The 60,948-nt window shown below is 36.1% G+C and overlaps 5 protein-coding genes and 1 long non-coding RNA gene across 13 annotated transcripts; 2 read left to right on the top strand and 4 right to left on the bottom strand.

Moving 5' to 3' along the window:
* Window positions 1-288: 288 nt before the first annotated feature.
* Window positions 289-3,912, bottom strand: LOC113774977. 2 transcript variants are annotated; one of them, XM_027319654.1, is made up of 2 exons: window positions 3,712-3,912; window positions 307-2,910 (listed from the first exon to the last, which is right to left on the bottom strand). In XM_027319654.1, exons 1-2 carry the CDS (start codon window positions 3,716-3,718, stop codon window positions 827-829), a joined length of 2,091 nt encoding a protein of 696 aa, XP_027175455.1. In that variant the 5' UTR covers window positions 3,719-3,912; the 3' UTR covers window positions 307-826. The 2 variants fall into 2 exon arrangements, with proteins under 2 accessions (XP_027175454.1, XP_027175455.1); XM_027319653.1 differs by lacking the exon at window positions 3,712-3,912 and having other exon boundaries at window positions 289-3,689.
* Window positions 3,913-9,715: 5,803 nt separating this feature from the next.
* LOC113775915 (ubiquitin-conjugating enzyme E2 22) lies at window positions 9,716-14,912 on the top strand. Its single transcript, XM_027320966.1, has 7 exons — window positions 9,716-9,994; window positions 10,971-11,076; window positions 11,537-11,681; window positions 11,760-11,837; window positions 12,591-12,703; window positions 12,844-12,947; window positions 14,328-14,912. Exons 2-7 carry the CDS (start codon window positions 11,074-11,076, stop codon window positions 14,683-14,685), a joined length of 801 nt encoding a protein of 266 aa, XP_027176767.1. The 5' UTR covers window positions 9,716-9,994; window positions 10,971-11,073; the 3' UTR covers window positions 14,686-14,912.
* A 263-nt stretch (window positions 14,913-15,175) lies between these two features.
* Window positions 15,176-17,441, bottom strand: LOC113774646 (calmodulin-7). The gene is made up of 2 exons (XM_027319230.1): window positions 17,197-17,441; window positions 15,176-15,911 (listed from the first exon to the last, which is right to left on the bottom strand). Exons 1-2 carry the CDS (start codon window positions 17,270-17,272, stop codon window positions 15,538-15,540), a joined length of 450 nt encoding a protein of 149 aa, XP_027175031.1. The 5' UTR covers window positions 17,273-17,441; the 3' UTR covers window positions 15,176-15,537.
* Window positions 17,442-20,534: 3,093 nt separating this feature from the next.
* LOC113776534 (protein COP1 SUPPRESSOR 2) lies at window positions 20,535-29,198 on the bottom strand. Its single transcript, XM_027321720.1, is given in 8 exon segments — window positions 20,535-20,886; window positions 24,047-24,204; window positions 24,444-24,517; window positions 25,855-25,978; window positions 27,063-27,287; window positions 27,358-27,463; window positions 28,991-29,030; window positions 29,121-29,198. Coding segments are annotated over 6 exon segments (843 nt in total). The 5' UTR covers window positions 27,456-27,463; window positions 28,991-29,030; window positions 29,121-29,198; the 3' UTR covers window positions 20,535-20,722.
* Window positions 29,199-31,827: 2,629 nt separating this feature from the next.
* Window positions 31,828-38,380, bottom strand: LOC113775217 (scarecrow-like protein 9). 7 transcript variants are annotated; one of them, XM_027319997.1, is made up of 6 exons: window positions 38,155-38,380; window positions 37,988-38,046; window positions 35,325-37,806; window positions 34,255-34,400; window positions 32,680-32,858; window positions 31,828-32,147 (listed from the first exon to the last, which is right to left on the bottom strand). In XM_027319997.1, the coding sequence occupies exon 3, from the start codon at window positions 37,670-37,672 to the stop codon at window positions 35,402-35,404; it is 2,271 nt and encodes a 756-aa protein (XP_027175798.1). In that variant the 5' UTR covers window positions 37,673-37,806; window positions 37,988-38,046; window positions 38,155-38,380; the 3' UTR covers window positions 31,828-32,147; window positions 32,680-32,858; window positions 34,255-34,400; window positions 35,325-35,401. The 7 variants fall into 7 exon arrangements, with proteins under 7 accessions (XP_027175798.1, XP_027175799.1, XP_027175795.1 ...); XM_027319998.1 differs by having other exon boundaries at window positions 34,255-34,350; XM_027319994.1 differs by lacking the exon at window positions 34,255-34,400.
* An 18,649-nt stretch (window positions 38,381-57,029) lies between these two features.
* On the top strand, window positions 57,030-60,661 carry LOC113775900. The gene is made up of 2 exons (XR_003468948.1): window positions 57,030-57,446; window positions 60,368-60,661. It is a non-coding gene; the product is annotated as an uncharacterized LOC113775900 (long non-coding RNA).
* Window positions 60,662-60,948: the final 287 nt, after the last annotated feature.

Here is a 60,948-nt window from a genome sequence, read left to right as displayed (position 1 = left end):
CTGCATAATGAGTTCAGCAAGTATGACCCAGTAGCCTGCGTGTCCATCCTTCCTAAATTCTTATCCTAGAGCCTGCACCAGCAGAGAGAGAGAGAGAGAGAGAGAGAGAGAGAGAGAGAGACTCAAAGTTGTGTTATGTAAATATTACTAGCATCAAGCACATGAAAAATCCAACAAAGCGACAATCGCAAAAAATGGCAGCATTGCCTAGAATTACAAGAAAGATGAGTAATATAAAGAAAGTGACTGGATCAAATAAATCAACGAAATAAATTTACACAAGTAATATCTTACTTGCCAATGATGTAGGATTCTCTAAATTCGACAAGTTCATTATCCTCGAACAAACACTCGTATATCTGAAAACAATCTGCAGCGGCTATCTTTACAATATATAACAGAACTTGAGACAAAATACAGTGTCCAAATCTACATGAAAAAAAATAAGAAAAAGAAACATATAGATATTTGGTTACACCAGCTCAACTGCAAGAACAAGCACCACACTTTCCAATCATTTTGTCATGACCGTTCACCGTAAATCCTCAGCTTGGGGTTCGTCTGCATGTGTAAATGACCGGGGGAAGCCCAAACCATCTATCAAGAAGAAACAACAGTATCCAGCTGCTGGGATGACCTTGTTGTTCAGTAACGATCTCCAAAGATAGCACTCTGAACCACTATAGCAACCTAGAGGCCTTTTTCCATAAGCATGGCAAATAATCCACAAATTGAACGGAAATCTGCCCAAAATCCTGAAAAGCTATCCCAGAGTCAGAAACTAATGATCTTCCAATCCTGACACCTAAGATAGAAAGAAACGAATCTAACTACCCCTGTCAATTTCCTTCCCATGATCTTCTTCATGAATATGTCTCCTCAACCTTCTTAGCCAGATGTCATAATCCATAGGATATGGTGTTCCGCATAAACTATCAACATAATCTGCAAATGCTTTCAAGACAGCAGACATATCTCCAAGCTTCTGTTGTATCAGCCTCTTTGACCAAGAGGTTTCTCTCCATTGCAGTGTCCCCTCCACAGAATCAAGATCAGGCAAGTCTGCACCCGAGGCAAAGTAAAGCATATATACAAGGCTCTCTGCATCAGAAGCCGAGCACAACTTTCCCTCTTGAAGGGCATATGTAGAGGAGAAATGAAGATTCATTGCTGGACGATCTCTCTCCTCTAAGATAGCATGTCCCCAACCAATAAGGACAAAATAAGGCTGCCCCCTTCCAGATGTCACACAAATAACATTCTCAGGTCGAATATCTCCGTGCCGCATTCCAGCTGATGCAGCAGTATGAAGGGCAGATAAACAATCATGGCAGCACCTGATAGCCTCCTCTGCACGGAATTCACCAACTCTCACCATATCAGCCACAGTCCTCCCAACAGGGCTAGTTACTAATATTGGAGTACCACACCAAGGGTGGTCACAGTTCCCGCCTGAGCTTGGTCTCCGACACTGACCAGGGTGAATTACTCTGCCAGATACACTCAATTGTGGCAGATACTTGCTAGACAACCCCTTTTGTTTCATAACACCCAATATCTTAGTTTGCCTCTGAACTTGAAACCACAACTTCATATCTTCCCATGCTGGTTCTAATTGAGATGGAGGAGAACCAATATATAAAAACAGAGCAGTTCCTGAATCCTTGATTGATGATGCAATATAGTATAGGATCTCACCATCACTCAGAACTTCATTGATCTCATAACCTTGACGAGAGTCAGACTCCTCCAGCCAGAGGACAGATCCTACTTCTAGTTTCATAGACCTTTCAGAACTCAACCTGATGGATTCGTCCTGCACTTCAACAATTTCTGGTGATGCATTACGCTGCTGGTACCTGAATAAACCATTTCCATTCACACTGCTATCACCCAACTGCCTTTCTATTCTCCTGGCTTGAAGCCGAGAACTATGCTCAGCAGCCAAGTCTTCAACTGAGTTCTTAGGCATGCCAGCATACTGCACAATTGAATGGAATGTAGCAAAAAGCAACTGTAGCGCACCAATATCCCCCCAATTTGCATTGCCAAGCTTGTTCCAGATCCTGTCAACTGGGGAAATTGAAATACGTGAATGATTTTTAATCCACTCAGCAGCACATCCATAGACATTGTTCACATCAGCTTCTAGTTTGTTCACATCTGCTTCAACTTTGACGACCCCACCATACTGAGAATCCAATAGAAGAACAAAAACAGAGTTCAAACTCAGAGGGATATTCGACCTGCTGAAGCTTCTTGCAAGCAACACACGAACAGCAAAAAACAAAGCTTCGCCTATCGCCAAGCTAGAAGGCCTGGAGTTGATGTCAAGTGTAGCAAGGGTTTCAATATCAGGCCTTAAAAGTGCTAATTCAAGAACGTCATCCCACTTCCCCAGGGGATGTCTTGGATTCTTCAGCATTATAGCCGTGGCACAAAGGTCCCTAAATCTCCCTTTTGCTATGGCCTTCTCAGCCTGGTAAAACCTCAAGTTGGCATTGCACAGAGAGGAAACATAGAAAGGCAGAGGCTCATCCTGACTCCAAAATGCCTCCCACAAGCACTTGACACTTGCATGGAGAAAATCTTCAAGAGCAAGATAAGCTGATGCTTCCGCAGCAGCAGATGTAGAAGCATATATGGCACTGGGCATCCGAATGAGCTGCTGAAAGGGAACCCCCTCTAATGCATAATCAAACTTTTGAAGATCTATCAACTCAAAAGGGATATCGAAGGGTGCTGATCCTCGTTCAGCGATCTCGTCAAGCCAACTCTTCAGGTTTGTGATAAAAAGTTTGCTATCTAGGAATCTACGCAGGAATTCTTTGCGATCCTGAGCCTTACCACTAGATGAAATACTGGATTTTTTGGTCCAAGATTCCACTGATTCCCGGTCAGGGGATCCACCTGACAGGTACAATTCCATTCATGAAATACATCAGCTAAATAATCATCACAATTTGAGCAGAGGGTAGTATTATGTAACTACTGGTGCAGTTGAGCTAGAACCAGCGAATCCATCAAATTCAACACAAGCACACCCAACAACGAATGAAATGTCAGAAGCAACAAACAGAAAGAGCACACACGCCCACTGCAATCAGAAGCAATCATAGGACCAGGAAAGACCAAGGCAAAACTCAATATCATGCAGCAGTTAATTGAAACAGAAATAACCAGGCACAGCAAAAAAATATTTGAAGGGTCCGTTTGGCACCCGCCGGCCCTGTTCGAAAATAGCTGCTAGTATTAGAGTTTGATTAACCAAGCATCACAAATAAGGTTACAAAATCCAAAGCAAGTACTAACGCTAAGGATTGCGTAATAAACAAACATACAATTGCCTGAAAGAAGGGGAAAACAAAATCGAAAAGTGGGCAGCATAACTCGCAGACATCAAAAGAAAGGAATTCAGAAAACCTAAAATGAAGCCATAATAATTCGCAAGTTCTGGGGCAGCAGTACTGAAGTAATCAAGTAACAATCAAAAGAAGACAGTAAAAATTCTCAGAATTTATCCAAACATCACCGGAAAACACAAAACTTTTTAAGTTAATGACGTTGTTCCTGATCAAGAATCCAGAAAAAATGGTCAATTCAGTGAAGCCAGAGTTGAAGGAAGGGGAGGGGGCGGTGGGAAGCGGATATTTAGGGTTAACAGGCAGCAGGAGAAGAAGAGAGAGTGGGGGAATTCCGTCTTAATATTACCGTCCATTTGTTATAGAATGATAATGACGGTGAGATGGTGAGATGATCAAAAAATGGAGCCAAGCAAATTGAGGAGATTCCCCTCCCCAGCCCAGATTCGTTAAAGAGCCGGCATGAGTCAGCACAACTACAACTAGAAACTGCAAAGAGTCTACAGAACTGCTACAACAAGCCAACAACACACACACACACACACTCTCTCACTCTCTCTCTCTTTTTTTTTTTGTCAAAAACTCTCTCTCTCCTTCTCTCTCTACAACCCACCCCAAATTTGTCTCCTGATTTTCCTTTCAGTTTCTTTTTCATTTTTCAAACTCTTTTTCATTTTCTAATGGCCTGCTTTTTGTTTTTTTTCTTTTCTTTTTATTTTTGTATAAAAGCTTGAACTGTACAATTTACTCAGTTAAGTATACTTTGGAACTATAAACAAAAAAAAAAATGGAATATGAAGCTATGAGTGTGTTTGAACAGGGAAAGGGATCCATTTAAGTAACGGTATTGAATGGAATATGAAATTATAAGTGTGTTTGAACAGGAGATTATTTTAGAATGATATTTTGAAAAAATATTATAGCACTTTTTTTGCAATGAGATAGGGGTAATTGCGGAAACCTCCTTTAAGATTTCTGACTGTTGCACTCACCTCCCTTGAGGTTTGGAAAATAGTACTAACCTCCCCTATCATAAAACTTGTGGCCTATAACTGATATAAGATAGGATAAATTTACTTCTATACCCTAAGAGTTTAAGGTTGTTTGTAAACAAATTTGGGGCAAAAAAAAATTAGGGCAATAAACAAGTCTAAGATAACTAATTAAACAAGATTAATGATTTTTTTTTGTTTTATTGGGTACTGTAAGTGCACTTGCAAAATGGTGCTATTTTGATGCTCCAACATGGTGCCATTTTGTGATTGATAACACTTGAGAGAACAATACAAACCATCTATTTTCTACATAGAATATAAGCAAAAACAAGAAAATGTAGGAGAAAGAAACCTTTAGATAAAACTTAATAAAAGAATAAGTTTTGGTGGTTTTGGTTGAGTTTATTTCATCTTATACATTCATGAAATAAAAGGAGAAAGAAAACAGAAATCAAGGCAAAATTTAAGGATTTTACTGTTAAGAATCTGTGACAATCAAAAGATAATAGGTAAACAATCTTTTATCATTTCAACTTAATACACAAAATTGTGGTATTAGTTATAGTATGATGAAATTGTTGTGTCGATCATGAGAGAACATAGCTGTGTATGAAATATAGTAAATAGTGTGAGATCGATATATTATAAAGTATGATAATAAGAAACTCTATTGTACTGATTAAAGGTGAGTTTTTTTGCTTGATCAATGGTCTCTTTATATTCTTTAGAATCTCATCTTTCTGAGCATATGTTTGTTGTTTCTTCCAAATTTACTGCTGTCCTTGTTCTCTTTGCACATATATGTTATGAATTTCACTAATTGTTTCCATCTTTTAATGTTTTTCATTCTTTTACTAACACTACTTCACAAAAGGCAAAAAGAGTATAAATGAAACAAAATTATTATCTCATTTCTCAAAAGATTTTTGTTAATGGCACTTTCTCTAACATGGGTTGAAGTTGCTATCAAAATCTTAAATTCAAAGGAGGTTAGTTCTATTTTCCAAATCTTAGGGGAGGTGAGTGCAACTGTCAGAAACCTCAGGAAAGGTTTCTGCAATTATCTCTATGAGATAAACAGATGGTTTGAAAGATAAAAAAGTGATTGAAAATAGTATTTGTGATACAATCAACTGTTGTTATGTAAATAAAGCTCTACATTAGCATTGGAAGTTCTTTTGGCCAATAAACACTCAAGTTAAGACCCACTCGAAGCTCTTGAAGATGTTTTAGGAGCATACCTCAGTACTCCTACATTCAAAATACCTCGTTTCTCTATTAATGAAATTGCTATATTCAAAAGTTAAATTTACTGGTGAATATATTAATGAAATTGCTTAGTTCAAAAGTATGGCAATTGCATATCCAGTATTAGATCTAATACACAATTAATATTTAATAGTGCACCTAAAACTGTGCTAGTATAATCTTTTTGTTTAATCACATCAGAATCACTTTTAATAGGGAGAAAAAAATGCAAAACAAAAATGAGCTTCACACCACATTATATGTGCTGGTTTACAATATCAATAATCATTTCATTTTTTTATCATTTTTTTCAACCAAAAGAGACTGATCAACAAAAATTCCTGCAAACTTTGTTCTTATTTTCATACCAAGTGTGAATTGGCTTTATCTAAATATTTCATATCAAAGTTTTTTTTTGGAGTGATTATTTTATAAACTCATTTGTTTGTAAACTAGCGCCTTATAGTAAAAGATTATGGCACACAAACAAATGATTACATGAGAGGTAACAACAAAATTTTAAAGGTTGCTCTAGTTCATATAGTTTCAATTGGAAACTGCTAGCCAAGATATATTGATCAATTTCCTTGCCATTAACTAAAGCTTGTTTTAATCCATATAAGACTTATTTAGTTTACAAGTCTTATTTTCAAAACCCATTTGAAGATTTTTCTAGTTTACCATATGGATTTCTTCCATTAGATTTTCATAAACAAAAAGTTGTTTCTACCTCCACTTTTTGTATTTTTAGATCCTGCATTGTATATATACATATTAATATTTTTATGCACTCTTTGTAATTAGATATAAGTGTTGGGATTGAATTTTATCCCACCAATAGTTCATTTTGTTGGAACAGTGGGATAAAACCCAAGCCCAACAAAATGAATGTTTTGTGGGATAAAACCCAAACCCAACAATAAGTATCTAAAAGTCAATATCTTGTTTTTTTTTGGAAAATTACTCAAATTACCTTCAAACTCTTATTATTGTATACTATTGACAATATACTATTAAACATATCATATTGCCCCAGAATTTATAAAAATGCATATACATTTTTTTATCTCTTCCGTTAATCTCAACTTTCAATCCTATTGAAAGCTCCCTTAGTATAACATATAGTTGTGATCTTATTTATCATCCACCCATGTGTTTTGACTGATCAAGAACAGTTGGCTACCATTATGAGGCTGACAAGCTTTGACAAAATTTAATTTGTAAACCCTAATTTTTGCATAAATTTGACATTGGATCCATTTTTATTGAATGTCTTCATATAGGGCTAAATTTGAAGTTAAAAAAAGGTATCTCTACCAGCATTTTAAGAATCATTCACGAGATTGCTTAAATGTTATACAAAAATGATCCTTGAAGTGATGAGATTTGGAATCAATAATAATATTATGTTGCACCAGATCTTTCTAATTTCTAATGCATAACCATGCATCACCAATTAACACTAGTACTAGTCTATTTCCAGCTACTTCAAGACCTAATTGGCTTCATATTCTCCAATGTTGTATGCTACTAACGAGCTATTTATTTCATGAGAATTTCAGCTACATTATTTATGTGGTTCAGTTTGTCTTGAACAAGAACCCACTCAAATTCTTCCTCTTTATTATGCTTACGAAACCTCTTTGATCTTGGCCTATCTATCTTTTGTGCAACTGTTTTTGTTAGCTTTCATGGTAGAAATTGATGGAAGAGTTAAAAATATATATTCTATGTAGGTTTGAGGGTTTGAATTTAAGACCTTCTACTTACAATCATTTTTCCCTTACCGTCCAACCCTTCCTCCAATGTAATCCGCATCTTATTTCTTCACGAGGCTATCACTATCACCAGTTTGAAATTTAAAGATCTGTAATGTTTCAATTCCAAAATATTAGACAAAACTTGCAACGTCAAAATTTTTTACCATCATCAAATTGATTTGGGTGGTTAGCAAATTAATGCATTTTTGTCAATTGTCCTACTTTGCCTAAAATTTAAAAAGTTTTGGACTAATTCTTTCTAACTGTGTAATTAGATCCATAGTTATCAAAATATAGGATGAGTATAATATGTACTTGTATTATATGAATTTTTGTTCAAAAATATAACTCAAAGTTTGGTGTAAAAATACGAGTACAGCCAAAATTATGCATATGAATTCACACGTGAATAGTATGACTATATTTGAAAGTCACAAAATTTAAAATATGGGTAAAATTATTGCAATTTTTAGAAATTATACTACATTAATACCACTTTTAACTCTTATTCTTTTGTATTAGGCATTAACTTTATTAAAATTTTATCACCTTGTTATGTTTATATTTATAAATCTACTAAAATTATGACATATACACAAGGATAGAGATAGGGGATGGGGAGGGGCAGCCATCTCCTCCCTTCTCCCCTCCTTAAAATCTTTTTGAAAATTCTATTTTTGTATATACTTATTTAATGCAACTTAATAAAATCTCACTATTTTGACACCATACAATTAATTTATCATAATTTTCAACATTCTTTCTTTGCATAATTTTCATGTAATATAGAAAACCTTTAATCTCTTAAATAAGATAAAATATCAGTCAAAATCTAATTAAACTAAACTGAAATACCAATTAGTAGTCAGTCCAGAATAATTGAACCTGCCATCGCTAACGGCTAGCTGGGGAGATGACGCCCTAACGGTCACCTGGAAGAGAATCGTCGGCAAATTTGAAATTGACACATGCTGGAACGCGGTGGTGGCGCACCTCACGACAAAACATTTACACTGGAAAGTGGAAGGCCCTACCAACAAGCCTTTTTTTTTTTTTATAGGAACCAGAAAAAGCATTTCAAGTAAATTATTAGTATTATATTCTTATACGTATAAAGAAAGGGATAAAGATTACTAAAAGCCAAGAAGATTACATCCCATAATTCAACAAATTTTGTATGATTGAGGAACTAATAAAACCATTATACGATATGTAGATCAATAGGTTAGTACTAAAAACCATTAACAAACCAAGTAAGTATATGTTTTTTCGTTTCCAACAACCTATACTCTCAATTGATTCCCAACATCACATCTTTATCCTCTCAATTTCCAAACTATAATTAATTTAAGAGTAAATCTTATATACACTGACGGTGTATACACTATCACGGTTAGATATACGACACATATACAAAATTTGAGTTTTAAATTCAAATTCGAATTATGTGTCATGTATCTAATGGTGAAAGTGTATACACTGTCAGTGTATAGAAGATTAATCCTTAATGGCATATATTATACTAGTTAGAAGACAACTCATGGGCAGGAAGTCAATCTCTTAGTAATTGGCTTGGTGATACTTAGTGCAAGTTTAATTATTTTTTGAGCTTCGGTTTGACGCCCAAAATTCAAAACTTTTCTTGTTAGGCTTTTTTGTAGTAACATGCAAAACCATTCAAGAGCAAAGACAACCATCCATTCATTCAATATGCGCCAATCTCTTAGAAAGATTTTTTTTCTTTAAACGAAAAAATGTATGATAAAATCACTTTATTACTAGGGCTGCTAACGGATTAGATCTATACTAGGATTTAATCCAAATATAGATATATTTTTTGAGATTTTTAATGTGTCTTCCAAACCCATTTCTCCATATTTGATCCAAATCTAATTTATATTCATTTTAGATGGATCTAATTTACATTTATTTTATCCGTTTTAGATTTGGATGACATTAATATGAATATTCAGATAAATACATGTACTATCTAATTCATTATACTAGTAGTATTTTTGAGTTTGTTATAAATATACCTATTTTTCTTCTATTTTTTTAAATAATTATCGTAACACTTTTCGTGATATGATATGTATGAAATAAAAAGATGATTAAAAAAATAAAATGAGTATTAAAATATGTATATACGATACAAATAAATAATTTTTATTTAACCTTGGAAGCCTCCCGTTGTGAATAATTCGGGTAATTGAGAATTGACTATGAGTGTATGGGTCGGGGGCCCGACGAGAAGTTTCTGACAGAGGCCCCACTACCAGATACATAATTCAACATGCTGCTTATTATTACTAGTATAATTTATTTTTATTATTTTCTTTTGTCGCTCTCTAGGCGCTCTCTCTCTCAAAACTAATCAATAAATCGCCGAGTTAATCATTTGTATCTGCATCATCTGAATACTGTGTAGTAGTAGTTGCATAATAGCAGTGGTGCAGTGGTCTTGTAGCAATGCAATTTCAATTTTCTGATTTCTGGTAATCCGTAGGTTTAGTGTTATTCCATCCAGTCTGAAATTGAAAAGCCAAAGAAGGTGGAGCGGAAGGAGGGCTTGCAAATCAAATTTCTGCCCTCTAAACTACCCCGCTCGCTCATCAATCCAAATTCCGAGGTACAACTCTATTCTCTTTCATCCGGCCCTTCTTTTCTTTCCTGATTGAGATCACTTCTGGAGAATTTATTTGAACTATTAATTGAATTATCGCTTTTCCTTTTTTTTCTTCTTGATCTTCTATCGCTTTTCTGTTTCATCTTTTGTTTTGTTTTTCCCTCTTAGTTATCGCCTTTCACGGTGATTGAATTAACTGGTCTGCGTGGGGGGTCTTTTGCTGTTTCAATTACCATCTCAGTTTTGTTACATTTATGTATGTCTTTGAAAAACCTTTTCTTTATGCAGGTCCTATTGAAAGTTATTTTCTTGTTGCCTAGCCTTATGATTTGATTTTTTCCACATTCATAATAATTGTTATCCTCATAAAGATTGGACTTTTATTCCTGCGGTGAAGGTGAATCTCATAATTATCATTTTTTACTGACTTCCTTCCTGGGCATTTGTTGTCTAAGTATCCTCTCGCCTTTAGCGTGTTATGATGTTCAGTGGGTTTCAAGAACGCAATTATTTCTACTAATGGGAAGATTAATTATCTGACAAGCTGAACTTGGTTAGTTGGCATAACCAAAAACATACTGCTAGTCTGCTAGTTGTCTTCTTCTCTACCTGGTTTTCGTGCCACGGACTATTCTGGCATAATTAGTTTTTGGATTTTGTTGTTTCATATAGGCATCTTGGTACTAGTTTTAAGACCCCAAAAAAAAAAAACTACTGTATCCAGTGGACAAAGGCATCATCCCTCTTCCTTTTCCTATTCCTTTTGTAGTACTTGGAACAGGAATTAATTCTTAACATGCTGGCAAAAAACTTGGTTACGTTTTTAAGTTTTACAGTTTTGGTTTACATTTATATGTATGCTGCTTGAATGCTTCAAAAAAGTGAGCGTATTCTCTGTGGACAGTGGTAATCAACAGGGCTAATTATGTTAGTTCCTCAATGGGTCTGATTACCAAGAACATTTTTGTTTCTTTTGCAGGATTTCCATTTGTTGGCTCGATAACCTTTTGTTGTGTCAAAATTTTGTGACCAAAGTTTCAAGCAAAGTCAGTTGCAACGGGCTCAGATTTTTTAGTCTCATCATGGTAATGGATCTATTATTCCTTCCTTTCATTTTCAAACAGCAATCTATTATTCCTTCCCCACCCCCCCTCCTCTCTCTCTCTCTCTCTCTCTCTCTGTCCCCCTTTTTTTCTATTTTAATCAAGATATGGTTGATTCAATCTATAAGTGATGTATAAAGTTGTTTTTTATGGAAATCTTTATTTGATTATTAAGTGTTGTATTAAGCAAAAACAAGTTTCTTGTTTTATTTTACTTGTCGGAGCTTGACATCATAGACTAGGATATGAGTAAGTCCAATGCTCATGCTGTACTTTGATGGTCTTTTTCATTTGGTGCTTCCTTCACACATTGACACTTATTCCTTTTTTTTTTTTGTTCTTTCTTTGAAAGTAAGCAATATATAATTACATATTCTGAATTAATTGAACTTATTCTTCTCCTTTGCCAACTGAAAAACTGTTTTAAATTTCTTTAATACAGGCAACAAATGAGAATCTTCCGCCAAATGTGATTAAACAACTTGCTAAGGAATTAAAGAATCTTGATGAAATACCTCCTGAGGGCATTAAAGTTGGTGTAGATGATGACAATTTTTCGACTATATATGCTGACATTGAGGGCCCAGGTAGTGCTTCAACCCTAAGAGTTCCCACTCTTGAAAAAGTTTTATCTTTATCTCACTGATATTTTCTGTTCATTGCAGCTGGGACTCCATATGAGAATGGCATTTTTCGTATGAAGTTGATATTGTCTCATGATTTCCCACATTCACCCCCAAAAGGTTGGTAAACTGGCATTTTTGAACATCTAATTTTCTCCTATGTTTGTTAAGAGTGGAAGTGGTGTGCTTCTTTCTGGCCTACACAGTTTTGCTCTACAGCAAAAACCTTTGCTTTTATCTTTCTATTCTTGGGTACTTGTTCATTTGTAGTTGTTAATTTTTTTCTCTTTAAATTTAGACATGGTACAAGCATTCTCACCTTGCTCAGTTGATTGATTTGGTGTTGGTTTGCATGTTTCTATGGTTTAAATTTAGACATGGTACAAGCATTCTCACCTTGCTCAGTTGATTGATTTGGTGTTGGTTTGCATGTTTCTATGGTTTACTGTTGTAATCCATGCATGCTTTCCCCCCGTGTTTTCTCTTCTCCATGCCTTTTTATCATATTGATGTAATGTGTCCTATACTATGAATGAGGATCCCTTAAGAAGTCAAAAAATTCCATTGTGTTTGTACAGCATTGATTGTTACTATTACCATAAGGTAATACCTGGGCTTCATGGTTCATTCATGTGATTGGCCTTGGGTAGCATTAAACTTTCTTGACTCACAATTCAAGTACAAACAATGATCCTCTATCTTGTTCTCCATCATCTGTGGTATCAACCATATTTCGTTATTCGAAGAACAATTTGTTTGAGATAGCCCTTTGAGGTTTCAGCCTTGTTTGAAGTCCTCAATTTTGGCTAAATATGTGTCAGTTTGGAGGTCTTGTTTTCAATACCTTGTGTGGTCTTCTTGCTTTTACTGCAGGGTACTTTCTTACAAAGATTTTTCATCCAAATATTGCAACAAGTGGTGAGATCTGTGTGAATGCATTGAAAAAGGATTGGAATCCTAGCCTTGGTTTGCGGCATGTTTTAATGGTATTTTTCTTTCTCTTTAAATTGATTTGATAAAAATTATTGGTTTGAGACTGTCAAGCAATTGCAACAAATTTAGTTACGTGTCAGTTTGTTGTCAATTAGCAAAACTTTTGTCTGCTAACTCTTTCTTTTTGCAACAGGTTATTAGATGTTTGTTGATTGAACCATTTCCGGAATCAGCCTTGAATGAGCAGGCTGGCAAATTGTTACTTGAAAATTATGAGGAGTATGCCCGGCATGCAAGGTGAGGACTTGTTGCTTCATTGACTTTGGTTTTTTTGGTGTGGAGATGTCTTCTGTGTTTGATGCTGTTGTACTCACCTGTCTTCTGTGTTTGATGCTGTTGTACTCACCTGTCTTCTGTGTTTGATGCTGTTATACTCAGCTGTCTCTTTTCTGATTTTGCATGAGTCGTATTACACTGATAGTATTTTAACTAGGTTGGCCAAAAGCAGTACTTGATATAATGTTTGCTTCTCACTTTTTGTCCTCAAGCCTTGGTGGATTTTTGATATTTGGCCTACTTAAATCATAGTTAAAATTCAGTTCTTTCAATCTACTTAAGAAGGGCTTGGTAGTTTGTATCCTATGATTGGAATTTATGGACAGGAGGAAGAAGAGAAGGAAGTGGGAGGAGTGGATAATTTGTAGTTGGGAGCTTTGTGTTAGGAGTTTTAGGTTTATACTGGATTCCACTCTATATACTTCTTGTCAGTATGATTAGCCATTTTACATGTAAAATGCAGCATTAGGGGTCTAGCTGCTGAGTTGATTGTCCTTGATTAGACAAGATAAGGCTTGGTAAAAAGCGAGTATGTCCTAATGGTCATACTATGATGGTCTTCTACATTATACTAGTTGTTTTGTCTTACATTGATGTCTTTCTAATCCCAGTGGAGTGTTTCAGGATATCCTGCCTTGTATTCTGGTTGTCAAGTATAATAGCATTTTAAGATACTCTTTAATCTACGCATACATGAGCATTTTCACTCGTAAAAGTCATCCCATTGTTTGTTGGAGCACAGACTCTAATATACTTTTAGCTTTTCAACAAGTAGTAGAGCCAAGGTGTATATCTAGAAATGTGGCAAGATTTCTGTGTTTCACTGCTTGGTGAATATGGGAACAAGCTCCACTAGAAGTTCTGGAATTACCTGCCTTTTTATATATTTGACATTAAATCTTTATAACACAGAAGAATTTCTTTGAAATTAATACAATTTGCATCACATAATATCTAACTTAATGCTGTTTGATTTTCATATAATGCATTTGAGTAACACCCGGGAATGTGGAAATATGGAAAGTTTTGCGATATACGGTTTGGATTGGTGGATGAGTTATTATACTCGAGTTCTATGTACTGAACAGCAGCCCAAGTACCATGACTTTGATCTACCAGGAAGATGTTAAGCCAAACTTGGTTAACAATCATCTCCAGCATGCGTACTTCTGGAAATGACCCTGTGACAATGAGTCTGATGACACTATTTAAATTGCCGCCTCATCTGGAAGCTCTTATACGGTTCAGCTGTTATGAGGAGAGTTCAAGTTGTTAAATAGGAGATTAATAAAATGTATCTTATACGGCACAGATGTCTTCTTCCTAACTTCAATTTTGCAGGATCTACACGGGAATACATGCACTCAAATCAAAGCCAAAGTTCAAAGCAGGAGGAATTTCTGAGTCTACAACTGCCTTAAAAGTTGACCATCTGAATAACTCAGCTTATAGTGTTGATCCCAAGAATGCGGTCTCAGGTGCTGGTCTTCCGCTTCCAGTTCCGGTGGTAGTCCCTTCTGCAAATGCAACCAAAGGAGGAAATAATCATGATCAACTGGTTGACCTTCCTTCAGCCATGGATGCAGGAGTAGGTGCATCAGCAACACCTTGTCTGCAAAAGAAGGAAGTTTTATTCGCCAAAGTTCCTTCTGACAAGAAGAAAATGGATGCAAGAAAGAAAAGCTTGAAGAGATTGTGAGGTTTTGTGTGTTTAGTGGCCCCAATTTTCACTTATTTGGTAAATGATAAAAAGAAACAATGCATAAATGGCACGGTTATGTACCAATTGAGAGCTCCCCTCCCTCCTCTTTCATTCCATTTGTAGATCTTCCAATGTTTTTTAAAGCATTCTGCAACGGTTGTCGCTCTCGGAAGAATTCCTTATATAACTTTTTCTTAAAATGTTTTCTTTAGTTTGGTATTTATTTCCCTTTTGTTGCATTTACTTTGCCTTGTTTGTTTGTTGGAACTGATGCTGCTTGTATCATGTTTGTAGTCCCGTATCTGTAAGATCAAAACTTTTTTCACACACATCTTATTGTATGCGATGCGTATATGTTGTCGTCAAAACTCATCTTCACTCAGTAATATATACCAAGGTAAGATGCTGCAATGGTAAATAAAAAGAAGCAGCCAGTAGCAAATTACTACATACGCAGGATAAGGATATGGCAATGCTCACTACAAAGTCTTTCCAAACTAGGATATGACATTAAAGAAAACCAAACGCATTCTCCATCAGTCAAACAACAGCATACAGCTTTACAACCAACGTTTGCCAGAAAGGGCAAAATTTTGGAGAAGATTCACCCTATGACATAAAAAAGGAAGAATGGAAAGGGGAGATCATTATGCTAAAAAGAAGAAAACTCGGACATCATTACAACAGAGAGATCATTATGCTAAAGATGTTCAACCTTTAAAACCACCAGACAAGTAGTAAAAGTACACTAAAAGCATTAAACCAGCTATCCCTGTTCAACCAGTTGAATCTTTTTCCACTCCTACATGTAGATCTATTCAGTTTAATGCAGGATTGCAGGCAGGGATATCACTTGGCCATCATAACCTTGACAAACTCTTCATAGTTGATTTGTCCATCACCATCAACGTCAGCCTCCCTGATCATCTCATCAACTTCCTCGTCTGTAAGCTTCTCCCCAAGGTTAGTCATGACATGGCGAAGCTCAGCAGCAGAAATAAAGCCATTTTGATCCTTGTCAAAAACTCGGAATGCTTCTTTTAGCTCCTCCTCAGAGTCGGTATCCTTCATCTTCCTTGCCATGAGATTTAGAAATTCTGGGAAATCTATGGTCCCATTTCCATCAGCATCAACTTCATTTATCATGTCCTGGAGCTCAGCCTCAGTAGGGTTCTGCCCCAGCGACCTCATCACTGTCCCAAGCTCCTTAGTGGTGATGCAACCTAGAGATCAGTAGAACATTCAACTAATCAATGCAGACCTTCAATGGTACAACGATTCTAAATATGATAAGTCAGCCTGGGTTTCGCGAAGGAATGAAGATAGAGAATGAAACAAAACATAAAATTTTCAGCTATCTACACCATAACTTTTACAAACTAATTCACAGCTTGCAATGATACAAATGATGCATAGCCATCCAAAAATTGACAAAGCACATACCAACGTATCATTCCAAGCTAATAACAAGGCACACGAATATCTGAACATGCACACGTACGGTCATAATGACAAAAGATGATTCGATAGAAAAAAACATAGAGAGACACATTTTTTGAAACAAGGGCAGATTCAAATCCTGTAATGTTACTAGAATAGTTTTAAGCCTATAACCACTGCCGTGATCAATGACCTGGAGTTCTCTAGATGCTGTTTATTTTCAGCACTCAGAGAGTAGTCATTAGCCAGAGAGGATGTGAATTGCTGGACCGGTGCATAACCACAACAATCATTGAGTGTAATAATAGTTGACCACAAGCGGCAAAGCATCATGCAGTTGCAAAGCGACATAAGATTGCTCACAACTCACAAAGACCAGTTATAGGAGGTCAACCTAACAGAACAGATGATGGTAAAACATTTCCATCACTCGCTCATTCAACCTATAACATACAGTTTCAAGAAAAGAAACGATTTCAAATTCAAAAAGTTTCGAACCACATAACAGAAATCTTATCTTTGCCGGTGTTCAGCAAAAGCACCAATCGGTTAAAAAAAAAAAGTTGTCAACTTTGTTGCTCGAGAGTCAAGACCAAACCAAATGTACACGAGAAAAGAATTGACTGAAATTTGAAAGAAAATCATTGTGGCAAAGAAGAAGAGAAGGAATGATAAAGGAGCACTTTCGTAGAAATTCGGATTGATAACGTTCTTGCATTTATTGTTGTTCACAGTTTTCCCTCGAAGAAAAGTTTCCCTTTCCTCCAAACGGGGCCATGAAAGTAGAGCCTGCTGTTAATTAATCTTTCTCCGCAGAGTAACAAAATTATGAGAATTAAAGGAAAGGTTCATTAAAGCCAAATAAGTCAACAGCAGCGAGAAGGGTTAAAGAACCAACAACAACAAGATAGCATTATGATATGAATAGGCAACCAACAAAGAAATAATAGTAAAACAAGAACCCCCAGAAGAGAACCCACCCCATCCAACCCCCCAGATCCGATAATCATATGTATATTATACTAGAACAAGTTTCAATCTGATCTCATGTAGGGACAAAAAGGGTACCATCTCCATCCTTGTCAAAAAGGCTGAAAGCCTCCTTGAACTCAGAGATCTGATCATCAGTCAGCTGATCAGCCATTTCTCCTTCTTTTATTTTTCCTTTTTTCAGGATGATGATGAGGCCACAAACCAATCGATAGATGAAAAAAGGAACACCAAAGGGTATGGAACGAGTGAAGGAAGGAAGAAAGAACGGAAGGAAGAAAGGATGGAAATGGATGGAAGGTCTGCAGCTCTTTCGGCCCTGAGAAAAGGGACTATGAATTTATACTACTCGTAGTCCATAGTCTACCACTACCCATGAAGAAAAACCAAAAAAACAAAAAAAAAAGTTTGAAATTTCCGATAGAAAATGGATAGGAGTAATAAAGTAGTAGGAGACTTGGAGTAATAAATTACTATTTCAGCAGTTAAATTCAAATTTTACGTAATTGTTATATTGGCTCCGTTTGAATTAGTTATTTTTAGGGGCATTTTTAAAATATTTTATTATAGTAATATAGGTGAAAAACTTTTACTGTAAATAAGGTCGTTTTTGAGATTTTTTCTTGTGTTTTTTAAGTTGTTTATAGTGATTTTGATATTATTTTTATTTGTATATTATTGTAACATAGTATATAAAAAAACTTATTTTTAAAAAAATGATCAATTTAACAATTTATAAACTGTTAGTATAAAAAATATTAATATGTATTGACACTGACAAAATTATATATATAAAAAATCTTACTCTAAATTAATTAATTAATTACTCTAAATTAATTAATTACCCAAGTTTTAGAAAGTTTTGTTGTTTTCGTTTTAAAAAGATTTCATATATTTCACATCAGTCCCTGAAATTGTTAGTTCTAATCTAAATCACGCCATCTTCAGCAGCTACTGTTACAATTTTCTTTTATTTCACAAAATGTATGTTTGTCTATTCAGTTTTACACATGTGGGACTACACGTTTGCTCCTAAATCATTATTGCTTTCAATGAAGGCATAGAAGTTGTGAATTATGCACTTCCTATATGACAAAGATAAATTCAACTTGGTGGTTGTTGGATTAATTATACCATATTGCAAAACATTAATAAATTTTGGAGCCACTGATCCAATTAAACAATGAAGGGCACAAATGCTAATTATGTACTTTTGACGGTGCGTTTTGTAAATTTTAATTAACCCTTTTTGACATGCATATGAAAGGTGAGTTGAGTCTTTTGAGACAAAAAAAAAAGGTTTGATAGTGATAGTTCTAGAGCAAAACAATTTGTTTTTTGTTCTCTCTCTCTTTTGAAGATATATGGGCTTTGCCTTATTTTATATTTCATTTGACAGAAGAAAACAAATTTTCCATATTTCCAAAAGTCATTTCCTATTTTAGGGACAGAAGACAAATCTTGCTGGTTGCAATGGTGGGGATATTATTAGAACATAATCACAAAGACAAAGGACGTTGACAGTCCGTGTTTCATTCTCTTCCATTGGCATAAACGCGGTTCCGCGCTTCTCACGCGGTGGCATTGTAAGTTCACTAACAGGCTAGAGCTATCAAAACGAACTGGTAAGTTTGATATTTTAGATTCTTTTTTAAGTTCCTGAGAGTATTTTCACTGAAACTCTTGTTTGGATTGAGTATTATTTAAAATATTATTTAAAATAATTATTATAATATTTTTTATGATTTGATATATGTGAAATAAAAAAATAATAGAGAATATAAAAAGATGAGTTAAAAAATGTATTTATAATACAAGCGAAATATTATTTGAAAATTTTGATATCCAAACTTTTTTATCCGAAGTCAAACCCAGATTCAAATCAAATTCTATCCAAATCCATATATATATACACACACACACACACATATTCATAAACATATACATATACACATGCACACACAAAAAATTTATAAAAATAATCTAATATTATCACTTTACCCCCTTAAACTATATCACTACTATCAGTTTACCCCCTTACGTGTTAAGAAATTTTGGAAAAAAATACTCTTTTATTCTATAGCATTACTACACTGTTATTATTACTTTATTCCTTTAAATTGTTGTGATATAATCGATTTTATTCATAACATTATTTTCTTGGCATTTTACTTCATCGTTAATCTAACTACTATGATAAAAAAATTTTAAATATATTTACCCTTATATATATAATTAAAAATAAAAAATTTAGAATGATGATTCTTTTTTTTCACTTTAAGAGATCCAAAAATATAAAAATAAAAGGGTTTTCTCAAATATCTTTTTTTACACTTATTAATACTATGAAAAAAAAAAGAGATAGGAAAGAAGGAGACAGAAAATTAGATTTTGTAAAAAAAAGAAAGAAAAAGTCTAACATTATCGTATTAATTTAAGATTGTTGGGATTAGAATTGAAATCCGGTGGTAAACAGTAAAGTGAAATAATTTTAAAATAATAAAAGTATTTAATTCTTTCTTATTTGTATTTTATAAAAAAAGAATTGAACTCTCTCTCTTTCTATCTCTCTCTCTCCCCCTCTCCCTCCCCGTTCCGATCTTTCTATTTTTTTAATATTAATAAGATTGTCAAGAGGAAAGAAATTAATTTTTTAATTTTTTTTCATGATACTAAAGAGGAGAAGAGCCACTTTAAATTTTTTATTATTTTTATTATACAAAGAAGAGATTACTTTCTTTTCAAGTTTTTTAACTTGCTAAGTTGGTTTAATGGTGCGATAAATTACCTAAAAAATAACTTTATGAGGTAAATTGATAATGAGAGTATAGATTATAGCGGTAAAATGATAATAATGTTAAGGGCTAAACTTGTCTTTTTACTTTCATTAAGAAACTCCGTTAAGTTTGACCGTTAATTTTGGAGATAAAATAACTAAAAGATAAAATTAAGAGAAAAGGGAATAAAGTGATAATAACCCTTATAATTGGTACAAACATTTTCATGAAAAAGAAAAACATAAAAGTAAACAAATGAAAGATTGAATCAAATTGGTTGGTAAATCAACTGCTGACATCCCTGCGCCAATATATAGTCCAAAAAATTTTTACCCCTACAAACCTTTTGGTTTTGAAAAATGTTCTTCATCCAAAAAGGTTCAAAAACTTTATGCCGACTCCAAAGGCCATCTATGGTTGTCTCCAGTGATTATGATGTTGGGTCATGATTTGTTTGTTCTTTCATAAAAAGAAATGGTATCAGCCGAAGGAAACAAAAAAATGTTTCAAATGCTTAGTTACAAAAGAAAGTTTACCGGGTCTAAATTGTGAAAAATAATTTCCAAAAATTTACCGCTAACCCCTGTTGCGGTTCAACAATAAAGCGAGCCAAAGAACACACACATTACGCCCGGAAAATTCACATTGAGTGGCCCTCAAAACTATCAACTAATTGTGCTTTAACTTGAAATCCCACATTTCGGTTCTGGAAATTCACAGAATTTGTCACTATTCAGTTCTAAATAGACCCCAATTAGACAGTATGCAACAAACATGGGAAGCAACCATATAAAGGACCGGCTGGGATTTTGTAGTTCAAAGACATTCTATCTACGCATTACACGGTGCCGTTCTCGCCTTCGGAACCGCTCAAGCATGAACTCATCCGTGGCAGCCTGTCTTTGAACTGCTGCCTCCGCACCTGATTCGACCGGTCTAGACTCCTGATCGCTTTTCTTCAGATCCTTGTCTTTGTACAACTCTGGATGTTCTGCAAAATTTTGTTGTTTGGTTCAATAGAAACCATAACAATCAGGAAAGGGAACATTGATCTAGAAAGGTAAGTCATATGCAAGGCAGGATCAACATAATATGCTTTAAATCTTGAGAAACCCACCACTGGGCTACCTCATTGCCCTTAATCTTTATGCTTACAAAACTTTGATGCAATTGAGTAAAACTATACATGTGAGGTGTCAAAATTCATTATTTTGAACCAATATACAATATCACCCATTTGCCCACAACCCAGCTACGTCGGGCCACAACATTTATTCACTTCTAAGACCAACCCCCTGCCCTCAACACAAAAATCATAAAAGAAAGAAGGAAAAAAAAAATGTTAGTATTACATCAGGTTTGTCAGAACATATATGCTTTCCCATACATAGCACCCATCTACTGCACAAATGGATTGATTGGAAAGAGCGTAAAGGCTTTAAGGGGTGATTAAATCTCCCAATTGTCATTGGAGGGAAAGAATGGGTGCTAGAAGCAGGGTTTACCAAATGAAGCAGGGCCAAAACAATACCCATTATCCCAAAATCTATGCAGACAAGAACGGATTTCAGATACCATAGCAAATATGGGGAAAAAAAAACCCTTTGGCAAACATGAACAGGTACAGATTTGCAGAATAGTGTGGCAAATGCCACAGCAATGTAGATCAACTCCTGTAAGAAGCTATTTTCTAGAAGTCACTAGGCTAAGTTAACTATGCTGTTGTAATGGAGGATCTGACGGGTAGAAAGTCTAGTTAAACTAACCTAAGAGGATCTCCATAAGAATAACAGGTAAATCAGAAATATGTACTGTTACAAGCACATATTCCAGAAGATAACCATTTAGCACATGTACAAATCTTATGCACAAGGAACCTGATGAACGAAGCATAACCTATTTTCTTTTTTTCTTTTTTAGCTTATTTTAATCATTACTTCTCTTACTTCTCAAAGGTCATCCTCAGTTTTCCTTACCATTCTAAATACGGCCAAATCTGCTTCCAAAAAATTTCTCATCTTTTATATAACGATACGATACAACAACCAATGAGTATGCGTCCAAACACAAAAGTTTCGCACACTGCTAGTCTTCCAACAATGTGTAAATCACATAAGAAAGTTTCCTACTTGTGGTATAAGAGTTAAAAAGGTTCACTTGAATGCGTAATATCAAAATATATTCAACCAACAACAAAAGGATTAAGTTAGACTGGATTCCCTCAAGGTTTGCCAGGTACTCTTTCCTCTCCCTTCACCTCGCCTCCTCGGCTGTCTTATCTCTTCCCCTTGAACAACCCCCCAAAAAAAACCTTTTGGCTAGTCTAGTGAGGAACCATCTCAGACCATAAAGTGAAAAAAAAGAAAAACATAAATGCGGCAACCTGTACAGAATTGATAATACACAAATCTGGAGTCAAGTGCAAAACCACTTGCACTTTAAGCCTCTTATAAAAATATATTAAAGTGGGTGTCCCTTCTTTTCGGAGATATCTACCTATAATTGCTGCTCCTACAGTTCGAATAGAAAATCATTGTAGAACTAATATGATAGCTCTAGAGGTTTACACTTTCTTTACACATGAGAGACGTCATACTAGATCATTCAATATTTGTTTCCAATGAGATCCCATCTTCAGAAAATTAAATCAATATACATGAAACAAAAGAAATAGAGGTCTTAAGGCAATATCACATATATAACAAGGTTAAATGTTTACCGCAATTTACATTTTATTCTATAATCACTCACAATCCCAAATTATATCAAGTAATAGAGTATTTTCCATTTCCAATCTAATCAAACTAGAGAATGAGCTAATAATATGGCGCTTTTTGCTATAGTTGAAAACTCCCCAAGTGAACTGCCAACTCACATAACCAAGCCAGTTTGGTTTTGTTCAGACAACTTCTACACTGAAGTTAACAGTTCAGCTTGAAAGAGCAACTAAGGGTGGTGTTTGATAACCCCATTAAGCACTTAAACTTAATGGATTAAGCATTTTTCCTATTAAGTTTGTTTGATAACAAAACTCCACAACCTCTGAATCCATTAAGAGACACTTAATTTCTTTGAAAAAATTTAAGTGAAAATTTAATCATTTAATTTGCTGAATGTTTGAACTAGAGTAATATTATCCATCAAAAATATTATTTCACATACTTGCACGCTTTCATACATGCACACAGCCTCTTTCTCTTTCACACACGCACACACATATAGTCTCTCTCACGCACACTTTCTCTCTCTTTGACACACACTCTCTCTCCCTCTCACATACACTCTCTCTCTCTCACGCACACTTGTCTCTCCGCTCTCTCTCTCTCTCACACACACTAACATTCGTTGTTTAGCATATTTTATTTCAAACATAACTCGCTTATTATACACAGACATGCATTTTTGTTTCCAACACGCATTTGCATACATAAACACCATACACAAATTCACTATTCGTATTGGAATTTCAGTTTAACAATATTAATGAGTGATATTTAAACTTTATAATTTGTGTATAATAAATTTTTTTCATTCAGTCCATATAATTTATGTATAATAAAAGTTTTCATTCAGTGCTCAAATTCAGCAGATTATCAAACCGGTTTGACTAAATGAAATCAGCAACGTCAGTACATAAATTTCAGCCTTCAGATTTCAGTTTTATCAAACACCCGTAAATCAAATGAAATTGAGCCATGGATTGGATCAGCCCAACCCCTGATCCCACCATTCCAATCTACAACACTCAACTAACCCACAGCAAACCCCCTCCCAAAGAAAAAACTCTCTCACCTGCTCGCTAACCATTCCTCTCCTTCACAAACTTGCCTGCCACCCATTGACCCCAGTCTTCCCCATGCTCATCCCTCTCCCTGAAAAAGAATCTAAGCTTGATTTGCCACTTCATGGAGGCAGATATGGCATTGACATTATTCTTCTTGGTTTTGAGTGATGATAGCAGGTGGGTAAAACCTATCATACTGAGGCTAATCGCAGAGGCTGAGGATAGCACAAATGATCTGTGCCAAGTGTTGCAATATTCCCTAAGCAATCGACCAGGTATGCAAACATACTCAGGTATACATACATACTTAGGCAAACATCAGATCATAGAACCAAATAAGCATTTTAAGTGAGTAATTGCCACCAACCTCTCCTAAGCTTCTCGGCATAGTCCTTCCCGCGTTGCAAGTAATCTGCACTATAACTTGAGGGAATACTAGAGTCAGTTTTGGTGCGACCCATGAGCCTTTTTTCTTGTAAGAGCTTTTTGGCAGCCTCAGTTTCCTCAATATTCCTCAATTTGTATCTGTCACAAATGGGAGAATTTGAGCACATCTTATTGCATAGAGATCTGCAACTGAACCTATCTGTATAATGTTTCAACAGAAATTAAGATGTTCTATTCTTGACACAGACAACAAATGCCACCTCAAGACATTTTAGTTTTCCCAACCAAAATTAAATAAAAAGTTTGCAGTAGAGATACATCATGTTGTATAAGACAAATTAAGATATGCCTAGTCACAGTGAGGAAAATTAGCATACTCCATGGGAAGCTAAACCTCGGCAATACCAGTAGTCCACTGCGTAGAGCTTTCCTCTGAATTTCGCCTCTTAACCTAAGGGAAACATTAGGACACTTCATAAAAAGAATATTAAGTAGATAAATCTTAAAAGGATATTGAACACAATAAAGTGGGAAAAAATGACTAATTTCAGTGACCAAAACTCCTTAAGTAGATGGTAAACTGAACGCCCCATGTACAAAATCTGCACTTGATTAGGCCCAAAAAAGTAGATAGTACAATTTCTTTGCTTTCGATTGATGCTGCTGTAATCTCTACAAAATCTTACTTTTACAGTTATACGTATGTGTTATGTGGTATGATACCAAAAAAGTTCTTCACTAAGTTTTTATGGCCATTCGTCACTTTATGAAAAGGTTGTTTCTGTATCCCCATACAGTTTTCAGCCATGAGCAGTGACTAACTATTTTTGGAAGGTGGTATTGATCCTTTTATCCAAGAGGAATAACTTCTCATCACATTGCAGCAGGGACATTGGGTATATTCACTTTTAAATTAAAATTCTGGCCTCTTAGTATTCCTAGCCCAAGAAGCTTTAATCCCTCAAGAATAAACTATTTCCTCTGTAAATCTCCCACCTTTATTTTCTGTACCATCTTCACAGGACAATAGAAGTGGAACAGCATATTGGCTTATTGTGTTAAAAAATATAATATCGGTATTCCTAGCCTGAAACTAAAAGACTGAGGAAAGGGTACGCACATGTAGGTACAGACGTTAATTTTTTAAAAGATCTACACCATTTGTCCTCAACACATCACGTCATCCTCCATAAGGAGACTCTGCAATAAGGTAGAGATTTCCAATTTGAAGAATAACTTGGAATTAATGAGAAAGACAAGACAAAAGGCTCTATCTGACTTAACCAACAAAAACAGATATATGAAAGAAAAAAAATAAACTATTGGCATCTCTTTTTAAATGGGAAAAAGAAATGAAGTATTGATGTAATTAAAAACTAATACAAAACCTTAATAGTAAAAAACCTAAGATGATTATTTGCAGAAAAAAATTGTGTTTTTGTTTTGTAAAGACCACTCATCAATTACTTCACCCGTGACATGTAGTGAAGTCAAGTGGCACAAAGATAAGTCTTATCTTCAGTTGAAGGCCAGGATGATTACCTTAAGACAAAGAATTACTAAATTAGCTAAAACCACTCATGTACCACTCATCAATTACTTCACCTGTGACATGTAGTGAAGTCATGTAGCACAAAGATAAGTCTTATCTATAGTTGAAGGCCAGGATGATAACCTTAACACAAAGAATTACTAAATTAGCTAAAAGCTATCAAATTTGCAGTTGAGGTTCTTTTGCTCTCATTCTTCTGGTTTTTAAGGAAGAGCAAAAGAATGTAGCACACTTACTTTAAGGTGCTCTGGAATTTCATAGAGTTCATCTTCTGCACGTTTTATATCAGTCTCAACTTCATTCTCGACACCAATATTCCTGCCTCTTTTCTTCGCCAATTCTTGTTCAACATATCTCAACCTGCTCATACAAGAAGATAGCAATCAATTGCAGCATCACATTGCCTATCTATCTTTATGAATTTCTGCTTTATTTTGTTCATAGCCTCTGTCAATGAAAACTGTACAGGCGTGTAAAAAGCAAGAAAAATGGACTGTTATGTGCATTTAAGCTGTCAAAATTGTCTGAGACAGGTGCAAAAGGGTTATTAAAATTGGTTGGTTTTTTATGGTTCTGAGTCAAAACTTTTGCGCATTTGCAGTTTCATCAGAGTGTTAAGCCTTTTGCTTAATTTGAAATGCAATCTGGTTGAATCGGTTATCAGACCAGGTCTTCCTTGGCTTCGGATTTTGTTGACGTGGATTAAGCTTTTTGATAGATTTCAAGTCAACAAAACTCAGAACTATGGATAAGGAGCAAGAAGTGATTTCATGTAATTATGAGGAGCTTGATGCTGGAACTACAAAAGCCGTGGGAGATCTCCCACGTGGGCCAGTGAGATTTTGAGAAAACACAGCCCATATTTGGACTCAGTGTGCAAAAGGATTTGAGCCAAACTCTAACATATCTCTCTGATATTGTAAACTTTATTTCTGGTCAATGCAAAAAAGAATTACGAAGAGACCATGAAGCTTCTAGCATTTCATACTAATTAAAAATACCGTCATTTCCACAGAGACCGAGCAGTTCCTACTGAGAAAACTAGCAACTAAACAAAAAATGGAGAGTTTGGACAAGTACACAAAAATTCCATAATGTGATAATATAAATGCATGGAGATAAATATATTAAAGAAAAATACCCTTTCACATGGGAAGTTACTTGACGTTCCCTTCTCCCCAGTAGTTTCAGTTTATACAGTTTAAAATGTAGACCTATTTTTTCCCATATCTAGCATGATGACGAATTGGGTTTAAATGAAAACCAACCCAAAAAAGTGTAACTTAGGGAGTCAGAGAACCTGAGGATTGATTGTTTGTAACTAAACTTTGAGCATTATCTACGTAGAAGCATATAAAGAAGAAAGAGCTCTAAACAAAAACATACAATGAAATGAACAAGTCAAAAGAGAAAAAGGCACAAATGAGTACAGAAGATTTCATACATATTAGGGTCTTCAACCATCACAGCAGTTTCCTGAGCAAAAGTATCCTGCAAAACCAAGTCATCCTTCTCCCCATCCCCATCAGTTTTGTCATTTCCTTTCCGGATCAAACCACCACTGTTGCTGTTGCTAGCCCCACCCACCTGAGTTGTCATAGAGATGGCTGGAATTCCCAACTTCTTCTCCCTCTGTTTCTGAAGGAACTTCACCTCCTCTAGCACCAATCTAAATGCATGTTTTAGCATAACTTCCAAGAAGCATCATAAGAGTGACAAGACTAGCAAGTTAACGGTACCTCCTTTCTTGGTCATCATCTGAATCACTTTTGCTGTTATGAACAGAGTCTTCCCCTGATTCAGCTGTGCTCCTTTTGCGAAAATTCTTCTCCTTCATCTTGTTTTCTTTTGTGTTCGAAAAATTAATCATACACATATATCAGCATTGTTTAAAGCTCAAAGAACAGAGAATACAATGAAATAATTCAAATCTCTGCAGAATTCATTGACTGCTTCACAAAAAGAATTTCCAATCCAAAAGTCAAAGCTTTAACACAGAAACATTAGTGATCATGCACGTAAATGTATTAGCACTGACAGATAAATACAAGAAAGAACATAACTAAGAACCTGTTATATCAGTTTTGTCAAAAGTGGTCACATAGTATATTCATCTTTTCAGGCTCTTCGCTAAGCATGAAGGGTTCCAATATCCATTGGAGGAATTAGGGGAAGCATGTTGGGTCACGCACTGGCTGGGTGATGAGGAGAGAGATAAATTTCATATGTAGGCAGGGAAGGGGAGGAGAGCTGTATTTGAATATGTGAGAGCAACTTCCTAAGAGTCACGTTCTTCAAACAGTATTTAACGAGAACATCAGCCCTTTTTGAGAATATAACAAATTGTCACATAACTCAAAATTGTCACATTTTGAGAATATCACTCTTCAGAAAATGAAGAAAAAGAATATTAGCCCTTAGGGATTTCTGTAGGAACTAATGCCACAAATTATCTAATAATTGCCATGTCTAGAAGATTCAGTCTCCTATGGAAATGTAAAATCCAGAAAAATCTTCTATTTGATACACCTCAAAGATCTTCATTATAGAACACGTATGAACTCCTTAAAGAGAATGAAGAATAGATAAACTGCGGCCATAATTAGACCTGTCAATTCCCACCTATTGTGCAAACCTCCTCAAACCTACCCTATAGATTGCCAGCAAAAAACCACTACCATGCCATCACAGCACCACACAGGTCAGCCACCAGACATAAAATTTTTCAAATCAGCCATGAGCAACTCTCAAAAATCAATAACAATTCTTGAGCAGGTCTATAAGCAGAGCAATAATTATGTGTTCATAAGAAAGAGAACGAAGTGACTTGCTAGAGATCCGAACTAGAAATAGTAATGACATAACAGAAATAGAGGAAGACTCGAACTGAAAAAATATTGACTTGCAACGTCCGGTACCTAAAGACTTTGCAGTTTGAGAAAAGACATTGAAATGAGGGAAGATCAGAAAGTCGCATAACTTTATAACTTGCAAACTAACCGTCAGCAAGTCTACCTTTTCTTTACCTGTTCCATTTACATGAAGAAACAACCAGGCAGAAGTCTTTGAACACAAGGCTTTCAATCACAAGGCTTGCAATCACATCAGATAGATGGTTGGACAAGCATGAATGAGAAATTTTAGGCATTCCTTCCGGTCCCCCCCCCCCCACGCGTGCGCGCGCGCGCGATGAAAACCCAAAAAAAAAAAAAAACAATGAGAACAGCATCCTTAGCCGACATTGGCATGCTAAATTGCTTGCTATTTCCCAAACGCAAGAGTCATAAATTCAAAAAAATAAAAAGAAAATAAAAGATATTACAGTTAGCTATTACCCAGAAACGACTAAACGAAATTTAGATGCGAACTTACCTAGCCAAGGGAGCTGTTATGCGTTCTTCGATTTCTCAACCTCCAGGATACAAAATTGACTAAGTTACTGACCGAGATAACTTGCAGAAGGGGAATTAGGGTTGAGGACAACGAAACTGTGAGGACTTACAAAGGCAGAAGCGAGATAGCTGCAAGTGAAGAAGAAGACTACGAAGCAGAAGGGAAAACGAGACACAGAGAGACTAACCGGTAACCATCTACCATTTGTCGGAGATCGGGTATTTTGTCGAACTATTGAGGGCTGGGCTTGGGTCTAAAAACAGGTTTAGACTAGGATCATATTGGGTGGGATTTGGGTGTGCTGCAACGCAGGCCCACTTCTCAAACCCAGGTTACGTCCTAGGTATACCCATCTATTATTTTACAAATAAATTGTGACAATATCTGTGCATGTAGAACTTTGAACTTTCAAGTAGGGATGAGAGACAAACTTATAGAGTATTTGGATTAAAGCTCCTGCAGAATAAAGATTTTTTGGAATTTTTTTTATATGCATTTTTGAAATACTTTTTTTTTTTACTTTGCATATAAAATATTACTACAATAATATTCTTTAAAAAATTTAAAAAATTACAAGCCAAATAGGACCTTAGTATGTCGTATGATGATGCCCAACTTGGGTTAAAAATTTGCAAAACCGGTACATAACTTGGTATGTAATGTTTTAGTATAATGTCTTCAAGTGACGTGCATACCAATTACCAAAGACGGTATTAGAATTTTCAAGTAATGAAATTTATCTTAATTGGATTATTAAAAAATGAAAATTTTCTCTCCCATCCTCTTCTCATTCCTTCTCTGTCCATCTCGTCCACTCCCTTTCCCTCCCCCCCCTCCCCCTCGCAAATGACGACCAAAGGAGAGGAGGAAGGAGGAAAGGGAGAGGGAGGAGTAGGGGTGCAGAGAATTCGAGTAGCTTGAATCGAGCTCGCGAGTAGCTTGGTTAGCTACTCGAATCGAGCTCGAGCAAATTCGAGCTCGAGGCGATTTCGAGCTACTTGCTACAGTAAAACGAGTCGAGTTCGAGTAATTAATGGCAAGAAATTTTAACTCGTCGAGTAGCTCGAGCTTGGTGGCCTATTTGTATATTTTATATATCAATTTACTCTTTTAGGTTTGTTAGTTAGAATATTTACGGGCTTAACCAGTTATGTTGTAATAATAATGAAGGGTGAATAAGTAATTTTGGCTCGTAAACTAAAAACGATGAAATGCATTGCAAACTCTGTCCTTCATTCGCCTTCTTCGTTCCTCTTCAGTCTTCAGAGTTCAGCTTACCTCTCAAATCCCAATCTCAGTCTTTGGCTCATCTTCTCAAATCTCAATTGTCACAACTCAAAAAAATTGGGGGCTGCTGCTGCTGCAATACTTGTAATGGTTTCTGAGCTCTTGAGTCTTGACTTAGAGGAAGCTCTTGAGTCTTGCGTGCTGCTGGCGCACGCCGTGGAGGAGAGGGCGTCGCGCGCTGGCGGATGACTGCGCACCGTGCGCAGCTGCTGCTGGACTGCTGCGGCTGAGTTGCTGCTCGATCTGCCTGGAGGTGAACTGGAGCGCAAGGGGCAGGCTGCTCGCAAGGGGGCGACTGCGGTTGAGTCGCGCAGGGGTTGCGTGAGAAGGAGCTGCTGGTGGCGAGGCGCGGCTGGGCAACAGGCGCGATGGGCGGCAGTGTGGCGTGCTGCGATCTGGCGGGGTGCAAAGTGGCGGCGGCGGACAAGGAGAAAAGAAGGAAGAAGAAGGAGAAAAAGAAAGAAAAGGAAGAAGAAAGAAAAGAAAGAAGAAGAAAAAGAGAGAAAGAGGGGAAGTAGGGCTGATGTTGCTGTTGTTGCTTCGATCGGATGCATGTCAAGTTCGAGTACTCGACTCGAGATCGAGCTCGATATGCATTCAAGCTCGATCGAGTCGAGTACGATCTTACTCGTGCTTGTCTCGAGTCAATCTCGATCTTCATTGCTCGAGCTCGATCGAGCTCGAGCTCGAGCTCGATTCCTGGTGAATGTTGTCGAGTTCGAGCTCGAGTAGGCTACTACTCGAGCTCGACTCGGCTCGATTTCACCCCTAGGGAGGAGACAAAGAGAGCGAAAAAAAAAAGAGGAGGTTGGCATCGACTAGCGATCGAGGTGGTGGTGGATTGAGGGAAGAGGTGGAACGAGAAGAAGGTAATGAAGGGAAATTTTTTTTGCAATTAGACTTATCTTATTAGTATGTACTTCTAATTACTTGTAATTAGACTTATCTCATACTCAGTAACTTTTAGTGATGCTTAAGTATGTTGTTAATTAGTTGATTGTTCAGTGATATTTTTTTTTGTATATGATCAGTGCTGACAACATAAGCAACCGTATTATCCCTACAAATAACTATTCATATTACTAATAGAGAGTTTTAAAAGTAATGTGTATTCTTTATAAACCTTACTGCAAGAACCTGGATATATAATCATTTAACTAGCTGTTAATATCCATCGTTGCTTCATGTATTATTGGTAAACTTTATTCAATTGCACTTATACCCCTTAAATTTTGTTAATTCTTAATAGCTTTCCATATTTTGTCATTCCTCTGTTAATATAACTTGACAAGCAGCATGAAGGGTAAATTTAATACAAATTTCTCATCTCACTTCTTAAAATTTTTTTTTAATGGTAACTTTTCTGGCATGGACTGAATTTGCAACACAAACCTTAAGTTTAAGGGTGGTAAGTGCTATTTTCTAAATCATAAGGGAAGTGAGTGCTAATATTAGAAATCTCGGGGGAAGTTTTTGCAATTATCCCTTAACATTATTCTAACCAAACACTAGTTAAGGAATGAAAATCGTAAACAAATTGAGTATCATCCCAGTTAAAACATTTCCTGGCGGAAAAGTAGCCGGGGCAATCAGGTTTCACAATAAATCATATATGCAAATTTGACAAAGTGTCATACGAATATAAAGGAATCATGCATTACATTAAATCATCTTTCAGTTTTGTTGCGCTGAACTGGTTCGTCTAACAAATAGCAAGACTGAATAATTGCAAACTGATTCCATCTTCCAGCCATTAGCAACTTAGGCTCTTCGTCAGCACTCAATACACAAATTTTTCAGCGCTCCCCGTTGACCTGGACTGAGTAACAAGCTGAAAACCTTAAGAAAACTGAAGGCGTGTTAAGTCAATAACCAGATAAACAAAAGCAAACTTTGTGAATTCCGAAAGACACTCAAGATTCTCTAGTTCACAACTGTAGCATAAACATTTAATTAGTCAGATAACTCGATCACCGCCCCCCAGACGGGTATGGATTATGGTACTTTTTGCTATGTTTAAAGCACATTGTTGCTTCAAAATTGTACATGTAAAAGAACTATAATTTCTCTATATACCTCTTTTTTACTAGAAAATATATGGAAATTAACCATTTTAAAACTCGTAACTGCTATCAAATGGAAGTAGTTATTAATTGGAAGATCCAAATGCAACAAAGGCATCCCATCTCAAAGGAGTATTAATCTGTTGTCTACGAGCACGTAATAGTTTTGTTGATTAGAATGGGTTGTCCAGGTCACATCCATCATAAAAGTCAAATACCAAATATTTCGATTTGGTGGAATTTAACCTCACAAAAGCTGCTGAACAAAGTCACAAAAACAATCTAACAAAAAGTTTGACAATGATTCTAAACCCATACCTGAACCAACAAGAGCGTTGAATGTACAACAAAGTGTCGTCCCCAACGGTCGAGTTTGTCAAGATCATCTCACCAGGTGGGGCTATCCATTAGTCAAGGTTCGCCCAAGTATATACTCTGTAAATGCTGGAACCAAGTTAAGTTCCGTACTATCTCTTTTGAGGATCATCAGACATGCCCTGGACAAAGGACATACAAAGAAAGATGTAACCACATAACTTGGTAGAAAACTTGTCCCAATAAATGTTTAACATCATGTACCACTAGCTGGTAGACATTGAGGAATTGTTGTCAATAGATACTGATGTTATAAATCGATAAACAGGATCATACAGATTTGGTCATTCTGATGCCAGATAAACCCTAGAACCAAGGGCAGATCCACATAATTTTGAAAAACTGGACAAGTCTCCAGCAATTTCCAAAATTTTCAACTCTGCCCACTAAATTTTAAGAAAAGTAAATATACACAACTTACTTTATAATTTGATGGAAATGGAGTACAAAATAATCAGAAACCATATGCCTTTTACTTTAGTCTTTAATTCCCTTGGAACTCGTTATATTTTACTACTCCTATGCTAAAGGAGTTGTTTGGGCTTTTTTCAATATAACAAAAAGTACATTACTTCAATATGCCTAGAAAATGATTAGTACTGCCTAGTAAATCAGAGGTGACATATCCTAATAAAACAAAAAAAAAAAATGTAATCCTAACTATCACAAAAAGTCGCAGGGACAAGGGAAATTGAAATGTTCTGTATGCTTTTTGAAAGAAAATGATTCTTGTATTGGTGAATTTGAGTATGTTATTTCCGGTTCTATTATACATGAAATAGTTGTAGTACTATTACTTGTTATGTGAATTTCATTGTTATATACAAAGTTTTTAAAGGAAGAATTGCCCCCACATGAAACTATACTTCTCAGAAAATGAAGCATGAGAAGCCAAAGAAGGAGAAGGAAAAGAAGAATAAAACTAATCAAGCTTGGTGCAAGATGCACCAGGGTCAACACTTTTACAAGTTTTACAATGAAATGTATTTAAAGTGCTCTAAACACTTTCATAATGATGTAAACCTGGAAGCTGCAAAGTTTAGTGCAAGCAGATAAACTAGCATTTTTTTTTGGCACATCAGTGTGCAAAGAGTACCAAAAAAGGAGAGCAAGTGCTCCAGAAGATACTTCACAAAATTAAACCAGCCTTGACAGTCTTATATTCTTTTGCCAAGTCTTATAATCAGTTTTGTTTGACATGCAAAGTTTCCATGACAGGACATGTGGAAACAAATAATGGTCATTTGTGGATCAATACCATAAACGCACAACATCAGCTAACTCGTCATAGTCATTTTTAGCCAATTATACCAGTCTGTACTTCCTTATTTATACTGAACAAGGACCCTCAACATGTATTTTTGCAAATAGTAACATCTTAAGTTTCTTGCTCTGAACATAATCTTGTAAACCAGGTTTCAACCAAACACAGATAAGCAAATGAAACACTGAGAAACATCTCGGGAAAGCTTATTAAAAAAGTGTGGGAGGGAAGAGGTTGGAAAAGGACAAAAGTACCCCCTGCTTCTATCTTCTTCTCTTGACTACTGCTTTAGCATCTCCACTGCCCTCTTCAGAGAACATAAGTCCAGTTGATATTGTGTCACAAGCACCCTTGGAAAAAGAAGTTCGAATAATAGCAAGAAAAGAGAGCCACAAAGCATCTGAATGTTTTCAAGCAAAGGTCCATTATATTTATACAACATAATTTAGATAATTCTGGGGTAAATATGATGTGAATGTAACTAAACAAAAAGGTATTCTGGGTACTTCGTATCAAAACTCGAATGACTCTATCAACATGAAGGCTAGCATTGGCATTTCAGGTGGTGAAGTAGAGAATCATGGAATATCAGTAATATTTTGAATCTACAGAGCCAAGTTTGCTTAACTAAGATCATCGGTTGATGTGCAGAAATTATCCTTCCTAACAAAGCAAACAAGCCATACAAGAATTTCACCATTAAAAAAAAATCTCTTAGAGCAGGCAGGGGAAAACATAGAATACAACAAATGGGTATAGCTACAGAAACAGCAGAGAAAAGAATAACATATTAACTAAGATATGCCAAAAAGGAAGGAAAAAAAGAACATCTTAGCTACATGGTAAAGCTTAAATAGAGATATAAACATTTGTATGCATGAATAATTTGAATAGACTGCTTTGAAAATTAGACGAACTGAAAACAGTGGATATAAAAATTTGTGTCTGATTCTCGTGCGCATAAATCTCTGAGAGAGCTATTCGCTAATTCTAAAAGCTGAATCTCAACAATGTAAGAAGGGAATAAACCACGTTGCTGATGTGTTGTTGGCAACTAAACCGTATATGCCCCAAAGCTCATTCTGGATTTTGAGAAGAGTGAGGGCCTCATGATTCATGGGAAGACACTCCTAGGCCAGTTATTCACTAAAAATTTGGAATAGACAGAATAAGATTGCCTCTTTCATAAGCTACTAACAATCAAAATCGGCAATCAGTCCCCTGTACGACCAATATAACAGTCTTTTGGAAGTAGTAATGCAAAGGAAACAGGATGAAATAATTAGAGATGAACTGCATACTGAGGAGTTAATGACTACATTACCTCGTAAACTTGAACTGGCACTAAATACATGCAGAAGGGTGGGTTCAAATCCCAGAAGTGCAGGACTTCTGGGATTTCTAAGTAGGTGTCCAGCAAGATAGGGAATAAATTATTCGCCCTTTCCATCCCAGCAGCAACCACTGACTGTCTTCATCAATGACAAAATCTTTGTGGTAACTTGACGTCACCTTTTCTATTGCCTTTTTCATGATTTCCCGATCTAGAGGGATTCGCCTGAAGCCTGCCCTTAGATTACGGACTTGCCACTGCTTATATGTTTCTGGCCTCTCAACTCTCTCCCAACCTTCGCAAGCTATGACATTCAGAGCTTCTCTCCCAAAAATTTCTTTCTCAATTAATGTTCTTTCTGGAATCTCCCTTGGTACAATAGTTTCAAGCATATCAAAAAGAGCTGAAAAGTGGAAGAGAGCCTCTCGGAAGCGGGTGACAAAAAAGGGAGCACTGTAGGCTCCATTCACAATCCCATGGATGAAGATATCTGGATTAATGCTTCTTATCAGCTTGAGAACGATAGTTCTTGAACTCTCTACAGCCACAGTCTCATCAAATAAGTTCTTAGATCGGTATATACAATTCACCACAACAAATTCACCCTCTTCAATCTTAAGATCCTCAAGTTTGATTGTTTCCCATTTCTTAGCTAGTGCATTGTATTCGAATGGCACCTTAAACATCTTAGCATATTCTGCCAAACGATGACCTGTCTCCTGAATGCGCTCTGCTGGTCGGAATCCAGGTTGAGGAAACTCTATGCCTGTAATCCGAACCTTCGGAGGGCCACCCTCTCTTCCTGCAATACGTTGAATAAAGGTGGGCCACTGGAAACCGTACAGGATACCAAAATCTATGACATGAACCCTCACGGCATTTTTCGATTGGATCATGATTGTTTTGTTTGAAGCAAAATTTGAGATCTTCCTGAATGGGCATGATGCTAGATATAGATGAAAAGCTTTTAAGAAATCAGCAGCAGATGTCCTTTTATTCACAAGGGCCTTATATATCTGGCTACCAGTGCCAGCTATCCGTGCCTCAAGACCTTCGGCAAAGCAATGAGCTAACCTTTGATTCCCATCACCAAAAGGAGAAGCATGCTGCTTGATCTGTTTGAGCAGCTCATTTGCACTCCTATGGTCATCAGCAGCAACAGCCTGTGCACAATGAATCATGAGGGTTCTTAAATCTATCACCTCCTTCTTCCCATTTTGTTTCTTTCTACGACCCTTTCCCCCACTAGATCCCTTCAGTTTCGGTTGCCCATTCTGAAGCATAACTTTGCTCTTGGCAGTCCTCAAGTTTGCTCGATAAGCTGCCAGCGCAGCCTGACCCTCTCCCATGCTATGAAGCAAGACTACATCAAACTCCTCTGATCGCACAGTTGATTCAGTGAAAACTGCTGCCAGCTTGCTACTCCTCTCCTCTAAATCTGTATCCCCGCCATGAGGGTTCTTCCTCCCCCTTGACCCAGTAGGTAGGAAGTTCACTTCATCTCTTCCCTCCTCCTTAAGTATTGGCTCCTCAATTTCTTCCGCCAGCTCCACGGGAAACAACCCGTTGATGCTGAAGTTTAACAACTTATTGCCATCTGGAAGAAACTTGCTAGCTTCTTCAACACCCTTCTTGAAATTCCAAACAGAATGGCTCCCATAAGGAGGACTAGACGGAGAGTCCAGGAAGCTATTCACCGTTGATGAGCTAAGTGATGAGCTTGGAGCACGATGAGCATGGAGACAGTGAACAAGAGAGGTAGTGTCGTAATGAGCAAGGTTGTTCAGGGAACTAGGTTCTGCTATGTAACTTCCAGGATTGCTGCTTGTACTTGTCAGGTTACACTGATCCCCAGAAAAGCATTCATCAGGGCTAGCACCATTTTGGAAGATAAAAGTAGGATGCGGCTCAGGGGAAGGAGGGTACTTCTTGCCAAGGGCCTCATAAAAAGACTTTTCTTTTGCTTGGAGATCCAACGATTCTTGAAGCATATACGCCTTATCCTCCATATCTTCTTCCATAAGCATCTGGTTTATGTACCGCAGAACTGCATCGGAAAAATCAAGGTCTTCACTGAAATCATCCTCAACACCCAGACTGGAAGTTGAGGTTAAGTTACTCGGGGAGGGATCGCTGGGAAGGAATTCAACTCCTCCATCAAAGTTGTATTGGAGAGGGGCATTTTTAGTTGTAAGGCCGTGATTCGCCCGTTTCTGGTCCAGATAAAGAGTCTCAAATGCGGGTCCATTTGGATTCAAGTCCCCAAAGGTGGACAGGTTTTGATTCCTCAATCGAATCCCTGTTGCAGAAGCCGGAATCCCAAGAAAACTCGGATCCATACCAATCGCCAACTAACTAGAATAAGAAAAACTCGAACAAGACTCTTTGTGAGTTCGTCAACCCTGAGATTTATTTATAACCTACAAAGTGTATTCCGTAGTCAGAAAGGTGTCTTGAGAATTTGTCCCGAACCCTGCAGCAAAGAAGAGGAGGAGGAAGTGGTACCAGTCAGGATTAATTGACTTCATCACTCTCCCAGAAAAAAAAAATTCATATCGAGAGTCAACATTACAAGATCGTTTATTCTTATTAATTATTGTCCTTTTTCTTTTTCGGTGGGTAAAAAGAAGAACTATGAGAAAATCTGCACATACTCGAGTCCGAATCACAAGTGGAATTTAGGTTGGATATGTAACATAGGTCCCCCTAAATGCTGCAAGTTGAAAATTACTGAGTCATTTTGATTGTAAACAAAGATATAGAGATGAGCAACAGCATTCACCGGACAAGAAGAAGAAGAAGAAAAACGAAAGAAACATACCATTCGCCCTAGCCATCGTCATTGCCACATCTATGATCACTTTATCGTGTGTGGATTAAATACTAGTAATACTCACGAGGAAACAGCGTACAATAGAATAGACAAGGAAATCGCACAAAAAAACAAAATAAAAAAGAAAAAGAAAGTGGTGGTGGAACCTGGGAGTGGGCGGTGGTCTGGTGGGAAGACTGAGCAAAAGTTAAATAAACGAGCGAGAGGACTGAGCAAAAATCGAGATGGACCTATACGCTGTTAGGAGAGCCTCCTTAATTCACCGGCTATGTTTCTACAGTATTTATAAAAGCGGGTATTTTTTTTAGTAATATTAAAGCAGTCTAATCTAGAGAAACACGTACAATCAGAGCCGTTGAGGGAAAGGTGACATGCAATTGGAGCTGCCCAAGGTTTTGGGTGCTCGCAGGGAAAAAAAAGAGCAAGGAAAAAGAATCTTTTGATTATGACGTATTAGGGATAATTTGAGTAAATTCCATTTTGAACTCCTAAACTGTATGCAGTTTCCACTTCAATCCCTAAACTTTAAAATGGGACACCTAAATCTCCAAACTATTGAATCCGTTCCAATTAAATAAAATCGTTAATAGAATCCACAATATCGTTCAGGTTTTTTGAGCGTGTAAAACACGCTATTGACCAAGGATAAGGATGAAAATTTAGAAAAAAAGATATAATAAAAAAGAAATTTAGTTAGCACAAGGAAGGGAAAGTTTCCCTCCTTTTATCTGACGCATTCGGGTCATATAATTGATTCAATCCAATTTACAAAAAAGAAGAGATGTGTCCTAAGAAAATAGAGACCAATTGGTTGAATCTCCAAATGAGGGGTTAGAATTAAGAAGAAAAGAGCTTTAGAAAAGGAGACAAAGAAGAGATGGTTAGGGACACATCAAAAAATTACTTTGTTAGGTGACTAGATATACTTAAATTCAATATCCAATATCGACTTGAACTTTTTAAAAGCCCTCCTCCTAGACTTGTGGGTTCAAATTCTTCGCCTTAATCAAGTCCTATTATAGGTAATTTTTTTAATTTTCCTTATTTTAATTTTGAAAAGCCCAAAAAATCATCTTAAATAAAATTCTTAAATATCTATCTTTTTATTTTTTTAAAGAAAAATCGGGTGTGACTTATAGGAAGTTAGAGCTCCACAAAATAAATAAATAAAAGAATAAAAAAAAATTTGTACTTCAATTCTTCAAGTGAGACTTTAAGGTTGTGTTTGGTTCTATAGAATTGGAATTCTATAGAATTAGAATGCTATGAATTGGAATTTCAAACCATTGCAATTTTTTTGTTTGGGAAATGCATAAAATTGATATAGAATTCATTTGAAATTCTAAATTCTTTCTTTGAATAAGAGAAGAATTCATTCCCTCAAAATCTGGACAAATAAGCTCCCAAAGTCTGGGTTTAAAGTCCATGGGTGGCCGGTTCTGTCACCAATTGGCTGAACCGTGTTGCTTTGTGAGTCCTCCTTAAATTGTCCGTTTGGGTCGTTTTTTAATGACTCTCCGAGTGTTAATCTAACTGTGTGCGTGTGTTCTTGATCTTTGTGAGAAAAAAAAACTCACAAAGTTTATCAGGCTTTCCATCACCGAAAAAGCGATGCATCAAAATCATTCCCTCAGGTTTTACGTCGTCGCCCAGTCCATCTTGACCTGCTCTCATTGCCATGTCATGGGCAATGTTACCTCCAGTGCTGTTGCCAGAGAAGAAGACCTTGGTGAAATCGGCATGGTTGTTATTTGTTAATCCATGAATTGGGGCCTCGTTTATCTTTGGCATGAGATGTGACCCAATTAATCACTGGCCAATAGTCGTCGTAGCACGCGGGCATAGGGAGCTCCGGAGCCAACCTGTATTCGATGGACATGGCGTTGATTTTCTCCTCGACTATGAGAGAGCTAACGTAATTATGATATTGAACGGAGAAGGTTGATTCGATGACGAAGGCACCACCATGGATGTAGATGAAGAGGGGACGTTTCTCATTTGGTTTGATTGTTTTGGGAAGGAATAGCCATGCTCCTACCTTGTTTTCTAGTGAGATAATGACGTCTTTTGATCAGACACCACCGGTGACAGCGTTAGGATCTTCCGGATCTGACGAAGGGGAGTTTGACAGAACTTTTTGACGGGGCTATCTTTGAATACACAAAAGAAATGAAGAAAATTTGGTCCTTTTTTTTATATAGAAGTAAAATTGAGGTAAAATTGTAGTCGATTTTATGTCTAATCACATTGCAGGCTCCAACAGGGGTAAAGATACAATTCAAACCAGAGTTCAAACTCACCATCTTGAATTAATCAACTACTTTAATGACTTGAACATGAACTATGGATCATATGTTTGCATCAGGTATGTTTTTCAGTGAAGAGAAAAATTGCAGAATTTTATTGTGATTGATGCACTATAATCACAATCATTTTTTTCTTCTAGGTTTAGCTTAACGAGATTTAATTATGACATAAATGCTGACACCAGAGGCAAGAGCAATGCTATCAATTCTCACTTCTTCAGGTGCCTTGCTTATGGGCAATGCTACTTGGCACCAACAATGCAACAAACGAAACGTGCAATTTAGCTAGTGTGACACTACTCGTATATTTATTACTATTTAATTGTTAATATCGTATAGGTGAGAGGGCTTTCTTGCCCCTCTTTTAAGTGATTTTTCTTGTAGGTGATCTGACAATAAGGAGTAAAATTTAAATTAGGGAAATGTTACTTTGCTGATGGAACTAGGCCTGCTCACGACTCGAGCTGCTCGCGAGCAGCTCGAGTCAAAGCTCGGCTCGAGCTCGGTCAACACGAGCTCGAGCCGTTCGTCAAGACACACGAGGCGAGCTCGAGCCTTCATTTCTTAAGCTCGATAGCTTGACGAGCCGCTCGTTTGGCTCGAGTAAATGTGAAATTATAAAAATACCCCTGAATCAATTAAAATTTACAACTTTCTGCACACTTGACTCGGAGTCTAAGCTACAATCGACTGTCCCAAACTCCTTCGATTAGGTTAACTTCTCTCCGCCGACCGACTGTCCCAAACTCCCACTGCCATCGCTGCTACTGCTAGCTCCCTCTCCACTTCCTCCCACTTCGGCCACTGCCATTGTTGCTACTGCTAGCTCCATCTCCACCACTTCCTCCCACTTCCCCCACTGCCATCGCTACGCAGTAGCTCCATCTCCGCCACTTCCGCCAGTTCCACTTCAGCAACCTCCAAGCCGCGCAAGAATTTGAGTGCGCAACCCACTGACGGAGGCTGACTGACGGACGAGGATCTGGAAGGCCATCTCCGGGCTTTGTCTAAGCTTTTCCAGCGTCGCAAGTGTGCCACCCGCTGAGCCCATCTCCACCACTCCCTACCGTCATCCTCATATCAGTCCACTGGATTTTGTCCCTAGATTTTGCAGGTATGTACTGAGATTCTTTTTCTTTTCTTTTTCCTTTTTCTTTGGAATTTGGAAGGTGATCCACTTTGCTCTGCTTTGAAGTAGTAATAACAAGGGGTAAATGAAATTCGATGTCATGCTTTTTGGTACTGTCTTGATGATAGTTTGATCTACTGGTTCTATTTTTGCTTCCAAGTTGACTGATGGTTCTCTCCGTTCTTATCCTTTTTGGGTTTTCCAAAAATCTGCTTTTTAAAAGCCAACCTCAGCTGCCCCTTGTAGCCTTTCATTTCTGTTTCCGTAGGTTTGGTTTGAGTTTGGGGATAAGAAATTTGGGTTCATGTGAACTTGATTGATAGGTCTTACTCGAACTTTTGTATAACAAGATCTGCGTGTGATATTGAAAAGAGTGGTGAAACTGAAGTATTTTAATCTTATAAGAAATTTTTATTTTTTGAACTATTGCTTGCAATAGATTCATGTCAATCTTGAATATCTTTAGATTTTGGTAGAATGTTGTATTTCATTTTTTGTTTTAATTGCTTTCAAGCTTTTGTGGGGCAGTCGGCAAAATGGACAATAGGAAAAACAATGGAATCCTGTTACCATGTGCTTCTTTGCTGCTTTAGGTGAAAAAAAAAGAACTATTTTCGTTTGTCTTCACATCCTGCTATCCAAATAATTTATTCACTATCTCGTATTCTTGTTATGCAGGTATAAGTTCTTTTCCTGGCAGAATGCAATTCCAATTCTTCTGCAACTTCTTGCATTAGTGAAATGCTTGTTTAGCTGAATTTTATATTGCTTGATAGAGGTTTCAAAGTGTGGTTCTTTTCTTCTTATGATGGCAGAAACTATTAATTTGTATTAGTGGATAATTTTGGAGAATTTGTATTAGTGGACATTTGGAGAATTATGATTGTATTAGTGCTGTTTCGTGCTTAAATTTCCAGAAATTTTCGAGCTATTTTCGAGTTCGAACTCGAGCTCCTAACGAGCTAGAAATCGAGTTGCCTTCGAGCTTCATGCGAGCCAGAAAATCGAGCGCAACTCGAGCTATTCGCGAGCCAGAATTCGAGCTAAGCTCGCGAGCCATAAACGAGTCGATCTCGAGTTTTCCTTTTCCTACATCGAGCCGAGCTCGAGCTCTATTTTTCGAGCTCGAACTCGAGCTCGCATATAAACAACCCTAACTCGACTCGATAAGTTCAAAACTCGATTCGACTCGACTCGTTTGCACCCCTAGATGGAACCACCCAGAAAGCAGAACCAAAGGAATTATAGATGAGGAGACTTTCTTAAATTGAGAACACAGAGAGCAAAATAATACGTGACAAATCTAAGAGGATTCTTCATGGAAGACTCCCTAAACACAACTAATTTTAGTAGCAAATGTTAAGCATTATAGAAGATACCCTCAATACATGTTTACTTTCTCACATCAACCCATTTTGTTATTTAATTGGACAAATCTGACCTTGCACTTCTCGACTTTGCTTGATGTAGTACAACCAATTTGACAATTGCAAATTAATTTGAATTTTGTCACATGAGATGGTAGAAGAAGAGGAAAGACATGCCCCTATTGAAAATAATGATTTGATTATAAACGTAATTATCACTTTTAGAAAAATGAAATGATGAATATTAGTATATGTTTTTTACAAAATCAATGATTTATAAGTAAATATGACCCATGTGCATATTTTTCCAAACCACGTTGCAAATAATTACTTTTACTGAGTGTATATTTGTATTTTCATTTAAAATCTCCATGTAAAATGACAAAATCATAATAAATTTCAGACTGCTTGATTAATTGTTTCATGTCCAGTAATATTGAAAAATTTAAGAGATAGATCAATCCAATTAGACAATGAGAAAGACATAATAACAAAGGGACATTCTTAATGGAGGTATTTTGGAACTAATATTCATTTTACACACACGAATTAGTAGATCCTAATTATTTTTTTAAAAATAATTATTTTATACACATTGTAGATCATAATAACATTGTAGATCCTAATTATTTTATACACACGAATTGATTCTTCATCCTACTAGGAATGTAGGTTTTTTTAAAAAAATATTATTTGAGTTGCATCATAAACAAAAATGTCAACCAATTTTTTATATTCTCAACTATTCTTTTTATCTCACATACATCATATTACAAAAAAAAAAAAAAAATACTACAGTGTTACAAGCACCAATTAGACAAATCAAATTCAAAATATATCATTGACCATAATTAATAAGTGTGATAAACGAATTACAAGTAACTCAACCCAAGTTGCCAAATTGTGATGACTAATCCTTCCCATATTTGGTTTCCCAATTGACACTTTCCAACCGACCCGTTCGAATTTACCGTTGGAACTCGGGTCACACTAGCAAGCCAAGACTAGCCGTTTGCCAGCAATCAGTGGACGCTATATATATGCTCGTGTCTGTATTCTTACTTTCCAAAAATTCAAGAGAGATAGAGAGAGCGGGATAGGAGAGAGAGAGGGAAAGGGAAAGGGAAAGGGAAAGGGAAAGTGAGGAGAAAAATCAGAAAATTGGGGACGCATTTGTTTCTTGGGAAAAGAGTTGCCTTTTTTTTGGGGCTTGATTCTGTCCAGAGTTGGCTGTTTTCTGGAGCTGTGAAGAAAGCTTTTTGAGGAGAAACGATTTCAGGCAAGTATTATTTCTCTTCTCCTTTCTATTTTTTGTTTCCTTTCCCTGGAGATGAGATTCTTCAAATTCCGTGCTTTCTTGCTATGCATATTTGCTTTCAATATCCATTATTTGCTTTCAATTTTGACCTAATGGCAAATTTTCAACGAATTTGTCCGATTCATGTCTTTGCTTTCAGTTTCAGTGGGTTTAGACCTAGTTATATTGAATTATGCTTCCAATTTAGTACTGATGGTGTAGATTGCTTATTTTTTTTTTTCAAATTTGTTTGAACACTCATAATTATTGCGTCTAGTTTTTACATGTTAGAAACTGAAGGTCTTAGAGTGTTGATGCAAATTGAAATTTAAAAAAAGAGAAATAAAACGAAATTAGTGAGCAGTTGTTTCTCCATGGTTGTTTCAAGCACTTTTGTACCCCTACAAAGATTTCATATCCATATCAGTAGGCCAGAAATTCACAAAGCGGTATACAAAGGTTGTGAGTTGACCTATGAAGTCCCTCCAATCCTCTAAACGCGTATGAATGGACTTCTGAGATTAAAACAACATCGACCTCAAATTTGCATTCTTGATTCTTCGAATTTCAATTTTGGCTCTGTTGAAAGCCCTTCAGTTTATTACTACCCGTTGCACCTTCTTAAGTGCAAGAGGAGCCAATTATGCATGCCTATCTCCTTTTCTCTGAAAATTGAAATCTAGTGATTTTTTAGGCGGGCATCACCCATTTAATTCTGGTAATTTCATTAGTCTATATCAACAATCTGCAGCCATCTCCCAATTAGATTTCAAATTGTCTAGTGTGATTTTTTATTGTCTTCGTTGGGTTTCAGCCTTTAATGTTATGTGGCATAATTAAAAAACATGAACTGATCTCATGGACTGATTGTTCACTTTGTTTCATAATTCAGTGTCAAAATGACTAAAATCGATACAAGTATTAATCAAAGCATTTATAGCAGGCTGCATGTAATTTTTTACTAACCATTTTGGCCTCAGATAGTGTAGTTGCTTGACTCAAAACACCTTGTGGTTTAAATGATGTGCCGTTTGCCCTATATGGCTTATTTCATCGACTCATATACCTTTCTATTCGACAAGGAATGAGTTCTTTTTTTTGTAAGCCAAAAGGGGATAGATGGTACCATATGGAGTTTTTTAGTCTTTCAAGTACACTATCAGCGGCCAGAATTCTTTAGTGAATAATTTCTTTGTTGCCTACATTAAAATCTTTGGCTAATACTTTTAATGATTTTAGACATATTGAGACTGAAATCTGAAATGTAACTGCACGATTAGTACTTGTGTCAGTTTATATTTTTGAACTATGCTGCTTATCAGTAGAGATTGAAACCCCATAGAGAGAATAATGAATCACACTAGAAAATTTTAGTTCTGATTTAGAAATGGCTATAGATTTTGTCAGAGACAAATGAAATTTTTGGAATGAAATGGCTGTTGATTGCTTTTTTTTTTTTTTCAAATTTGTTCGAAGACTAATAATTGTAGTGTCTACGTTTTACATTGTACGTTAGAAACTGAAGGTCTTAGAGTGTTCTGTCTACCTCTCTGTTTTGGTTCTGGTTTAAGCAAAATTACCATAATCTTTTATGTTGATGCAATTTGAAATTTAAAAAAAGAGAAAATAAAATGAAATTAGTTAGCAGCTGTTTCTCCATGGTTGTTTCATGCTTGAAGGGTAGTCATATGGGATTCCGTATGGTGGTTCTTTATTCTCTCATTTGGGTTTTGATATCTCATGGTAAACGGCATAATGCAGAAACATAAATTTAGCTCGTAGACTGCTTGTTAATGTATTTTTTTTGGTATTTATAATATCAAGACAATTAACAAAAGCCAGTGAAATATGAATTAAGGAATATAGTGTTGGCAACTAGTAAAAGATTGACTAGATTTTATGGCCCCAGATGGTGGAGATGCTCCAATCACAAAGCTCCGATGGTTTAAATACCGTACCATCTGCCCTTCATGGCTTATTTTATCTACTCGTAAATCTATCCATTTGGTAGGTTAATGGGTACTTTTTTTCGTAAGCTGCAAAGGGGTAGAAGGTATATTTTTAAACCAAATGGAGCTTTTGAGTCCCGCAACTAGACTATCCAGGGCCGAAAAGTTAACTTAATACATATTGCTTACTTTTAACACTTTGATTAGTTTGACTACTGCTAATCATTTTTAGATTGAAGTATGGAGAACTTTGGATTTTCTGTTGCATGGTCTGTTCTCACTGTTGAATTGTAAAATTTGTCTTTTCTTGCTTTATTTTTGCATCAGCTGTCGTTTGTTCTGCTTAGTACACTTACTGAAAGACATGTAGCTTGATTACAATAGTGCTGCCCAGGCATGTTCTGTAGTAATTTGTTTTGTGAATAATGGTATTCCTTTGTCATATTGCATTTGATATTTAACTGATCTTGGTGATTGTATGGGATTCTAGGAAAAAAAATGAAAAAGATTTGTTTGAGTAACTAAAGGCTTAGAATGGATTGCTAATAATTTCTTTAGTTGTTAACTGGCAACAAGACTGTTGCTACCTTTCATTTAGGCTTTGAACTTTTCCTTGTGACAATACGCATGAGCCACTTTTGGTTTCATTGTATACCATCTGCGCAATTGTTTGGTAAAAAGTATACTTTTGGTTTTACCCAATTGTTGGGTAAAAAGTATATGTTTGCCAGTCAACAGTATCTCTACTTGTTTCTATCTTCCCTCTTTTGTCAATGTGGAACTCTGAATGAAAATCCTACTGCCATTCTTAAATGAATAGGCCTCTCTCTTCCCTCCAGGTTTCTTTTCAGATGACTTAACAGATTCTAGCTTTGTTGCTGATTTCTCCATTTGCTCCTACTTTTTCCTTGCAGGAAGTTATTTTAACAAACTTGTTTCCTTCCTTTTTCCTTTTCTTTTATCTTTTTTTATTTTGTAATCCTTGCTTTCGTCACTGTCATACTTTCAATTCCGTTCATCTGATGCCCATTTATTCTTCATACTTGAATAGGAGTCAATCTGGGTATACCCTCTTGCTGAAAAGTGTAATTTCATAGTATAGTTGTATATGCATGGTTGTCTTCTACTTCAAGGCAGGAGTTGGGCTTCTTTTGTATTTGATTGTCCATGCTCAATAAATACATGTTAGAAATTGAAATAGAAAGATATACTCCTCGGTGGACCTGATTTTTGAACTCTTCTTGTAGGTTTAGAATTTATTTTACCCATTTTTCTAAATATCCATATATCTTTCTGGTTATTGTGAAATCATTTAAAGAAAAAAAAAAGAAACTTCCAGATCTCTTAATATGGACATAAGTGATTTATTATTCATTTACTGGCAAATAGGATGATCAGTTATTACTGTTAAGTTCTGCAATTTCGACTTTCAAATACCTGCACGATCTGTTCTCTCCTACAGGAGTCCTTGTTTCTTAGAATTCCTTTACAACTTGAATTCAGAAGACATGTTGGAGGCAAAAAAGTATCATGATATAACTGGTGCTTCGATATGACTTAGCAATTCTCTATGCTGTTCATTTGGACTCTTGGACATTGTTGTGCTTTCTTTGACATAGCTTCTGAAAGTCATATCTCAGGGAAGAACTTTCAGCTTCCTGACAGCCCAGAGGAATGGGCCTTTCTATTCATCATGACTTGTTTTCTACTCTGATTTTCCTCTTCAATTTTCTTCAAATTTTTTAATGGACTAATTACTCTTCCCAAGGCCCTGTCTTTTGGTTTAATGTCTTAGGTAAAGCCCCCACTATTTAGTAGGTGATATCCCATTTTCCCATTTATGGCTTTTCTTCTTGTAAACCTCTGAGTATTTCCTAGAGACATAATGGAATAGAATAGCATATCACAAGCACTTTTGTACCCTTACAAAGATTTCATATCCATATCAGTAGGCCAAGAATTCACAAAGTGATATACAAAGGCTGTTAGTTGACCTATGAAGTCCCTCCAATCCTCTAAATGCGTATGAATGAACTCCTGAGATTAAAACAACATCAACCTCAAATTTGCATTCTTGATTCTTCGAATTTCAATTTTGGCTGTAGTGAAAGCCCTTCAATTTATTACTATCCGTTGCACCTTCTTAAGTGCAAGAGGAGCCAATTATGCATGCCTAACTCCTTTTTTCTGAAAATTGAAATCTAGTAATTTTTTAGGCGCACACTACTATAGGCATTACCCACTTAATTCCAGTAATTTCATTAGTCTATATCAACAATCTGCAGCCATCTCCCAATTAGATTTCAAATTGTCTTGTGTGATTTTTTGTTGTCTTCGTTGGGTTTTAGCCTTTAATGTTATGTGGCATAATTCAAAAACATGAACTGATCTCATGGACTGATTGTTCACTTTGTTTCATATTTCAGTGTCAAAATGATTAAAATCAGTACAAGTATTAATCAAAGCATTTAAAGCAGGCTGCATGTAATTATTTACTAAATATTTTGGCCTCAGATAGTGTAGTTGCTTGACTCAAAACACCTTGTGGTTTAAATGACGTGCCGTTTGCCCTATATGGCTTATTTCATCTACTCATATACCCGTCTACTATTAGATAGGGAATGGGTTCTTTTTTTTGTAAGCCAAAAAGGGATAGATAGTACCATATTGAGTTTTTGAGTCTTTCAAATACACTATCTGCTGCCAGAATTCTTTAGTGAATAATTTCTTTGTTGCCTACATTAAAATCTTTGGCTAATACTTTTAATGATTTTAGACATTTTGAGACTGAAATATGAAAGCTAACTGCCCAATTAGTACTTGTGTCAATGAAATGGGTAATGCCTAGAGTAGTGAGGGCCTAAGATGGCTGGATTTTAATTTCTAGAAAAGAGAAGATAGGTGCGCATTTGACTTCTCTAGAAATGATGGTGCCATGGATACAGACAAAGGCTTTCATTAGAACCAAAGTTTCAATTTTAAGAATCAACAACGCAAATTTGTTTTTGACATTATTTGGGTCTAAAGAGTTTGCTTTTGTGTGTTCCAATTCTTGGGAGGATTTCACTGGTCAACTAGACAGGGCTTTGAATACCTCTTAGGTGAGGATGTTGTAGTTTAGTGTTTAAGTTGAATATGCACGAGGAACTAAGTAGCGCATCATTTTGTATTTCTGAGATTTTTGTGGCTTTTGTCTTGTCTAGATGAGTTACTTTGAATATATCTATGGATTTGTTACAATTTTGAGGTTTGTGGTCAAATAAATGGTTAAGAAATAAAATTTAATTAGAAACTCTGAAACTCAGGTTTTAGAAATTGTAGACATTTGCAAGAAAGCATATTGCGCTTAGATTCAAGTGGAGGATGTTTTTGACCATTCCACCAGGTTTCTGGCAAAAAGTGCTCAGAATATACTAGGTTAGTAAGAAGTTAGGTAGATTTGTAGAGTTTTGCCCTTTGCATGCAAATATAGGATTCATAGGTAAGGACATTTCACTTTAGGGTATCAATTGGATATTCAAATGGAGAAAGAAGGAACAAAGTATATCTGCATGTTGTTAGATTCTAATTAGTGTAGGTGGGTTACTTAAGAGTTTAATTGTGGGTTGTTGAATATTTGGAATATTGCCTATTGATTTTTTGATAAATGAGCTGTGTTCTGGTCAAACAAATGGAGAAAAGAAAAAAGGCATATAGAACAGAAAGTTATGTTTAAGAAATCCCAAGAATTGCTAGTCAGCAAGGTTCATTTGGAGTCTTTTTAACCATTCTACAAGGCTTAAGGCAATGATTAACCAAATAATACTAGGTTTGTTTAGAGGTTTGTTGATGCTGCACAAAGTTTGGTTCCTTAGCAGGCAATTAAAGGACTTGTACACAAGGATGTATTGCATTTTGGATTCTATCTAATTTAGGTGAATTATTTGGGATTTATCTGTGGGTTTTTCTTTTACAAATTTTGAGCATTGTTAATGATTTTATGGTAAATAAGTAGCACTAGGGTGAAGAAAACAGAGAAAGTTAAAATGGTATTGGGGATTTGAGGCTCAACTTCTAGAAATTTCAGAGATTTAGAAAAAACCATATTCCATCAAGGTCCATTTAGAGGTTGATTTTGACCATTCTTCAAGGTTTAAGGCGAAAGTAACCAGACATACTAGGCTTAGTAGGAAGGTAGGTGAATTGTGTAGACTTGTCCTTTGTGAGCATTTACAGGATTTTCATGCAGTGATGTTGCACTTTAGCGTGTGATTTGAGTATTGAAATGGACGACTGGTTGAAAATAGTATATGCATGTTTTCTTGGATGTTGAGATTTTGTTGGACTAATTTATCTAGATGGGTTACTTGGAATCTGTTTGGGTTTGTTAAAAATCTTCAATATTGTTAATGAATTTTATGGTGATAACTACTGTTCTGGAGAAAAGAAAATAGGTGAATTAGAAACTAAAACTTAGGTTTTAGAAATCCCAACAATTACAAGAAAGCATTTGCAGGAAGGTTCATTTGGAGGTTGTATTTTCATCATTATACAAGGCTTAAGGTAGAGAGTTACCAGTTTGCACCGAGTTTGCTGCTAAGGAAACAATTATGCTTAGAAATTTGCTGGTTTTGTACTGAGTTTGGTTCCTTTGTAGATGAATTACAAGGAAGCATTTGCAGGAAGGTTCATTTGGAGGTTGTATTTTCATCTTTATACAAGGCTTAAGGCAGAGAGTTACCAGTGTGCACCGAGTTTGCTGCTAAGAAAACAATTATGCTTAGAAATTTGCTGGTTTTGTACTGAGTTTGGTTCCTTTGCAGATGAGTTACTTGGGATTTAAATTGAAAATCCAGATGGTGACACAAGGAACTAAGTATTGCATCTTCTTGATTCTATCTAATTTAGATGAGTTACTTGGGATTTATCTGTGGGTTTGTGACTAATTTTTAAGTGTTGTCAATGATATTACGGTAAGCGATTTTGTGGTGAAATTAGTGGAGAAAATGATGATGGTATTCAAATCTGAGTCTTAGCTTCTAGAAATTATAGAGATTTACAGGAAAGCATATTGTAACAGGGTCCATTAGGGGTTGGTATCGGCTATTCTACAAGGTTTAAGCAAAGAGTACTGGTACATACTAGACTTAGTAAGAAGTTAGGTGAATTGTGCAGAACTTTGTTCTTTGCATGCAAATATTGGACTCTCATTTAACGACTTTGTACTTTATAGCATTTGATTTGAATATTCTAATGGGCCACCAGTTGAAAAAAGTATATGTGCATCTCATTGAATTCAGGGATTTTGTTGGATTCTCTTTCTTTAATCTTGGTGAGTCACTTGGAATGTATTTGGGCTTGTTAAGTTTGGAATATTGTCAATAGATTTCAGATAAGTACTGTACAGGAGAAAAAAAGGTCAATTAGAAACACAACCTTTGGTTTCGGAAATCCCAAGAATTGCCATTACCATTTTACAAGGCTTAAGGCAATGATTAAATAGAACATAGTAAGTTTGGTTAGAAGTTTGCTAGTGTTGTTACAAGGATTAAGGCAGTGATCAAATAGAGCTTAGTGCAGAGTTTTCTCACCATTTTACAAGGATTAAGGCAATGATCAAATAGAACAGACAAAGTTTAGTCAGACGTTTGCTAGTGTTGTGTAGAGTTTGGATCCTTTGCAGGCGATTAGAGGACTGATATACAAGGACATTGCACTTCAGGATTTATATTGAACGTCTAGATGGTGACTGAGGAACTATGTATTGCATCTTTAGGGATTCTATCCAAGTTTCTTGGGATATATATGTGGGTTTATTACAACTTTTGAGTACTGGCAATGATTTTATGGTTGATAAGTAGTACAGTGGTGAAATAAATGGAAAAAATAATTATGGCATTTCGAATATGAAACTCAGCTTCTAGAAATTCCAGAGATTACAAGAAAGCATATTGTACCAAGGTCCATTTAGGAGATTTTTTTTAACAAGGAGTAACCAGAACTTAGTAGGCTTAGTAAGAAGTTAGGTGAACCATGCAGAGTTTTGTCCTTGGTCGGCAAGTATAGGACTCATATGCAATGATTTTAGCTTAAGCATTTGATTTGAGTATTCATATGGGCGACAGTTGAAACAAAGTGTATGGTGCATCTTGTTAGATTCCAAAATTTTATTGGACTCTAATTGGTCTAGGTGAGTGACTTGGAATCTATTTGGATTCATCAAAAATCTGGAATACTGTCAAGGAATTTTATGGTAGATGAGTAGTCTACTGGAGAAAAGAAACATAGGTCAATTAGAAATTGAAAGTTAAAGGTTTAGAAATTTTAAAGAATCACAAGAAAGCATATTGTAGCACGGTTCATTTGGAGGTTGTCTTTTTACCATTCTACAAGGCTTAAGATAGTTTTTAGAGCATACTGAGTTTGATTATAAGTTTGCTGGTGTTGTGTAGAGTTTGGTCCTTTTACAAGCAATTAGAGGACTTGTAGGCAAGGAAACTGCACTTTAGGATTTAACTTGAATTTCCAGATGGTGACATGAGGAACTAGTATTGCATCTTTTAGGATTCTATGTAATTTAGGTGAGTTACTTGGCATTTATCTGTGGGTTTGTACAAATTTCGAGTATTGTCAATGACTTATTGTAGATAAGTAGTATTGTGCTGGAATTAACGGATAAAATAAAACTGGTATTTCAAAAAATGGGACTTAGCTTCTATAAATGCTAGAGATTTACAATAGCAAGCTATTCCAGGGTCCATTTAGAGGTTGTTTTCAGTTTAAGGCAGTGAGCAAACCTTAACATACTAGGCTTGGTAAAAACTTAGGTGAATTGTACAGAGTTTCTTCCTATATTGGACTCTTATGCATTGTTGTTGAAGTTTAGCATTTGATTTGAGCAGTCAAATGGATAGAAGGTGGAATAAAATATATGCACATCTTGTTGGATTCTTAAACATTGTTGGACCCTAATTAATCTAAGTGAGTTACTCAGAATCTATTTGGGTTGTTAAAGACTTGAAATATTGTTAAAAACATAGTAGTGTTCTGCAGGAAAGACGAAAGGTCAATTTGAAACTGATATTTAGGTTCTAGATATCCCAAGAATTAGAAGAAAGCATATTTCAGCAAGGTTCTATTATAGGTTGTTTTTTAACATTCTACAGCCTTTATGGCAAAGTGTAACAAGAACATACTAACTTTACTAAGAAGTTGGTAGATTTATCTAGAGTTGAGTTCCTTTATGGCAAATATAGGACTCTTATGTAAGGGCGTTGCACTTTTAGGGTTTAACTTGAATATTCAGATGGTTTATATGTGCTTGTTAGATTCTGAGATTTAGTTGGATTCTATCTCATGACGGTGAATTACATCTATTTGGGTTGTTAAGTATCTGGAATATTGTCAGTCTGTTTTATGGTTGATAAGTAGTGTTATGGAGAAAAGAAAAAAAGGTTTTCTAGAAACTGTCTCTTGGTTTCTAAAATCCCAAGAATTACCAGAAAGCATATAACACCCAAGGTTCATTTGGAGGTTGTTTTTTACCATTCTACCGGGTTTATCGCAATAAGTAACAAGAACATACTAATTTTATTAAAATATCTGTTTAATTGTGCAGAGCTTAGTTCATTTGATTGCAAATATAGGATCCTTATGTAAATGCATTGGATTTTAGGATTTAAATTGAATATTCAGATCAGGATACTAGGAATTATGTATTGCATCTTTTTGGATTTTGAGATTATGTTGGATTGTATGTAATGAAAATGAGTTATTTGGAATTTATTTGTGGGTTTGTTATAATGTTGGACTATTGTAAATAGTTTTATGGTAGATAAGTAGTGCTCTGGTGAAACAAATGCAGAAAAGAAAGAAATGTTAATTAGAAACCGAAACTCAGGGTCTAGATAATTTGAAGAGTTACAAGAAAGCATATTGCACCCCATGGTTCATTTGGAAGTTGTTTTTTGGACCAGTCTACATGGTTTAAGGCAAAGAGTAATAAGAAATTAGTGGAACCGTGCAGAGTTTTGTTCCTTTGCAGGCAGAAATTTGACTGTTGTCTAAGGAGGTCACAGCGTGGGGTTTAAATTGACTATTTAGATGGTGAGAATAAGGAAGAAAAGTATTTTGCATCTTGTTGGATTTTGGTAGTGTATTACGGAATTAAAGTTAATCTAGTTGAGTAACCTGGAAATTATTTGTGGGCTCGTTATGAATTTGGGAGATTGTTTAACAAAATTTTATGTGAAATAAGTGGTCTTCTAATGAAATAAATTGGTGATAAAAAGGGTGTCACTAGAAACTGATGCTCAGGTTTTGGAAATTCTTTATTTTTTTTTGTCAAAACGATATTGTATTAATAAAACTTGATACTACAAAAGTTCTACAAATGTGGGCAACTGCCTATCAGATCATCTTGTGCCATCTGTTTGAGCCACAGGGGAAAGCTAAGCTTCCACATTATATTCTTCACTAATGTTGATGCAAATTTTGCTACATAATGACTCAGACAATTCCTTTTCCCACTAACAAACTTGAACTTGCAAACCGAAAACCAATCTGCTAACGGAATGATGTCTTCCACTATAGTTGTCACTGTGTGGTCCTCAGTTCTTCTTTCTTTTATCATGTTGACCACATTTTTACAGTCAGATTGCAATTCAATTTTCGCTTATCCTGCATCTTTTGCCATCAGCAAAGCCTGTTTAATTGCTACAGCTTCTTCCACTATTGCTCTTCCTTTCTTTAGTTCCTGCACTACCCTCACTTCTACTAGTTCCTCTTTCCAGTTTCTTGCAACTATCCCAAGTCCTGTTCTGATCTTCTTTGCAGACACAGCAGCATCCTGTTAATTCTTATTGTATCACACTGGAGAGGAGTCCATCTTTGGTTCATCATTTGTTGTCTTGGTTGGTCCTCTATTTTCTCCAGATTCCCCTTGTTTACCTGTGTATTCCGTCCATTTTTTCTGAGCTCTCCTGATGGTTGATTTGCTGTCCATTATCTTGCCCTCGAACATGAATTTGTTTCTTGCTTTCCATATTTGCCAATGTATATTGACTGTGAGTTCCAAGTGCCCCTCTCTATTCTCCACTTTGCATGCATCTATAAGACATTCCCACCATCTCCAAAAATTAAACCTCAGATCATTCAAGCCTTCAATGGTGGTAATTTCCATGTCTGTTGCACATTGGTGCAAGAAAAGAACACGTGTTCAAGAGTTTCTACTTCCTCTCTGCAACATGTGCACATAGGATCACCCATTTTTGTTCTATGGAATATGCATTCTTGAACCGGGAGTACTCTTGTAAGCTTTTCCAGAAAAAATGTTTATGCTTATGTTTAATGTTTAGGTTCCACAAACCTTTCCAAACTTTATCCTTCCTAGGTCCAGTACTAGCCTCATGCTTTCCTTTTTCACACTGGAGTTTCTTCTTCCTCTGCTTAGCTAGAGCATAGCCTGTTTTCACAGTATACACCCCATTGCCCTCTTCTGTATCACGTAGCCACTTATTATTCCATTTATCCACTGTATTCTTGTCTCCAGTCCTCTTCATTATTCCTTTGGCTAGCAATTCTCTTGCATTGGATATACTTTTCCATACCCAAGAATCACTGTTCTTTACCTTGCTTTCAAAAAGGTTTCTATCTCTCAAATACCTGGCTCTGATTACTATGTCATGCTTCAAGCTTCCAAGGAGCCTGTGTAAGGAGATCTGTAAAAGAATTGCAAATTTTTAGTGGGGAAATGGTGAATACGGACAAAGAATGCACTGGATGAGTTGGCACAAGATCACTGAAACTAAAGGAAATGGTGGACTTGGGTTCAGGGACCTAGAAAACTTTAATGAAGCTCTCCTGGCCAAACAATGTTGAAGGATTTTAATTAGGCTTTGATTTTTTCCTAATGACAAGACGCATAACCTGCTTTTAGTTTCACTGTACACCATCTGCCTTCATTTGGAGGTCTGGGTCATTTCTATTTTCTTTTTGTTTATTAGAATTGTTGGTTTAACAGTGTATGTTTGCCAGTCAACAGTGTCTCTACTCATTTGTCTCTTATATCTTTTATCACTTAGGAACTCTTGAATGAAAATCTTACTGCCTATCTTAAATGAGTAGGCCGCTCTTTTCCCTCCAGATTTCCTTTCAGATGGTCACACAGATTCTGGCTTTATTGCTGATTCCAACATTTTCTCCCACTTTTTCCTTACATGGAATTATGTTGCGAAACTTGTGTCCTTTGCTTTTCTTTATAATTTTTGGAATCCTTGCTTTCTTGACAATTATACCTTGATTTCCGTTCATCTGCTGCCCATTTGTTCTTCATACATAAATAGGAGTTAATCTGGGTATGCCCTGTTTCTGAAAAGTGTAATTTCATAGTATAGTTCTATATGCATGGTTGTCTTCTACTTCAAGGTAGGAGTAGGGCTTCTTATGGCTTTGTTTTTTGTCCTGCTTTTCCTTCTCATATTCGATTGTCCATGGTCAATAAATACATGTTGGAAACTGAAATAGAAAGATATAATCCTTGGAGGACATGATTTTTGAACTCTTCTTGTAGGTTTAGAATGTGTTTTACCCATTTTTCTGGATATCCATATATCTCTCTGGTTATGCTGAAATCATTTAAACAGAACAAAAGAAACTTCTGGATCTCTTAAAATGGACATAGTTGATTTATTATTCATTTACTGGTAAATAGGATAAACAGTTATTACTGGTAAGTTCTTCAATTTCAACTTTCAAAATACCTGCATGATCTGTCCTCTTTATAAGAGTTCTTATTTCTTAGAATTTCTTTACAACTCACATTCAAAAGATACATTGGAGGGAAAAAAAGTATCATGATATAACTAATGCTTTGATATGACTTAGCGATTTTCTATGCTGTTCATTTGGACTATTGGACATTGTTGTACCTTCTTTGACATAGCGTCTGCAAGTCATATCTTGGGGAAGAACTTTCAGCTTCCTGACAGCCCAGAGGGATGGGCCTTTCTATCCATCACGACTTGTCTTCTAGTCCGATTTTCCTCTTCAATTTTCTTCAAATTTTTTCATGGACCAATTACTCATTTCATGGCCTGTCATTTGGTTTCATGTCTTAGGTAAAGCTCCCACTATTTAGGTGATATCCCATTCTCCCATTTATGTCTCATCTCCATATCAGTGGGCCAAGAATTCACAAAGCTGCATACAAAGGCTGTTAGTTGATCTATGAAGTCCCTCCAATCCTCTAAGCGCGTAAGAATGAACTCCTAAGATTAAAACATCATCAATCTCAAATTTGCATTCTTGATTCTTGTAATTTAAATTTTGGCTCTATTGAAAACCCTTCATTTTGTTACTATCCATTGCACTCTCTTAAGTCCTGGAGGAGCCAATAGCATGCCTATCTCCTTTTTTTTCTGGAAATTGAAATCCAGAAATTTTTTGGGCCCTCACTACGGTAGACATCATCCGCTTAATTCTAGTATGTTCATTAGTCTTTATCAACAATCTACAGCTAATTCCCAATCAGATTTCAAATTGTCTAGTGTGAGTTTTTATTGCCTTCGTTGGGTTTTGGCCTTTAATGTTATGTGGCATAGTTTGAAAATATAAATTGATCGCATGGACTGAGTGTGCACTTTGTTTCATAGTTCAGTGTCAAAATGATTAAAATCAATACAAGTATTAATCAAAGCATTTAAAGTAGGCTTCATGTAATTATTTACTAAATATTTTGGCCTCATATAGTATAGTTGCTTAACTCAAGACACCTTATGGTTTAAATGACGTGCCGTTTGCCCTATATGGCTTATTTCATCTACTCATATACCTTTCTATTATATAGGGAATGGGTTCTTTTTTTGTAAGCCAAAAAGGGATAGATGGTACCATATGGAGTCTTTTAAGTCTTTCAAGTACGCTATCTGCAGCCAAAATTCTTTAGTGAATAATTTCTTTATTGCCTACATTAAAATCTTTGGCTATACTTTTAATGATTTTATAGACATATTGAGACTGAAACATGAAAGCTAACTGCACAATCAGTACTTGGGTCAGTTTATATTTTTTGAACTATGCTGCTCATCAGTAGAGATTGAAACCCGATAGAGAGAATAATGGCTCACAGTAGAAAGTTTTAGTTTTGATTTAGAAATGGCTGTAGATTGTTGTCAGGGACAAATGAACTTTTGAAATGAAGTAGGTGATTCTTGGGGTAGTGAGAGCCTAAAAATACTGGATTTTAATTTCTAGAAAAGAGGAGATAGGTGCGCAATTGACTTCTCTAAAAATGAGGGTGCCATGGATACAGACAAAGGCTTTCATTTTTTATATTGTTTGGGTCTAAAGAGTTTGCTCTTGTGTGTTCTGATTCTTGGAAGGACTTCACTGGTCAACTGGACAGGCCTTTGTACCTCTTAGGCGAGCATGTTGCACTTTAGTGTTTAAGTTGAATATGATATGAGGAACTAAGTAGAGCATCATTTTGGATTTCTGAGATTTTTATGGATTTTGTCTTGTCTAGATGAGTTACTTGGAATATATCTGTGAGTTTGTTACAATTTTGTGGCATTGTGGTCAAATAAATGGAGAAGAAATAAATTTTAATTAGAATTGAAACTCAGGTTTTAGAAATTACAGACATTTGCAAGAAAGCATATTGCGCTTAGATTCAAGTGGAGGATATTTTTGACCATTCCACAAGGTTTCTGGCAAAGAATGCTCAGAATATACTAGGTTAGTAAGAACTTAGGTAGATTTGTAGAGTTTTGCCCTTTTGCATGCAAATATAGGATTCATAGGTAAGGATGTTGCACTTTAGGATTCACAGGTAAGGATGTTGGACTTTAGGGTATTGGATATTCAAATGGTGAAAGAAGCAACAGAGTATCTGCATGTTGTTGTGATTCTAATTAGTATAGGTGGGTTACTTAGAGTTTAATTGTGGGTTGTTGAATATATTTGGAATATTACCAATTGATTTTGTGATAAATGAGCTGTGTTCTGGTCAAACAAATGGGGAAAAGAACAAAGGCATTTAAAATAGAAACTTAGGTTTAAAAAATCCCAAGAATAATTGCAAGTAAGCGGTTCATTTGGAGGTGGTTTTTTTTTTTTTTAACCACACTACAGGGCTTAATGCAATGATTAAGCATTTAATACTAAGTTTGTTTAGAAGTTTGCTGGTGCTGCGCAGAGCTTGGTTCCTTTGCCGGCATTAGAGGACTTGTATACAATGACGTATTGCATCTTTTTGGATTCTATCTAATTTTAGGTGAATTACTTGGGATATATTTGTGGGTTTTTCTTTTACAAATTTTGGGCATTGTCAATGATTTTATGGTAAATAAGTAGGCCTGGGGTGAAATAAACAAAGAAAGTAAAATGGAATGGGGGATTTGATAGTCGGATTCTAGAAATTCCTGAGATTTAAAAGAAAGCATAGAGTTCGGTCCTTTTGCGGGAGTTTTATTTGAGTATTCAAATGGATGGCGGGGGCCGAAAATATTATATGCATGTCTTCTTGGATATTGAGATTTGGTTGGATTTTAATTAATCTAGGCGGGTGACTTGGAATCTGTTTTGGTTTTATTAAAAATCTTCAATATTGTTAATGTATATTATGGTGGATAAGTACCGTTCCAGAGAAAAGAAAATAGGCCAATTAGTAACTAAAACTTAGGTTCTAGAAATCCCAAGACTTACAAGAAAGCCTTTTGCAGGAAGATTCACTCGGAGGTTGTATTTTCACGATTATACAAGGCTTTAGGCAAAGGGTAACCAGAATATACTAAATTGTGCTTAGAAATTTGCTGGTTTTGTGCAGAGTTTGGTACCTTTGCAGGCAATTAGATGACTCATATACAAGGATGTTGTACTTTGGGATTTGTCTATGGGCTTGTTACTAATTTTTGAGTGTTGCATGGTAGATAAGTAATTTTGTGGTGAAATTATAGGAAATGATGCTGGTATTCAAATCTGAATCTCAGCTTCTAGAAATTATAGAGATTTACAAGAAAGGTTCATTAGGGGTTGCTTTTGGTAATTCTACAAGGTTTAAAGCAAAGAGTACCAGTACATACAAGGCTTAGAAGTTACGTGAATTGTGTAGAGTTTTGTCCTTTGCGTGCAAATATTGGACTCTCATTTCCTGACGGTGCTGGATAACACAACAGGTTAATGCCTCAGCGAAAGGCCTCGGCTACGTGGGGACACCACAACAGGTTATTAAAGCAGCCTAGGACTTCCTCGCCGAATTAATATATGAGAATTCTGAATTCAATACCAACGAAAGGTTGGCAACTTTGATATATATATATTGCCCAAGAAGAAGAAAGTGTCGGATATTACTAGATGAAATTGTTATTTGATAATGGTTCTATTTTGACATGGAAGACTTGGGCTTTTGTTGTTAGGACTCGTCTCTATTGCTTGGATTACTATTTTTAAGAGATATATTTTCGAATAAATTTTTTTTTTTTTGTGATAACTAACAATCCAAACATGATGACATAATTGGTACATGATTGCAACATTTTATGTTCGCCCCAATCAAAGCGTAGCACTTTCGGATAGCCCAACAAAATGGGTTTATTTATTCTGGACCAGATCATCGCAACTGTAAGGCTTACATTCTAAATAGAACATACTACGTTTAGTTCTGGTTTTCCAAGAGGAAAAAAAAAGAAAAAAAAAGAAATTCAAGGAAAAAAGAGACCTTGTTGTGAAACTAATAAAATAAACTCCTAAAGTAGGG

Source organism: Coffea eugenioides, chromosome 6 (genome assembly GCF_003713205.1).
Source record: "Coffea eugenioides isolate CCC68of chromosome 6, Ceug_1.0, whole genome shotgun sequence".
Taxonomy (NCBI): Eukaryota; Viridiplantae; Streptophyta; class Magnoliopsida; order Gentianales; family Rubiaceae; genus Coffea; species Coffea eugenioides.
This window is presented reverse-complemented; position numbering and strand designations above follow the sequence as displayed.

Excerpts from the sequence above, each read along its gene's own strand:
- LOC113774977 (XM_027319653.1), bottom strand. The coding sequence starts at position 2,929 with ATGGAATTGTACCTGTCAGGTGGATCCCCTGACCGGGAATCAGTGGAA.
- LOC113775915 (XM_027320966.1), top strand. Across the intron at positions 11,682-11,759 it reads TGCTGACATTGAGGGCCCAG|CTGGGACTCCATATGAGAAT; the intron begins GTAGTGCTTCAA and ends TGTTCATTGCAG. Across the intron at positions 12,948-14,327 it reads GAGTATGCCCGGCATGCAAG|GATCTACACGGGAATACATG; the intron begins GTGAGGACTTGT and ends TCAATTTTGCAG.
- LOC113774646 (XM_027319230.1), bottom strand. The coding sequence starts at position 17,272 with ATGGCTGATCAGCTGACTGATGATCAGATCTCTGAGTTCAAGGAGGCT. Across the intron at positions 15,912-17,196 it reads TTTTGACAAGGATGGAGATG|GTTGCATCACCACTAAGGAG; the intron begins GTACCCTTTTTG and ends ACTGATCTCTAG.
- LOC113775217 (XM_027319997.1), bottom strand. The coding sequence starts at position 37,672 with ATGGATCCGAGTTTTCTTGGGATTCCGGCTTCTGCAACAGGGATTCGA.